The sequence below is a fragment of the Monodelphis domestica genome, chromosome 6 (assembly GCF_027887165.1).
Source record: "Monodelphis domestica isolate mMonDom1 chromosome 6, mMonDom1.pri, whole genome shotgun sequence".
In the NCBI taxonomy this organism is placed as follows: Eukaryota; Metazoa; Chordata; class Mammalia; order Didelphimorphia; family Didelphidae; genus Monodelphis; species Monodelphis domestica.
Genome location: NC_077232.1, coordinates 110,314,329 through 110,370,864, shown reverse-complemented (window position 1 = coordinate 110,370,864; position 56,536 = coordinate 110,314,329). Strand labels below are relative to the sequence as shown.

Sequence of the window (56,536 nt, the reverse complement as noted above, 5' to 3'; positions counted from 1 at the left end):
CTTCTTTCTTTCCTTCTTTCCTTCTTTCTTTCTTTCCTTCTTTCCTTCTTTCTTTCCTTACTTTTTCATCTTTGTCTTCCTTGCAGCATGGCTGATATGGAATTATGTTTCTCATGCCCGAACATGTATAATCTATATCAAATTACTTGCCTCTCAAAGAGTGAGGCAGGGAGGAAGGAAGAGAATTTTGAACTAAAATTTTTTAAAAAGCAGAGGTTAAAATTGTTTTTACCTGTGATTAAAAATCTATTTTAAAAAAGAAAAAATGGAAAACATGAGAACATGATAAATAATGATAATGAAGTAAGATAACAAGATTACGTAGGCTAGACATGTTCCTGACATGTTTACTTATTATATTTTAAAAACCTGGCCTACCTCTAAAGTTCTACAAATTTCTTTATGATGTATGACTTCTGTTCAAGTTTTTTCAAAAATCCATTGTAATATTTTGTTAGATAGCACCCATTTAAACAACTATGTAGAGCTACACTTATAATCACCTACATTTTACATGATAGTTAATTTGACAAGTAAATATCAGTATAATAAGAAGCATGGCTATACAGTTATAGGATTGATGTCATTTAAACAAATATGCCAGAATTTTATCACCAAATGAATGTGGTCTCTCTCAAAATAGTCACCTTGGAAGATTGTACAATGCATTCCTATGATGCTGCCATTACTCACAGCAGGACTGAACTCTTCTTTTGGAACTTCCATAAATGTTCCAAAAATACATTCTTTTGGTCAGCCTTAGTAGGAGCTACTCTTAATCTTTTGAATATAGTTATGATTTTTGGAAATAGCTAAATGTCAGACAGAATCAGTGGTGATTAAGGTGTTCAATGCTGTTCATGATACAAAATGAAGCATGAGTATAATGTAATTTGACTGATTTATAGTACAGTGAGCTCATCAATTGGTTCTTAAGGCATTTCCGAGGAGAAATTCCAAAAAAATGTCTTGAATCTTTGGTCTAAATATATAGCTTTTCAGTTAGGAAGCATTTATTTTTCTCCCTCTCAACCCCCTGCCCCAAACCCTTGTAACAAATATGCATGGTCAAGCAAAACACATTCCTTTATTGGATACTTAGTTCATCACTTCTCCTTCCAGAGGTGTGGACAGCATTCCTTATCCTTGGTCCTCTGGAATCATGATTGGTCAAATTGCATTAATCAGAACTGACAGTTCTCATTTCTAAGACTCTTTCCACGAGTAACTAACTGGTTCTTAGAGGAGTTTGTGGGCAGTACCCTTTCCCTATATTCCTCAGACTCAATGTGTGGGGATTGAATTCAAGTCCATGAGCATTGACTCAATTATTTCCTTTCATCAACTGCTAACTCTCTCTCTTCAGATCCTGTAGCAATCACAACAGTTCAATTTGGAAAAAACTTGGTAATACCCACAAACAACAACCAGGTAGCATGGAATGCATCCATCATAGGTAACTTAGAATGAGAGCAGGCATAATCACCCCCTAAGGTCAAGTTTTTCTCTTGGACCTCTCCATCTCCATTCTGAAGCTCAAATTACTAGCGTCTAAGAGTCCAGAGATCCTCAGTCAAGCTGCTATAATAGAGAACTTTGCAAGCAAAGGGGTAAATGGATAGATAGAACATAAGACTTGCTATAAATACTGTCCACAGGCGCTACTTCTAAACTAAAATCTCATGTGATTTAATATATAGCCACTATGTTCAGTATAGACAGGTAAGTTGTTAGGAGTTTCAAGGTTAGGTCAATGTCTATGAGTCTTGTCTCCTCTAGAACCTGGAGTCCCAAATTCATAGGGTTGTTCTGGTCTGTTGAAGGCATGGAAGCGATGAACGTTATACCTCTCCTGCATAGGCAGAGGTGGGTGGGAAGAATAAACAGCTCATTTTTGTGCCTCAAACTATCATTCTCCATCACTTTCTTTTTTATTTTAATTATAAACTTAAATCAACAAAAATATTTCAATATCCTGAGAATAAGGAAAAAAGATTGCACAAGAAACAGAAAGCTTCTGGTATCTAGTTTTTAAAAAAGATAATAAATATTTCTAAATATGTCTTACATATTTAGAAATATTTGATATACATATAATTTAACAAGGTAATTATTAATTTGCTTTTTTGCTTGTCATTCTGTTTTCTCTGCTCCTAAAAATGTTTTACTGAAGCTTTTTTATTTTGCACATTGATCTTTACCTACCTTTCTCCATCCAGATCTTTCTCCTCCTCATCCTTTCTCCTCTTTCTGCCTTCTTTCTCCTCAGCCATTCTATCATGTGTTAAATTTTTTTTAAATTAAACTCCTTAAATAGGAATATAGCTGTGGAGCTCATGCATAGCACTCTAGGAATGCATCCTTGGTTCCAAAACCTTTGGGGATATTTAGCCAGAGAGATAGCTACTGCCTACTCAGAAACAAGACTGTTCTAGTGCTTTCTGAGGGGTCACTAGTCCTTTATATATTTATTTATCTCAGTACTTAAAGGATATATAGCTTTATCAGTGTCATTCACTTTTTCCACTAGGTTATACCACAACTTCTGCTCTGTAGCTGATGGTCTTCAAGAGTTGCTGTGGCCAAAAAATGCATCACCCATAACGTGAACATTTCTGAACTTAGCTAGACTGGCCTTCAAATGATAAACATAAACTTTATCATCAAGCTTATTTTACCTTGATAGAACCTAAAAGAGTATGGTTATAAGGACAAGTATTCAAGAATATAGGAAAACCTTCATACCATAATGAAGCATGAAATAATATTTAAACAGAGAATATGTTTGTTTAAAATTTTTAAATCAGTATAATTACATCTTTATGTAATACTTTAAGATCTAATATTTCATTTATGCTTACATTGCTTCTATTTAATGTATGGTATTTGAAAAGAAATTTGCCCTTTTAGGCAATGAAGAAACCAACTTCCTACTATGGAATTCTTAGGCTTCATTCTCCTTGACTCCTGTGAACATTTTGACTCTGTTGATAATTATTTCTCCTGCATATTACTTATTTTCTCTGGGCTTCTCTGAACTAGAGCAGAAGGTATTTATTCCTTCTTATAATAAATACTTCAGCTCTTAAAGAATCTATGTCCACACTAATGGGGATACGCCCACCAATAGGACACACCATGATCAATCTATACTTTCTCATAGATTTTGACTCTTGTCAGGTAGGTCCTCCCACAAATCCTCCAGCAGACTCAGAACCTAGACCTTCTGTTAGATCCCATAACCTTGTGAAGGTATTAATGTACTATAAGTTGGCTATCTCATTTTCTAATCATATGTCTCATTAATAATCTTTTATAATGATTTGGTGCCTAAAGTAGCAATTATTGCCTTTTAAAAGTCATTACTTGCTACTTTCTCAAGCTATGCAAATTTGGGGGTTATGATTCCTAACATCTTATCTATGTTTTGCTCTGTCCTTGAGCATTAGTTAATGGCCTTATTTTTATCACTTGTAAATGAGAAACCTGGAGAGACTTGATTCAATACTTTAGACATGTAAAAATGAGGCAAATAAAGCCAAAGTTGCTGTATTATTTTTCATGAGGAATGTTTGTGTATTGTTTTTTGTATTTTAACAATTTATTTTTTATTTAAAACTTTTTTTGAGTTCTAAATTCTCTTTCCCTCCCCCATCCATTCAGAAGGAAAACACTATGATATCAATGATACATATTAAATTATACAAAACACATTTGCATATAAGCCATGTCTCCCCCTCTCCCCAACAAAAAATAAGAAAAATAAAATGAAAAAATTATACTTCAATTTGTATTTAGAATTCATCAGTTCTCTCTCTGAAGGGGATAGCATTTTTCATTATAAATCCTTCAGAATTGGCCTGGATCATTGTATTGGTCATGACTTTCACAGTTCATAATTATTACAATATTGCTGGTACTGTGTACAAGGACATCCTGGTTCTGTTTACTTCACTCTGCATCAATTAATAAAGATCTTCTCAAGTTTTTTTTCTGAACTATTTCCTTTGTAGTTTATTATAGCACAATAATATCCCATCACAATCATATACCACATCTTGTTCAGCCATTCCCCAATTGATGGACATCTCAATTTTCAATTCTTTGCAACCATAAAAAGAATTGCTGTAAATAGTTTGTACAATAAGTCTTTTTTTTTCCTGCTTCTTTGATCTCTTTGAGATTACAAACGCAGTAGCAATTATTGCTGGGTCAGAGAGTATTCAGTTTTATAGCCCTTTGGACATAGCTCTAAATTACTCTCTAGAATTGTTGGATCAATTCACAACTCCACCATTGGTGCATTGGTGTTCCTATTTTTCCATATGCCCTCCAACATTTGTCATTTTCCTTTTCAGTCATATTAACCAATCTTATAGATGTGAAGTGGTGTCATACTATTGCTCTTATTTGTATTTTTTCTTCTCAATAGTAATTTAGAACATTTTCTCATAACTATAGATAGCTTTGATTTCTTCCTCTGACAACTGTCTTTTCATATGATTCGACTATTTATCCATTTTGGGAATGGATTTAATTTTTATAACATTGACTCAGTTCTTTATATATTTGAGAAATCAGCCCTTTACAGAGAAACTGTAAACTTTTTTTATATTACTTCATAGTCGATGGTACCAGTTAGAAAAAATATAGTTTCCCTGATTGTGTTTTTAAATTAGATCTATTACTACTTTTGCTTTGTTTCAGATTATGATGGCTACATCATAAAATGTCACATATGTCACAACATAACTTTTTTACCTCAGCTGAAGCATAAGAAATTCTGCTCCACTCCCTTATTTTAACTCTGTCTGTGCCTTTCTGTTTCAATTGTTTCTTGTGCATATGTTGTTAGATTCTAGTTTCTAATCTATTCTGTTATCTACTTCCATTTCATGGGTGAGTTCATCCCATTCTCATTGAAAGTTATGATCACTAATTCTTTCCCCCTCCATCCTATTTTCTTCTATTTCTCCTTTCTGTGTCTCTCTTTTTTACTGTGTGCCCTCTCAAAAGTCTTTTTTTTTTTACTTCTGGCCACTGCCTCCTTCAGTCTACTCTCCCTTTTCACCCTCCTGCTTTCTCTTATCCTCTTCCCATCCTATTTCTCTGTTGAGTAAGATACATTTCTATATGAGAGAGAGAGAGAGAGAGAGAGAGAGAGAGAGAGAGAGAGAGAGAGAGAGAGAGAAAGAGAGAGAAAGTGAGTATATGTGTGTAGTTCCCTCTTTGAACCAATTTTGATTGAGAGTGTGGTTTAAAACTTTCCCCATTTCCCTTTCCACTATAAAATTTCTTCCTTGCATGGTTCTTTTATGTTGAGATTATGAGATTAATAGAAAATTATGAGATAATTTTCTCCATTCATCTTCTCCCTTCCCTCCTTCTCCCTGTGCATTTCTCTTTTTCACTTCATTTTTTTAAAAATTGTCACAACATAACTGACTCACACCATACCCTCTGTTGATAGAAACTCCTTCGAACTTCCCTAATAATGACCAAAAGTCTTATGAGTTGCAAGTAATATCCTTTGAAATAAGAATGTAAACAGTTTAACTTTACTGGGTCCCTTATGATTTCTCTTTCATGTCAGTCTTTTTATTCTTCTCTTGAGTCTTATGTTTGAATTTCAGATTTTCTATTCAGCTCTGATCTTTTCATCAGTAATGCTTGAAAATATTTATTTTCATTTTTCTTGGGTTTATTATAATCTTAGCCTCATTGCTTTCTGGAATATCATATTCCAAAGCCTTAATTTCTTCTGTGTGGAAGCTACTAAATTTTGGTGACCCTGACTGTGATTCTAATGTATTTTAATGCTTTTTCTTTCTGACTGCTTGCAATACTTTCTCCTTGACCTGGGAGCTTGGAATTTGGCCATTATATTCCTGGTAGTTTTCATTTTGGATTTTTTCCCAGGAGGTGATCAATGTATTCTTTTAATTTTTTTTGCTTTCTGTATCTAAGATATTGGAGCAATTTCCTTCACAATTTCTTGAAATATTATGTCTAGGTACTGTTTTTTGATAATGACTTTTATCTAGTTCAATAATTCCTAAAATATCTCTTCTCATTCTATTTTCCAGGTCAGTTGTTTTGTCAGATATATTTCACATTTTCTACTATTTTTTCCATTCTTGTGACTTTCTTATTGCTTCTTGATTTCTTGAGGAGTCATTAGCTTTTCCTTGACTAATTCTGGTTTTTAAAGAATTGTTTTCTTCAGTGAATTTTTGAGCCCATTTTACCATTTTGTCAAATCTATATTTTAAGATGTTCTTTTCTTTATTATTTTTTCATGCCTATTTAACAAGCTATTTACATTACTCATTTATTTTCCCAATTTTTCCTCTACCACGTTTTTCTTTCTTTAATTTTCAGGAATTCTTATTGGACTTGTGTTTAATTTGCAGAGCTTTTTGAGGATATTCTTGGAGCTGTTTTCATATTGTTGTCAACTTTGAATTTGTGTCTTGATCATTCCTGTGCTCAAACAAGCTTTTTATAATCAAGTTTTTGTTTGTTTGTTTGCTAATTTTTCTAGCCTATTTCTTGTCTTCAAACTTTATGTTTAACTTGGGCTTTGTTCCCCAGGTGGAAGTGGAGGAAGCTTTTTTTGTGTTGATGTTTTCAGATCTATTTCTGGGATTCTATAAGTTTTTGGTACTTACTGTTGGTGTTATTCTGGAGGAGATATAATTGCTGCTCTCCAGAACTGAGCTTTGTCTTGTACCCAAGAAAAGCTTCTACTCCCTGTAGCTAGCTGTTCTAGGCTTGGAATTGTAACAAGATCCCATGCTCCTCTGAAGCCATAAGTGCTAGTGCTTCTCCCTGCCTTGGAACTGTGACCAGGACCCTTGTTGACAAACAGCAGTCAGTTTTGTACACAGTGTCAGCTCAGGGTCCCTTATAATCTCTTTTTAACCAGTTCAATCCTTTTGCCTGGACTGAGAGTTCCTGAAGCTGTTGCTGTTCCAGCTGCCTCCAGTGCTTACCGATGTTGCTGCTATGTGGACTCCAGGCTGGTCCCCCATTCCTGGATCACAGACTTTTCCTGTTAACCCTATAAGTTGTCTCATCCTGAATTTTTGTTGACTACCCTATGCCTGAAATTAGTTTGACTTTTTATTTTAAAACTATTTGGAGGATAATATTGGGAGAAGTGGCTCAAGTTGCTACCTCTACCATCATGGCTTCCTCACATCCATTCTATTTTAAGTCTATCCAGCCTATCTATCCATCAACAATATCAATAATAATGTACATTTATGTAGCACTTTACAATGAACAGAATATCATATCACTTAAGATCCTAGAGCCTGAGGGCTGGAAGCTACTTGAGAAATCATTTAGTCTAACCCCTTACCTGTAGATAGACCTTGAAAGGACTGCTATTTCCATTTTATAGGGGAATGAACCAACCAAATGATTTAAAATGACTTGACTAAAGTAATAGCTGGAAGGAGCAGAACCAGGACTTTAGATTTTGGTGTGCTAATTTCAGGTTTAATTTTTGCCACTACATCATTTAATCTAATCCAGTAAGCATTTATGCATTACCTACTGTGGGCAAGGCACGATATTAGGTGCTGGATATACACTTACTTCACAGGGCTGTTGTGAGGATCAAATGAGATAGCATGTGTATTCTCATTGTTCAGTTGAGTTTTATCCAAGTCTTTATGACCCATTTGGGGTTTTCTTGGCAAAAGTCCTGGAGTGGTTTGCCTTCTCCTTCTTTAGCTCATTTTATGGATGAGGAAACTGAGGCTATCAAGGTTAAGTGACTTGCACAGGGTTACACACCCAGTAAGTGTCTGAGGCCATATTGGAATTGAGGAACATGAGTCTTCTTGATTCCAAGCCTAATTTTGCAAATCTTAAATGTTAGGTGTTATTAATTGTCCAAAAAGACCACATTCATTCTCCAGTGTAGAGCAACACTTGCCTGCCAGCAAATTACAAATTATCAGGGTCTGTAGTCCTTGCCTCCAGTGAACTTCTTTTACACTGAAATGGGAAGAGACTGTTTGCACAAAGAGATTTGAATTACTGTGCAATTGGTCCAGGGTGAAGTTTAAAAAAATATTTTGAAAATTGTATTTCTCCATAATTGGTTTACTTTGTATTACCATGTATTTTATTTTATGCATTTAAAGACATTCTTCTAAAAAAAGGGTCCATAAACTTCACCAGACTTCCAAATGGGTCCATGACACACACAAAAAAGTTTAAGAAACCATTTTTAGTAGAAAATCTCTCAGAAGTTTTTAAGACCAATAGTTCTAATATAAAAAGGTGGGTTTTTTTTTTTTTTAGAGATTGGAGGAGGACCCATTATAGAAGGTAAGGTATCCAAGAAAGAGCAGAAATATGATGAACACAGAGGGATTTAATCAAAAAAGGAGGAAGAGGACTCATGTTAAGTCTGGCTTTGTATGGGCAGCTTTTTCCTTAGTTTAGTACTTATCTCCCTCCAATGTTGGTCTCTTTTGAGTTCAGCCACTTTTGTGTGAAAACCACATCTTTCCTTTTTATATCTTCCCTTCTACTCTTAGATGTTCAATCCCTGCTGAAGCTTGAAACTAGCTGTCAAAGCTGGGAAGGCCTTGTAGTCACAGATGGCCTTTCCTTACAAGGAGGAAGTTGTGGCAATTCCCCACTGTGGTGATTTCATTCTTTACAGCACAGTAGCCAAACAGATCAGCAAACAGATCAACTGGAAACTTCCCTGAGCTAGGACAGAGTTCAAATAGCATGGTCCCATATGCCTCACGTACTTCCAGGGCTGTTCAGAAAGCCCTGTTCCTTATACTTATTGACCCTGATCTACCTTCCCTACAGTAGAATGTTGCCCTCCTAAGGCATTAAGGATAATTGTTGTTTAGTCATTTTAGTTGTGACTGATTCTTCTTGACCTAATTTGGTGTTTTCTTGGCAAAGATACTGTTTTTCTATTTCCTTCTCCACTTCATTTTATAAATAAGGAAATTGAGGCAGACAGGGTCAAGTGACTTTCCCAGGGTCCCACAGCTAGTAAGGGTCTGAGGTCAGTTTTGAATTCATCTCTAACTGACTCTAGACCCAATACTCTATTTACTGAACCACCCCAGATCCCCTTGGGATTATTAGAATGTAGAAGCAGAGTGATAAATTTGGCCCCTTCATCATTGTTAAGATGACAGAAATCATAGCAGCTGCCTCATAAAAATCTACATGGGGAGAGGGGGGGCTACCTTGATGAATAATTCCAAGTTCTACATAAATGACCCATCTGCTCCTAAAAAAAAGTCAAGAGTAGAAACTTCCATAAGAATCAGGTTTGTGCGGAATACTATCATTGCCCTATTACTATTTTAGCTGTGTTTTCAAGGAAAAATCATTCCTATGTTGTTTGTTTCCAACTGCAGGGGTTACATCAGGCAGTGAATGGATTAGGATGGTATTATCATAAATTTAGGAGAAATTATGTCAAAGCAGCAAAATACTGGCTAAAAGCTGAAGAAATGGGGAATCCAGATGCATCATACAATCTTGGAGTTCTTTATCTAGATGGCATTTTCCCAGGGTCTTCTGGACGGAACCAAGTGAGTAAGACTTCACAGAGCCATTATCAAAACTTTTTTTTAACTCACTTCTCCAATGGACTTGAGGAAATCTATGAAATTAAAACACATATGAAAAAGGATAATTAAACTCAAAGATGAGGAAAAAGAAAACAGTGACTAGAACCAATGAGGTAGAATAAGACCAGGCACCTCGATCAAGTTAGTTTCTGAAGCATGTTCCTTTAAATTTGTTCTGAGCTTCTGGGCAGCTCAAGCATAAGTGGATACAAGTTCAGCCACCCATTTTTCATTATCTTGAAAACAGGAAGCATACACGTTTATCTGGAGATAGACAAAAAGAACCTTTGTCATAGCCATGAATTCTAGGCAGAAGAAAATATTTGTTGAGTGTCTTCTAAGTACTCATCACTGATATAGGCACATGAGGTTTAGATGGTTAGGTGTATATATGGTCCTTGCCCTTAAGGCTTTAGAGGTTAGTTGGAAGAGTCATAATGGGAAGTAATTTGAAATAGTATGAGATGATAGTTAATGAGGAACTATATTGGGTAATATAGATTCTATGTGGTATGACGCAGTTCAGAGAGCATTTAGCTATGTATAGGAGGGTTCTCAAGCATGCATAGTGAACAAAAATATATACAGGGTGTCCTCAAAGTCTCGGTGCAGTTTTAAGCTTTAATAGTTTAAATAAGTTTTCAGTTTGAATGGCTTGAAACTGTGCTAAGACTTTTGGGACGCCGTGTATGTTTTTGTTCATTATGCATGCTTAATAACCCTCCCACACATCTAAATACATGACACTTGCATTGCTAATTATATTCTGGTTCTCATCTCTCCTAAAATAAATTAAAATTTTGTGTATGTTTTGGAGGGATTAGGAAAATCAGCTGAATAGATTTTCACCTGAAGTAACTTCTAGTGTGCTTTCCGTGTGATGAACAGGCTTGTTTACTGGACAGCTTGATCCCGGGATTAGCTGGAGTAGGCTGTCACACATCACACAGGCTGTCACCCAAGGACAGAGGCCCTTCTTCAGAGGGTTTGTGTCTCCTGGAAGTGCTTGTTCTCTCTCTGTTTCCTTGAAGGCATTTGAAGCTATGAGTCTGTGATAAAATCGTCTGAAGGTACCTCACTATCTGGGCACTTCTGAAATCAGCTCAGCAGAGAGGGAAGAAGAACATGGAAAAGAGAAGTCTTTATTAGGCAGGCTGACATCTTTATCTGTTTCTTTACAGACATTAGCTGGTGAATATTTCCATAAGGCTGCACAAGGAGGACACATTGAAGGAACCTTGTGGTGTTCCCTGTACTATATGACAGGCAATTTGGAGACTTTTCCTAGAGACCCTGAGAAAGCTGTTGTGTAAGAAACCATGAAAAGTGATATATGGAAGAAACATTTATCATAGCAATAGCAACTGAGGGAATGGGGAAGAAACAAATTTGGGGAAATAATGTCTTGGGAATTCTTTAATTTCTCCTTGGGAAATCACTGTTCTACCAAGGCTTACCTTTTTTGGACTTCCTCAACTCTTAATTATCTGGCGACTGATCATCTGGTCTATGAGTTAGCTGGTCCTTTTATTCTGGCAAAAAAAAGAAAGAAAGAAAGAAAGAAAATTTAGCTAGAGCCTAAAAAAAAGTAAGCACATTTTGACAAAGAGGTGATTGGAATAGCAGGTGAAAATGAGGTTTTTAGATTATATTTTGAATGTCATTTATTAGAACGGAAGTCAGTATGCAAGGTGAATTTAAGCACATTTTGAAATTCCTTCTGTTCAAAAGCATGAGCAATGACATTACCAACTTTACAGAGGCATTTTCATCTGTAGTAATGGAAATGTGTGGTGATAGGTGTATCTGAGGTAAACGATGTTCATGAAAAATAAAAATTCATCTTATTGATTTCTATATGCCACCCTTCTCCTCCTTTAGCATAAATAATAGAGAATTGACCATCTGTACCTGTCCCCTACCATTTCATTTGTAAGCATTTATGAGAAAGAACAGTGGCTACAAAATTCGAAAAAATGTATCATCATTTTTCTTCTTGACATTCAGTTGTGATTTGTTGCTATGTAAAAATTCTAACAAGCAAAATATTCCCCAAATGGGATTTGTAGAGCTCATATGCAAAAAAAAGAGATAATTATTTCCACCTAATTTAATTTGCAGTGGTTTTGATATTTGCTATCCCCTTGTCTTTTATAGTTGGGCAAAACATGTTGCAGAAAAGAATGGCTATTTGGGGCACGTTATTCGGAAAGCTCTCAATGCCTACCTGGACATGTCATGGTAAGCTCGAAACGCCAGCTGCACAGAAACATTTGCACCTCTTTCATTCATTCTCATTTTTCAATTAGTTTGTATACCTTTAAGAAATGCATTCCTTAAACCACAGAATGTGGGGAACTTATGAACTTCCAGTCATGGCATCATTTCAGAGACTAATTGGCTTTTGATTGAGAAATAGTATTTCCAGGTATAATTATACAAGAAAGTTATTTCACTGAGGGAAAACTTCACTTTTATCTGACTAAGAAACGCAAATATATTAACATTTCAAGTTCGCCCCACATCTGCTCCTGCATCCCATTGCTGTAGATAACTGAGCATTTGCTTTGTCCTAGGAATTCTGTATCAAGGTTATCCTTAGAAATAGGGAACTTTAGTCAAGTCAAGAAGCATTTATTGTGTGCCAAGCATTGTACTAAGTGCCAGAGAAGCCAAGAAAAGCAAAAACAGTCCCTGCTTTCAAGGAACTACCAGTCTAATGTGGGAGACAACATGCAAACAGCTCTGTGCCAGAAAGATCACACAAGCACTGGTGGCAAGAGGGATCAGGAAAGGCTTCTTGTAGAAGTGAGATTCTAACTGGGATTTGAAGGAAACCAATGAGGCAGAGATGAGGAGGGCCTGGTGCAAGGAACAGGTAGGAGGCTGCCAGTGTCACTGGATGGTAGCATACATGCAGAAGAAGGTGTAAAAAGCCTAGAAAGGTGAGAGGGGGCTGTATTCTACAGGGCTTTGATTGTTATGGGATTTTTTATTTGATCCTGGGGATGAAGGAGAACAACTGAAGTTTACTGAATATGGGGAGTATGTGGGAAAACTTGATTTGAGATCACTTTGACAGCTGAGTGGAGGATGAACTGGAGTAGGGAGAGGCTTGAAGGAAGAAAGACCCATCAGCTGGCTATTGTGATAATCCAAATATGAACTGATGAGGGCTTGCCATTGGGGTAGGTGGCAGTGGGAGAGGAGAGAAAGGGCATATATGGGAGATGTTAGAAGGTAGAATGAACCAGGCAAATGATGGGATATAGGGGTGAGAGAGTGAAGAGTTCAGGATGTCACCAAGGTCACAAGCCTAGATAACTAGGAAGATGATGGCTTCCTCAATAGTTATAGGAAAATTAGGAAGAGGGGAGAGTTTAGGAGAAAAGATATTGAGTTCAGTTTTGGACATGTTGAATTTAAAATGTCTACAGGACATCCAGTTCCAGATGTCCATTAGGCAGATGGAGATATGATCAGAGAAGTTAGGAGAGAAGTTAGGGCTGGATAAGTATGTCATCTGGGTATCATCAGCATTACTTTAGCTCACTCTCCTCTGTGCCCTGTGGCCAAGATGGCAGGTTGGGAGAAGCTATCCCATCCAGGGTGTTGAGGAAGACATTGATGGGTAGATTAAAGGCTTCAATCTTAACCTTCCATGAAGTCTATCCTGTCACCTCAGGTTAAAAGGGTCCTGAGAAGACCAGGACTCATTCCCCAGTGCTCTGGCTTATCAGGTGAGAAGGCTTTCTTTCTTCCCTTTTCAACCATTCTTTTTTTTTTTTTCAATATTATGAGTCCCCTTCCTGAAATACTTGGTGGGTGATTTGGCGCATGATCACTTAGACACATGGCTGACTGCTTTGCCACTTCTTGATTTTACACATGAAGGGATCTCCTCTCAAATGAGGCGATATAGAGTAGCTTACATAGTTCACATTTATATACTGCTTTAAGACTTGGATAGCCATTCCTCTTATCATCTCTGGGATATATGTAACAGGAATATTATTGTCCCATTCTAATGGTAAGAAAGCTGAGGATCCAAGAAATGAACTGACTTTTCTTTGGCCATGCAACTATTAAGTATTAAAAAAGCCAGAATTAAACCCCAGGTCCCTAATTCTAAATTTATTAGGCCACGTCGTCCCCAGACATATGCTGGACTACAAAGCATTATGTAAATGTTCATTGCTACTCTGAGTCTTTGCCTCTTTCAAATCCATATCCCAACTCTCTTTTGCAGTTTTCTCCTTAGCAAAACAACTTTCGACTCGTTTATTGCTTAAATTTAGACATTTCAGTAAAAATGAAAATAGCTATGCAAATTAACGTGGCCCTGTAGACCATGATAGAAATAGACCATGAAAGAAATCAGACCAGCCTGAACCTAACTAGGCTCTACTAAGAATATAAATTCAAAAGTTGAATGTAACTCAAATGACGGATAATTTTCCTTTTTGGGCAACTGGAGGTCAGTCACTGGAGGCCAGTCATCAGAATATTTTCAAGTATAGAAGAGCTTGTGAGGACCTATCAAAGTGACAGATTTTGAGGTTAACTGCAAGATTGAGCTGCCAAACAAAGCCTTTTAGAGGGTTATGTGTATAGGGTTACATTTTAAAATACACAATATGGGTACGCCTTACTTTGAAAGTTACTGGTTAAGAACTCTTGTAAGTATTATCCTATTTTCCTTTTTGACTTACCTTATCATTTCTAGGAAGTGTAAGCTCAATTTTTACTTGACATTTTTATGCCCTATAGCCAGCTTTTTGGTCAACTGGTGAATGGTCTGTGAGGGAACACTGACGTAGAAATAACCATGCCTGCTTTTATCAGGTTTTTAACAGAATTCTCCTATTTGGTATTCTCTTATTATATTTTACTTTTTCTGCAGAGTGTTTTTCTTTTTTATTAATAGTACAGGATTCTTTCATTTTCTGAATTTAAATGGCTCAACATTGTGCAGTTTCAGTTACCACTTAAAAAAAATTCCCTGTTAGTTGACATCAAATCAAAGTTTGTTTGCTTTCTCTGTCTTACAGTAATCTGACAGCACATGGATTTTGCAGAGGCTTGGATGCACTTTGCATGGTTTTTAGGTTGCATATCAAAATCACTGATGAGCCTAATGGGTTTTTAAAATATAAGCTTCAGCCCAAATTTAAAGACTTTCAGTGCCAAAAGGAAGGAAACATTATCATCTATCTCAGAGGGAAAATGCTTACCATCTGAAAATATTTTGGGAATGTGTTTTTTGCATCTTCTAGACTTCTAAACCCATCTCCCTTCCCCATGCAGAAAATAGAAAATACCCTTCTTTTCTTCTAAAACATGTTGTGATTTTTCCCACTTGACCTTTTTTAATACAATGTGCATAGCTGCAGAGAAATAGCTTTCACTATCACCCCCTCCTTTCCTTTTTTCCTTAGTTTGGGAGGAGATTTATTCTGGACATTATTTTCAACTTGTGTGTGTGTCAGTTTGATGAGCTTGTGCTTTCCTAGGTCATTCCAAAATTCACTTGGAATAGTTTAAAAGGGGAATATGATTGAAGAATGAGCTTTCTGCTATATCGGCATACTATGGAAGATAATGCCAGAGTGCCAGAGTTCATCTTTGGGCATCTCGCGAAATCTTCCATGAAGGGGCCAGTGGTCAAGTTGGCATGTCTCAATTCACCCTTTCTTCCTTTTACATGAATTTTATCTGAGAACTATACGTTCTCTTATCTTTTGTCTTTGAAAAGATCTCAAGTACTTCACCTAAGAAGATGCCAGATTTGTGGTAGGCTTCAGACAAGATGAAATGATGCATCAAGTTCTAGTTGAAAAAGATGCACACATACTAGATTTTAATTTCCTCTGTTCCCTAAACTCTTGCCCCATGGACAGAAGAGGAAACAGTCTAATGGGGTTTTTTGAGTAAATTATGTATAGTTAAATAAGTTTATCATATAGAAGCAGGGTGATATCAGACAAGTCACAACATAGATGCCTATATAGATGTACCTGTATAGAGATGTATGTATATAAATACTTTTTATGTATGAGGAGGGCTTAAATGGCCACTAAGATATTGTTTTAACACTGGAATTCTATGATTCCATGGCAATGCAATTTGTGCAAGATCGTAGAACAAATTAGTGGCAAAACAGGGAGAAAAACCCAGGTTTCACTCTACCTGGTCCAGTGTAGAGGCATGTGGAACGGTGAAAAATGCACTGGATTTGGAATCAAAGGACATGAATTCAAATCCCAGCTCAGCAACTTCTTAGCTATATGACCTTCAGTAATTAAGTCACTGAACCTTTCTGGGTCTCAGTTTCCCTGTATGTGAAATTTAAAGTATGGGCTAGATTGCCTCCAAGATCTTTTCCAGCTCTCTATCTATGATCCTGGGATTGGCTTCTATACATCTTCTCTTCAATTGTAGTTGTGATAAAAATTGTAATATGCTCTGACCTCTTCTGGATGCCTTCCCAGTCTTTGAAGATGGATTGTTTTGTTTTTTATAGCAGTAATATGGCATAGTGTAAAAGCCACTGAAGTAGAAGTCAAAACACCTGGGCTCTAATTCCTTCTTTGCGATTTTTGAACCATGTGTCCTTTGTCAAGTCATTTAATTTTTCTGAGTTTTGATTTCTCCACCTACAAAAATTAGAGATTATATTGCTTGTTCTCCCTTTCTCTGGGCTGTTGTGGAGATTGGATACTTTGCAAACATTAAGGTACTATTTTTAGAGAAGCAAGGCTTCTTGGTTGTTATGCAGGATTAGGGTCTCCAGGATTGGGGTCTCTAGTACTGGCTTTATATCTATCTTGCTTTGTGATTCTGGGAAAGGAATGAATCCCTGCCCTGCCCTCCCCTTGTCATTGTTGTTTTGGTGTTGGAAGGTGATGGAAATCAGAGCTTGCAGGCTTTGGGGGAAAGCTCTACATAAATTTTGGCTATGGAAAAGTCTTTGTTTTTTCCCTAGTTCCTCATTTGACCTTAATTTTGAACAGGAGGGGAAGGATAATGGTCTGCCTAATGCTCAAAGAAAGGAATGTTTACTTTTCAAACTATGAAATTTCAGACTCAGATTAGTAGTAGCTAGGTAGCACAGTAGATAGAACAGCAGGAAGACCTGAGTTCAAATCTTGTACCAGACACTTACTAGCTGGGTGACACTGGTACAAATTATTTAACCTCTGCTTGCCCCAGTTTCTTCCACTGTAAAATAAAAATAGTAATAGCACCTACCTCTTAGGGTTGTTTTGAAGACCAAAAGACATATTAATGTATGGATAGCAAAAATAAAAGCACCATATAAATGTTAGCTAGTCATTGTTGTTGTCATTGGGAGGCAGCCAGGTGGCACAATGGATAAAATGTCAAGCCTGAAATCTGGAAGACTTATTTTCATTGGTTCAAATCAGATCTCAGACTGTGTGACCCTGGGCAAGTCACTTAATGCTCTTTGCCTCAGTTCCTTATTTGTAAAATGAGCTAGAGAAGGAAAGAGCAAACTATTTTCGTATCTTTGCCAAGAAAATTGCAAATGAGGTAATGGAGCGTTGGACACAACTGAAATGACTGAACAACAACAACAACAAAATTATTGTTGTTGTTATTATTAGAAAGGGACCTCAGAAGTTATTTAGTCCAATTTGAGCCTGAACTTGAATCTCTTATCCCATACTTGAATAAAGCCTTGAGGGATGGGGAACCCACTACTCCTTATAGCAACCCATTCCATTTTTGAACAGGTTTTTTGTTTGTTTGTTTGTTTATTAGGAAGTTTTTCCTTCTATCAAGGCAAAATTGGCCTTCCATTCATTGTTTGCATTTCTTCCCTCTGGAGTCACAAAGAACAAGTCTAATCTCTTCCACTTGATGACAGCTCCTGTATGTCCTTTAAGTGTGGTCTTTTCCAGGATAAACATAGCCATTTCCACTCTCGGATCTTTTCTCTCCTTTATAAATGATCTTAAATAACTGATATCTTTAACTGGAAACCTTTGAAAGAGCCTAGCTATTTCTTTGGCTATTGTTGTTATTTTTCTGAGGAAACCTTTTCTAGCTTGAGTGGAGATCTGTGTTAAGGGCTTTCATGGGAAACCTAATAGTCACTCTTTAAAGTTCATCAGATCTTTCCCTTTGTGCTTGTGGGGCATTGGAAACATGGTGGTGAAAGGTGAAGAAGTGTGGTCTTACAATGGCTGATCTCCATCACTCAGAATAGAACAAGTTTAGTGAAGTCCATGAGCAAGATTCTGGATGGTGGTGGTTGTAGTACATGATGGCTTAATTCCAAACCTTGGAACATATCTTTAGAAGAGGTGTCCATGGATACTCTTAATAATGGTTCCCTTAGGAATATGGACATCTGTATTGCAGGAAAGCACTGGTATTGCGCTATTTACCATCTTGGGGAGAGAGGAAGGAAAAGAATCTCATTTACAAAATGGCAGAAAGCAATTGGCAAAAATTGTTTCTATGTGTAATTGAAAATAATTTAAAAAAAAGAATAATAAAAAATGCTCCTTTCATAGTCCTTTAAGAAAGAGAGGGTGAATATTCACATTGTTTCATAGAGGTCTGCCACTCAGAGCAATTAAATACCCTAATTTATCATCTCATCGTACCTCACCATTCATAAAGGAGACAACGAGAGAGAGGAAGAGGTTCCCCCAAGGTCACAGGGCTTATAGGCTGCAGAGAAAGGACTCAAATTTAGAGCTTTTGACTACAAATCCAGGGTTCATTCTTTGAGGAGGCCCTTATGGACCTTTGGGTTGTCTCAAAAGGAAATGAAATTAAAGGTTCTTAGAATGGGAGCTTCATCCCAGTATATAACTACTGCCTACCCCTCCTGAAGCTCCTACTTCTTGGAATTTCCTGACATGACTTTGCCAATGACTCTATGAATGCTCTGAGGAGCAGATAACCAGAGTGATTTTGCAATTGTTTAAAAAAATACATATTTAAAAAAAACATATTGGAAAACTGACCTGCTGGAAGCCTCCTTGTCCCTTCTTGCTACATACCATGGCTAATTGCTCTGCTGCCTTATGTATAATGGAGTCTGATATAATCAGCACACTCAGCAGTCACATTGCCTGTGACCTGCAGCATAGCTGAATTCAGATTTTGCTGTCCTCATTTGGCTTCTAAATATCTCTTGATTTTTTTTGTCCTGGTGCCACCCTGCTAGTAGTCACTTTGAATATTTTGGAAGAGTTGGGTCTAATAATAAGTGAAATCTATTTATGTAGTACTTTGCAGCCTCAGAGTGATTTAAATGCCTCTAATTTGATCCCTACAATTGCCCCCATGAAGTAAAAAAGGGCATCTTTTAGCCCCCTTCACAGATGAGGCCACTGAGGTCCAAAGTGTTGAGGTAACCCATAACTTGCCCAAGAGTGTACTGCTAGCCAGTGGCAAAGCAGACACTCAGAAGGACATTGGAATTCATGTCCAGGACTGTCTCTCAGCTGCCCTGCCCAACCTATAGTTTTAAGAGCTTAGAATTATTAATGCTAACCCCTCTGACTTAATATAAAATATAGAAACAATATGAGCTGCTTGGAGGGCAGGGCATGGAATTGGGAAGACGATGGAGGGCAGGACACAGAAGACACGTCTACCTGAGTTCAAATCTGGCCTTAGGCATTTTCTAGCTGTGTAACTCTTAACAAGTCACTTAACCCTGTTTGCCTCAGTTTCCTCATTTGTAAAAGAATCTGGAGATGGAAATGGTGAACCACTCCAATATCTGCCAATAAAATCCCAAATGGGATCACAAAGAATCTGACATGACTGAAAAGAACCAGACGACAATAAAAACAATGGCTCCATCGCTAGAGTTCACTTTCAAATCATATCCTAGTTTAGCAAATCTATCCATCAACAAGCATTTATTAAATACTTTCTGTATGCCAGGTACCATGCTAGTTGTTAGGGTTCCATATACAAAGAATGACAACGATCCCTCTTCTCTAAGAGCTGATACTCTATTGCCAAATTCTCAACATCTCCAATACTCAGCAGTCCCTGGACCTCTTCGGAATTGTCAGCCCAAGAGGATCTCTCACAAAGCCGAAGGTTTCAAAAAGCACAGGGCGTCTTTAGAATTTAAGAACTCAAGCAGAAAGCAGCCCAGTTCAGACATGCTATTTACCCAGTAGAGGTCGCCATTGTACCAGCTAGCTCACAAAATCCTTATCTGTGAATTCAGCCTTTTAAGATAAAAAATAAATAAATCAATTCATGCAGTATTTTTATCTACAGTATTCACTTAAAAAAAACCTCGTGATTTCATTTTTTTTAAACTGCTTGTTCTGTGCCCTCTTATGTTTGAGTAGAAAATTCTTTCCGAATATTTTTAAGAGCCACTACATGAAATTTATTATTAATTGTCTATTTTTAGGCACGAAGCTCTACTGTATTCTGTCTTAGCAGCAGAAACTGGGATTGAAGTGTCACAAACAAATGTAGCTCATATCTGTGAGGAGAGACCAGTAAGTAAATGTTTTCCTTGTATATTTTCATTTAGGGCGAAGGGGAATAAACTGTGTGCCCCTAACCCTTATTGATTGATGAATTAACTCCTTCCTTCCACCTCTTCCCCACTAGGAAATGGCCAGAAGATACTTGGGAGTTAACTGTGTTTGGCGATACTATAATTTCTCTGTTTTCCAAATTGATGCCCCTGCATTTGGTATGTATAGAAACTTGCTACTCAGCGGGGTCATTGACAACCAGGAGAACTCTGAGAACGAGGAAAAACCTAACAATTTTATGTGATGGGAGAGATTTACAAACAAATTAAGAAAGAGAAAAAGTACGGTGGTGAAAATTAGAGTGAAAAATGAGATTCCTCATAGCTGTATATGTCTCTCCTTATCTGCTACCTGCTCAAACTCACCATTTTGGTGGGGGGAAAAAGGCAGAATACAAAGTAAAAAGCTATTTGGAGAATAACTCTGAAGCATGGGTTTGCAAGGCAGTTAGGTGACTCCGTGGATAGAGAGCTAGACCTGTAGTCAGAAGGACTAGGGTTCAAATATAGCCTCAGACACTTCCTAGCTATGTGACCCTGGGCAAGTCAGTCAACCCTAATTGCCTAGCCCTTACTATTCTTCTGCCTTGGAATTGATACTTGTATTAATTCTAAGACAGAAGGTAAAGGTTTTTTAAACAAACAAACAAAAACCTATGGGTTTGCTCTAGGGGAGAGAAGCTTATGTAAGCCAGTGAAGAACATTTCTAGTTGAGAAGTTAAACAGCAGCAAGATTTCAGCTATGAAGCAACAAAAGTTGAGTGAAAAAGGCTTTATTAAAATGCCTACCATGTACTAGGGAATGCTGCTAAGTTTCAGCATCAAAGAAAACTCTTGCCAGGCCCAGATTTTGAGCATGAGCTTTTAAAATACCCCTAGGTCCATTCAGGATATCTATTTTAATTAGAAATAGGTCAGGAAAGGATTTTTCCTGCTTAACTGGGCATGGGGAAAATGCAAACACATTCCCTCTTCTGATTGGATTCAATTCACCGAATATCTGTACAAGTGCCTCCTAAGGAAGCATAAAAGTCTTGTCATCAGAAAGTGGGAGATCAGATGAGAGGCAATGGGAAGGGATCAGTAGCTACCATCATTTTGAATTTCTTCTTGTCCCAAAGCCTATTTGAAGATGGGAGACCTCTACTACTATGGCCATCAGAACCAGTCAAAAGACCTCGACTTGTCTGTGCAGATGTATGCCCAGGCTGCCCTGGATGGAGATTCACAGGTAAGTAAATGCCTGCCTGTGCTCTGTTTCCGAAATCACAAAAGAGATTAGGAGGGCAGCTGCTATGATTAATGGAGCCCTTGCACGAATGCTCCTCTGGCCATCATCAGGAACGAGCATGGTCCTAACAATCCTTGTGGGACCATTTTATAGGTTATTTCAGAGTGCCATAGGAAGTGGGATCCTTATCCTTGTTCTCGTTTGGAGGATAGGGAGTTGGCGGAATGAGATAGGCAGAAGGACTACAACCAGAGTGACATTTTTTAGCCCATCCTTTCATTCATTTATTCTTTCCTTCTTTGTATATTTCAAGTGCCATTTTTATACAGAAAAGTGGACAATGCCTTGGGAGTTAAATAAAATATGGTCTCTGCCTCTGTGGAGCTTCCATTTAGAAAAAGAATAACCTTCATACACAACATTTCATGTGGCAGAGAAAATGAAAACAAAGTGCTTTGAGAGGCCTGGGAGGTGGAGTGTTCTTGACCAGGGGGCAGCTGCTCAGCAGTTATTAAAATGTTTATTTAATTTACTTTCTAATGGAAAACATTTTGACCTTGGTCATTTGTATCGTTGCATCTCTATATTTAGTGCTCTCCCTAGTGTCAGCTTCTGAGGGTATATTAATATCAACACGAAGCTGGAATGGAAACTGAGACCAGGTGAAGCCTGGGGACCTACCCATTTTTGAAATGCAGGAATAAGGACAGGAGACCCCAGCCCAACTTGTCTTACTGAGCCTTGATTTGGCACTGTTGGGCTTGAATCTGTTGGCTCAAGCAGGCTATACATAGAGGGCACCTGTTCCCTTCTAGAGAGGGGAGCATCGTGTAGTCCTCTGCCCGCTGGCTCTCTCTCCCTCCAGCTGCCTTTATCCCAGGCTGGCAAAGGGGAGAAACATTGACTGAACCAGAGCTTTAGTTTCTTAGTCCTCCATCCCATTTCTGTTCATCGCTCCAGCTCCCCACTTAGTGGCTCAAGCTTCACAGCTAGTAAGTGTAGGACCTTGGGTAAGCCATTTAAACTTGTTTATCATTGAGGCAGCTAGGTGGCTCATTGGATAGAGCACTGGGGCTGGAGTCAGGAAAACCCAATTTTAAACTTGATTTCAGATACTTAAACTAGGCAAGTCACTTAACCTCTGTTTGTCTTAATCCACCGGAGAAGGAAATGGAAAACCACTTCTGTGTCTTTGCAAAGAAAACTTCATGGAGAGTACCGTTCATGGGGCCAAAAAGAGACACAGTTGTGAATTTTAGATTTACTCCACCCTGCTTAGTCTTTAGAATTCTAAAAACCAGGAATGTATACACCCCCACTTAAGGATTAAGTGTGGGGGGAGGAAGGTCTATGACCCGAGTGTGCTAGTGTTATAGACAAAAGAGGGGTTGGCATAAACTGTGACTGCAAAAATATGGGTTTTAAGACTTTGAATTTCCAAAAGCATAAAGATAATTTTTAGTGTCTTGATTTAAATATTAAAAATAAAGTGGTCGCTATGGGAAAAAATCCCAAATATGAAATACCCAAGTCAGCTGGGTTTTATGGAGATTTTTAATTAATACAAATTAAGGAATTAAAGAAAAAGAGAGAGACAGAGTAAGAGGAAATAATAGGAAAATTAGGGCCTAGGCCAATGGCCTAGGTCTTTCTCTTAAGAGAGAAAACTAAGTCAGTCTTTAATCACACACCACAAGATTGTCCCAAGCAAAACTCTAGTGTTCAGAGAGACCCTCCAGTTCAGCTCCTGAGCTCCACTAAGTTCAGCCACCGAGAGACCTCCAATTAAGCTTCCTAAGATGAACTCATTCCAGAGCCCTCCAGCTCCTTCCTTTTAAAGAAAATTTTCTCTTGTGTCACCTCCCCTAAATTTTTATGTCTACCAATCACAGTAGACACTTTTCCTAGGACAGCCCATTCTTAGTTTTTAGTTCTCACCTTTTCTGGGTAGATTATATCTTCTGAGTATTTCACACCTCTTTGTTAAGCTTGCCTTTTGTAAGTTGATTGACCTTTTAGTGATTAATTTGACCTTCATAGGTACTTAGCACCCTTTTGTATTAGATCTAAAAATAGACCTAGCATAAGGGCTTTTGGCCTCACTGTAAGTATGAGTTAAGTACTTTTTCATTGTTCAGTAAGGAGTTTGCAACCTTATCTTCCCCTAAAGTATTCCTAAGTATGGGTGGAGTAAAGTTCTCAATACATTCCTGATCAGGTACCTCCATTGTTTAAATGGGGAATAACCTTAACCATAACCTTAAGATAATGTGTCAAGGTAGAGTCTGAGAAAATTTAAGATTCACACTATCAAGTGAAAAATCAGAACACAACTGCCTGACCCCCTGGGCTGTCCAAAGCCAAGTTTAAGCCATCATTGGTACATGTTAGACACAGGAAGTGATGTAAAGAACTGCCTTTATATTTCACATCACTTCCTGTGAGAGGGACTTTTGCGGGTCTTTTGGCGGTGATACTTGGTTTGGAGGGCTCCAGCATGGGACCTCGGACTGCTTCCCTGAAACAACCATGTGGTTAGTGATAAGGCTGACTCCCTTTACCTTGACCTTTCTGAAGGCACCAGCCTCCAAGGAGGCCCCTCATCTTGGAGGAGGCCTTGTGGCTGGAAGCCAAGCTAGATTTGATCTTCTGGGAAGGCCCCTTGGCTGAGGCCTCTGAACTCCCCCTGGCTTAGACCAGGCCAGAGCCGACCTTCCCTTTCTCGCTCTCTCCCTTATTCTTAATTTCTTCCTTCTATTGTAAATAAAACCACCATAAAATTCCATTCTGACTTGAGTATTTCATTGGGATTTAGAAATTAAATCCCTGGCTTTACCACTAAAAATATACATAGTCAGTCTCAACCCTAAAATTTACCCTTAACAAATGGAACGGTTAAATAATAATCTATATCCATCCCATCTCTCTCCCAAGTTCTAGTCTCATATCACAACTTGCTTATAATAATAACTTTTCAAATTGGATAACCCATAGACATCACAAATTCACTATATCCCAAACTCTTCTCCTTAGCTCTTTCCCTCAAACCTCTCCCTCTTCTGAATATTTCTCTTTTAGTCAAGATTTCTACAATTCCTTTAAGGTTAGAACCTTGGCTTTCTCCCCAAATCCTCAGTCTCCTTCATTCCACCTATCCATTCAGTTCCCAATTTTACTCTTTCTATCTTCCTATCTCTTGTGCCCATCCACACAAGCTTAGTTCTTGTCCTAATCTCTTCTCACCAGGAATGTTGCATTAGAATCCTAATTAGTCTCCCTGCCTTTGTCCCTCCTCTCTATAGCTGCCAAAGTGATTTTCCCGAAGCACAAATAGGACCACTTCCCCCTGGCTACTCAAACTTCTTAGCTTCCTCTTGGGCATAGGATAGAATCTCAACTTTTCTGTTGGACTTTAAAGCCCTTTATAACATCATTCCAGCCTGCCCTTCAGGATCCTTTTTATGAATTCCTTTCCCACACTCCCCAGTCCTTCCAAATAGCCTTGTCATTGCCTCCCACTTCCGTGCCCTTTACTGCCTCTCCCTTATTCTTGGGATGTATTCCCCACCACACCAGAATCCTCAGCTTAAACTACTACTTCTCCTCTCTCTAAATTACTTTGTATTCTTTTTAAATACACTTTTGTATATAAATGCTGTCTCTCCTCAAAGAATGTAAGCAGGAATAATTTCATTTTTGGCTTTTTATCTCTAGTATCCAAAATGGTGCTTGCTTTGTTGTTCAGTCATTTTCAATTATGTCCAACTCTTTGTAATTCCTTTTAGAATTTCATTGGCAAAGATACATTTCTTTCTCTAGCTCATTGTACAGATGAGGAAACTGAGGCAAAAGGGTCACACAGCAAGTAAGCACCTGAGGCTGGATTTGAACCATATGTGTTTTTGAATGATTTGATCATGATTCTCCACAAATGTGTATTAGGTGCTTGCCATGTTTATGGTACCATGCTAGATTCCAGGGTTATAAATTTCTTCCAGGAGTTTGCAATCTATTGAAGAGACAAAGAGACATTGTCTTGTTCCTACTAGACCCTTAATGGTTATTAAAAACTGAATTGATATAGACACCAAAAGAAAACTTAACAACCCAAGGCAGCATATTCTTATATCCTGGGATGGCTCTGGGATCTATCAACACCAATAAGAGGATGCCATCCATTGGCTCAGCTCCTGGCTCATCCATGCCTTCTCATACTGTGAAACTCTTGTCCTCAAGCATATCCTCAGGGCAAAATAAAAGATGAATTGTAAGTGCTCCCTGAGCTTGTAGGAGTTCTTTATTATTGAGGTTTAGACTGATTGGGAAAAGCTTCAGGGAGGAATTAGGATTGGAGATAGAGGTTGAAGGAAGCATAAGAGGCCCATGATACTCTATAATGTAGAAAAAAAAAAGAGGCCCATGAGTAAATGGAGAGAAAAGAGAAGGAAGGGAGAATGAATATATTCAGGGAACAGAAATTGGCTGGAATGAAGGTGTAAAGATTAAAGTTAATATTCAATACTCCAAGTATTATTTTAATACTATTCATTGGAATCGACTTAGAGCAAAGAGGAATTAAAAAAACAAAAACTCCAGCAAGCACCCAAAATGCTCCCTCCTTACTGCTCATACCAGCCAGATGTGGGCAGAAAATAGCAACTCCAAAACTCTATCTATGTAAGGAGATGCACAGGATAAGGAAAAGAGGATTGTGGGAATTTGTGGGAAATGTAGTCTCTAGTGTTCAAGAGTCTAAATCAACGCAAAGGAGTTGTGCAAATGAACAGTGGAAGATATGTTGAGGCAATAGGTAAAAGTCAGGCCTTGAATCCCAGGCTGAAGGATTTCGATTTTGTCCTTTCTGTAGATTAGAACCAATGATGTGTTTTTTGAGCAGGAGGTGATGAGTTCAAAGCATTATATTTAGGAAGACTGGGGCATGGTAAGACAGGGAGACCATTGTCAGCCATTCAATAAACATTAAGTATCTACCATGCTCAGTGCTGAGATTATGGGGAAAAGGCAAAAAAGACTGTGTCTACCCTCAAGGAACTCACAAGAAGGAGGAGAAAATTTTCAAACTACTGTGAAAATTAAGTTACATATGGACTAAATTAGAAATAATAAAATGAGGGAAGACAGTAAAATTAAGAGGAATAACTTAATAAAGGGAAAATTTCCAGGCTTATGGAGTTTCCAAGGAAGATTTGTGGAAGTATATATGCACATGAGATTTGGATAGCTCATAATACAGAGTTGGAGAAAATACACACATTGATCAAGTCACAGATCCATTGAAATATTGAAAAAAGGAGCACCAGGAACTAAGGGATCCGCTGTGGGGCAATAGGCTGAGTTTTGACCGCCATTGTGATCCTGGACAAGTTGTTTAACCTCTCTTGGCCTCTGGTTCTTCCCTGTAAAATGAGAAAGTGAGTCAAGGTGGCTTCTAAAGGCCCTTCCAGGGCTGAGTCTGTGATCTTATAAGGGGACAGAGCTGTTGCCATGAGCTCTCTAATTAGCAACAACTTGGTTTAACTTACTCTACCTTTTACTTTCATATGAGTTGATTAGCAACATATCCCTGAGTTTCCCCTTCTCATCCACTTGCATGGATCAGTACAGAAAGCTGTGTTCTTTCCTTCATTCTTCAAGTCCACATTGTGCCCTCTCAGACGTGAACAACAAACACATTCTCCCAGGTTCTCTTCTAGGTCTAGTAAAAAATCACTTATCTAGAGCTGAGAGGGCTAGGGCCACGGACAAAGCACTTCCTTCCAGTACCGAAAAAATCGCTGTGGAAAATATTTAAGTGAGTGGAGGCAGCTACGTAGCCAGCCGGGAGAAAATGCGGTAGGGCAATCTAGCTCCCTATGCTCAAGTGCCTTCCCTTTCAGGGCTATGTGACCAAGTTTGCAGCAGGTTCTAGCCCTGTGATTCTCCAGGTATTCTTCCTTGCCCTGCTCAAACCCCTAAAGGGAATCTATTTGTGTGTAATGGTAAATATTTAACAACTGGATCTCCATAAAATATGTATGTACATCACATTTCAAGTTTAATCTGCATTATTAGCTGAAAAAAAAAGACACCTTTATTTTCTGCCTTGAAGTCCACACTAAGTATTGGTTCCAAGGCAGGAGAGCAGCAAGACTTGGGCAACTGGGTATACGTGACTTGCCCAAGGTCCCACAACTAGGAAGTGTCTGAAACCCATTTTTCAATTGTCTTCAATCCTGACTGTCTATCCATTGAACCCCTAAGCTGTGCCTGCATCATGAACTTTTCCCATCACTTTCTTAAGCCTAGACAACAAAAAAGAAAAATGATAAATAATCCCTAACTTGAGGCATTTGCCAATTTCTCAAGTGTCAATGCTCACACTGAAATGATAGCAATTGGCTGACCAGCCCATAGAAGCTGGCTCTGTAATGTGGCTGGTCATAACCATTCCCAGGCTTCCTGAGAACAGGGAGCAGAGCAGAGACCTTTCCAGAGGAAGGACCAAAGTATGCCTAGTGTTGCACTGATTCCACCAAATTGTGAAAATACTGAGTTTCTTTTCCAACCTGCTGATGAGGCTTCAAAGAATAATCGGTAAATAATGGGCAAGGCCTTTGTTCTGGTCTTTTCCCTCTTTTGCTGATATGTATAAAGGCAAAATTTCCAGCTCATTCTGTTTTCAGAAAGTGAAGGAAAAGGACAAATCCTCCGGTTGACTAGTTTCTGAGCAGATGGAGCTCAGCATCCCTATGAAAGCCTACTGGTTCTTTTGCAAATAAATTTCTCAGATGCATATATTTAGGGAAACAACTCATCAATGAAGATGACAAAACCATCTGGCACAAGGACTAAAAAAAATATGGAGGTTGTAAAAGTTTACATTCTGATGAGGGGTGTGGGTATGTGATTTGTTTGTTTGGAACTGATGAATTTTGTTTGTCATTTGTTTTGTTGCTTTGTTGTTTGTTTTGATTTTTTTAGGGGTTTTTTAATCTGGCCCTTCTAATCGAAGAGGGAGCTACTATCCCGTACCACATTTTGGAATATCTCGAGATTGATCAAACACTCCATTCTAGTAACATCTCAATCCTTCAAGAACTTTATGAAAGGTGAGCTTCTGACTACATTTGATGACATTCTGACATTTTTGTGTAAAGGGGAAGTTTGTGCTTCTGAGGAAAAGTCTGCCATCCCAATAGAATATATAACAAAAAGGAGTCTCCCCAAGTCACTTAGTAAATACCAGGTTGCTGGGCTTGGAGTCAGAAAGACTCACAGTCCTGAGTTCAAACCCAACCTCGGGCATTTACTCTGGGTCTCCAGGGAAAGTTACTTAACCTGTTTGCCTCAGTTTCCTCATTGATAAAAATGATTTGAACAAGGAACTGGCAAATCCCTTCCATACCTTTTGTTAAGAAAACCCCAAATGGGCTCAGGACGAGTCAGACCCAAGTGAACCATCACAACAGAGAGGGAATGAAAAGGGCCCAAGATTCATTGCTACTGAGTTAATTTACACATTTCCCTGATGAGTTGGTACCAGCTGGTTGATTCCTGTTTGCTTTAGGAACAAGATTTAAGAACTGAGTTGTTCATAGAAAGTCAGATTGCTGAATAAAATCTTTCTTTTGAGTATGACTACCCGATGGGCCTGCCAATGGGAAATAGTGAAAGGAACCCCCTTCAGATGAGTTTTTTTGCGGTGAAATGTATTTGAATAACTAAGCCAATAAATAAGAATAATGATGATGATGATGATGATGATGATGGCGATTGTTAGCCACTAGCTTTTATATACTACTTTAAGGTTTTCATTGTGCTTTACTTACATGTGTTATTTCATTTGATGGTCATTTGATGATCTCTGTGAAGTAGGCGCTATTATTAACCCCATTTTATAGGTGAGGAAACTAAGGACAGATTAAGTGACTTAACTCTATGAGGTAGGTGCTATTTTACAGATAAGGAAACTGAGGCAGGGGATCAAATGACTTTGCCAGCATCACATGACCCATAAGAGTCTGGGCTGGGATTTGAATTCGTTCTTAGACTTCAAAGGAGGGATTGTCTTCATTTTTTTTCTATTTTATTCTATTCCTTTTTTTTTTAACCCTTACCTTGTCTTAGTATCAATTCTAAGACAGAGAAGTAGCAAGGGTCGGTCAATCACGGTTAAGTGATTTGTCCAGGGTCATACAGCTAGGAAGTATCTGAGGTCAAAACTGAACCCAGATCTTCCTGATGCCAGGTCTCTGTCCACTGTGCTACCTAGCTGTCCTGATTCTTCTTCTTTCCTAAGCATCGTCTTCAGGGTTTAGCCTAGTGCTTTTCATACAGTAAATGATGCCTGTGTACTTTATTTATCCCTTGTTGAATTCTCCCTGTTTCTCAGGCAGATACCATATCTACTCTCCCCAGCTAACTTCCCAGGGAAAATAAGGTTGGGTCAGTATATGGAGAAGAGATGAATCCTGAGGTGATCTTCACGCAGTCTCTGAATAGTAGTTGATTCATTTGTAAAATGAGGAGCTTATGAATTATTATCATATTATCGTTATTATAATTTTCATTATTATAATATTTTTATTATTGTGTTATTAGAATTATATTGTAATATTCCCAATATTATATTATTTTGGGAAGTCCTGGTTTCTCCCTGCTTTTAACACTCCATGACCTCAGGGCATATTTCCCTGAAAGGGGCCAAAGCTCCTTCACATCCAGGTTTTGGAAAGGGCATAGCAAATTAGATAGCAGACTAATAATTTAGATGGTGTTCTTCAGCTTTCAATACTTCGGAGGAAGAAGGAGGGGAACAGAGAGGTGGACCCTGAGTTAGCTGGCTTGATCCCTGATTTGAAATCCTACCTCAGACCCTTGTTTGCATTTCTGTTGCTGTTCAGTCATATCTTGTGACTCCATTTGGAGTTTTCTTGGCAAAGATCCTGCAGTGGTTTGCTGCTTTCTTCTCCAGCTCATTTTACAGATGAGGACACTGAGGCAAACAGGGTTAAGTGACTTGCCCAGGGTCACATAGCTAGTGTTTGAGGATGACATTGAATTCAGGAAGATGTGCTGGTCCTGGCATTCTATTTTCACTGTAGCACCTAGACGTCCATTATTATTTGCTGTAAAATAGAACCTTCCTTTAGGGAGCCATTGGTGGCCATCAAAATGAGCTCACTGGGCAAAATGCTTTTCAAACCTTAAAGGGCTCTGGAGGTACGAGCTGTGCCTCTAGCTTCCTCAGAAATGCTCCGAGAAGTGGGGATTGCCCTGCTTTATCAGAATACTGCTCCAACATCCTCTGCATTGTACCAAGAATCATATGGGTGTATTTGCTAATGACCCAAAGGAGTCAGAGTCTTTCCTGAGAGTTCCCCTGGAGCTCTTAGAACAAGATAAAATTGAAGAGGAAGCTAGGGCACCATTCTGCTTGGCTTTGAAATCTGTTTCCCATCCTGAAATTATTCTTGCACACAAAGAAGAACTGGGCTGGTTTGGAGAATACTTTGAAAGTATCAGTAATCTGTGTTACCATTAAGTCAAATAATCAGGACAATTTATGGTTTTCATTGTAGGTGCTGGAGCCATAGTAATGAAGATTCGCTCAGTCCTTGCTCATTAGCTTTGTTTTATTTTTATTTGCGGATTATCTGTAATGGAATTTTGCATTCCACTCTGGTAGGTACCATCTCCCTCCAACTCACCCCTACCAGCTGTCTTTATAGTCCTTGTCTTTTAAGGTTTTCATTCATCTAATTCTCACTTCTCAATGTTTGGCAGATCTATTTTCTGGGAACCTTTCTGCTGTCCATATTGATCGCATTGGCAGTCCAGTATTTTCAATCAGTCTCAGGTAATGATTTATCCAAGTCAAACCCATGAAAGAAAGAAAGAAAGAAAGAAAAAAGGAGTGGGTTTTTTTCCTTCCTCTGAAGTCTTTCCTGCCTCCACTTTCCCTTTTGCTTAGACTATTCCATTTCCCTAGAATGCCTCTCTATCTCCACTCACCATAACCCTTCCCATTTTCCCCTTCAAGGCCCAGTTCATATTCCACCTTCTCTACCTTACTACAATGAGCATTTGTTTCATGCCAGGAAATTGAGTACCTTCCCTGCTCATCCCTCACTTGTTATGATTCCCCCTTCTTGGCATTTCACCAGGATTTAGATTGTGGCCTTCCTATAGAACTTGCCAGAAACTGCATTGTAATATGGCTCTTTCTACATGCATCTTACCTTGCCTTCTAGATCTGTATATTTGAAAAATATACACTTACCATCTATGTATTATTCTATATTCTTTACATATCATTATTTAATATAGCTGAATATTATAAAATATAAATATATTTATTTTTCTAGATATTTTAAAAATATGTTTTCATAATCATGTATTTATGTAATTGGCTTCTTTTGAAATTTTATGTTAAACTTTATTTTATGCATTTAAAAACATTATTTTTAAAAACAAAACAAAACCTTATCTTCTGTCTTAGAATCAATTCAAGTTTTAGTTCCAAGGTCAAAGAGAAGTAAAATCTAGGCAGTTGGTTTTAAATGACTTTCCCAGGATCATACAGCTAGGCAGTGTTTGAGGCTAGACTTGAACCCAGGAACTCCCATCTCCAGACTTGGCTCTTTATCCACTAAGCCATCTAGCTGGCCCAAGAACATTATTCTGAGAAGAGATCCATTAAACTAATGATAATAAATAAATAAATAAACAAATAAATAAACAAACAAACAAAAACAAATACATAAACAAACAAACAAACAAATAAAAATAAAAAACCTTCTAAACTCCTATTGTAGATCATAAATTTTTGAGAGCAAGGATAGAGACTTAAACAACTTTATATCCCTCAGAGCACCCAGGTCAGTTTCTTGCATATAGAAAGTGCTCAATAAATATTTGTTGAATAGATGGATCCATGTTAATATGTGTTAAATACATGGATATAAAAATTTGAAATCATCAGAAGGCATTAATTCAATATGTATCTGAGCAGGAAATAAATAGTGTTTTGTACTCCATTAAAACAGGCACCATCAACCTGGACAGACAGAAATAGACATTAAAGACTCATAAGCATCTATGTAGACATTAGCAAACAACAAGATGATGAGATGTGCTCTATAAACATTAGTGCGAGGATTATTTGTGTATCAGAAAATGAAAAGTGAACAGAATAAACCGAATGTCATGAGGTGGAGAGGAAGGAATCATTGGTGAGGAGGGCAGATGGAATCATCATTTTGCTTCCCATCCCCTAAGAAAGTTAATGAGGGACCATCCAAGCCCTCTCCTAGGTCTGATGCCTTACTGTCAGCTGGCTTATAAATCTAACTCATGCAAATTTAGTTCCATCACTAAATTTGTTACCAGGTATAGCACATTCATTTTGCATCTTGTCAGTGTTTTCCATTTCAAATTATCTTTGTCATTTTTACTCTGTAGAAATATTGTTATGATTATTACAAATGCAATTCAGTTAGAGGAGCTGAAAATTGTCTTTATGATTTTATGCCAGCTGGTACCCATGAAAATTCATGGGCTGGTAGAATTGTTTTTTTACCAGAAGTTGTTTCTGTTACTTTTCTTCATATCTTCATCTATACCCCTGATATAGCCTCCCCTTACTCTTTCCTTTTTCACTTTATCATTTCTTTTCCTTTTCCTTTCCTTTTTCCTCTGCTTTCCACATTGGAGGGGATACTCTGTACCCCCACATATTTACACAGGTTCTTTCCCCAACTTTTGTCTCTCTTCACCCCTTCCTCTTAAAAGGTACCTGCAATTTCAACCACAAACACTTTAAAGAGTTCAACCTCATGGAAAGTGTCTGGCATTTAGCAAGATTTCAGACTGAGTGTAAACTTAGAAAGAATCCTGGATTTGGAATCTAGACACCCAAGTTTAAATTCCAGTTTTACTACTTTATTTCCTGTGACCTTGGAAATTAACTCATCTCAGGCTTCAGTCTCCTCATCTGTAAAAGGGATTGGACTCGATGATCTCTTAGATTCTCTGTTGCCTTTAATCTATAATCTTAATAATTAGCCACAATTATGGGACAGGTAACTGAAATGGGGTCCATTTTCATATAATATAAAAACATGAGGAAAGAGGAAGAAACTGAGCTTTAATGGAAAAGGACTTACTTAATGTACAATGGTGCTGATTTGTGGGGTCCCTCTCTGATCAGTTTCACCAATAGAGGTCAAGCTAATAAGTGAGCGGATTGTTAAATAGATAAGCATTCTTAAGGACCAGGGTAGTAGTACAGGATGTGATGATGAGCTTTAGAAACTTTGTAATCGTTGAAGAAAAACAAACAAACCCCAAAACAGCTTTATGAAAATCCTGAAACCACATGGAAGAAATAGCCCTTCAATCTGTGTAGTCATCTTTAAAAAAATACTAATTCATTTTTGTACTTTTAAGCTGAGATGAACATCTATTTTGCTCTAGGCTCCAATCAGCCATAGAGAATTATGTTCTATTTAGTATCATTTGAAACCTTGTATAAAATTGGCCATCATTTTATTGGTTGGTTATTTGCAAGGCTAACTCTGAAGAGGCTATTTATATTTCTTCCAAGGGTGCTTTGCTTGCAATTTGGCATAGGCTGCCACCAAGTGATAGTAACACCTGGATTCTAGCCTCAGGGTCCAAACACCCAAGCTTCTCATACAGCTGACTCACTGGGGAGGAGAGTGTCATGTTTTCCCACTCAAGGCAGTTTTTCTGTTAACAAAAGAGCACTTTATTAAAGTAGCTAAACAAAAAATAAACCAGTCCTGGCATAAATAATCGACTTAAATAATATTAATAATATCTACATGCAAGATTTCCACAAACCTATGTAAGAACTAGGCACCTTACTCACTGATGTTCAAAATTCATCTTGAAGAGCACATAAAATCAAAGCACCTGATCTTCTGTGACTAACTAGATGAAATATTATTCTTAGGGAGAAAAAAAACTGAGGACCCTAAACTAGATGAGCTAAACATTTTTTATTTATCAGACTCTTGTATTTCTGATGGAAGGTGGCTGGTCTTTCACAGACCTAATCACAGAAAAGGAAACCGATGAGGACATGTTAAACTGGGAAATACCATTACAAGGTGTGAATAAGTTTCATGAGTATAGTAGAATGGAGGTCACAGGAAAGTTTTCCTCCAGCTAACTTTTTAAAGTCAGTTTACTGAGATCAAGAAGCAGACTCAAAGAAGAACCCAGCTTCTAATCACATGAGGAGAAGACCCATGGAAGGGAGAATGGGAAGCTATAATGGAACAGGAATGAATAATCTCATAGAACTGCTGACAGAGGCAACCACCAAAAGGAAAGGAGCCAATATTCTGAGAATGAAGCTGCTGGGACCGAATGACCTGTTGGGGGGAGAAGGGGAGATTGTTGCTGAAACCAATCCCTGGACTCTTGAGCCCAGGGCAGTCACCTTTTATCTTCTTTCTCCCCTGGAGCTTCTTAGTGATAGACTGAAGTCTTTTCCACTGAGCAGGAGGAAAGTTTACTTTTTTTTTTTATTTTGGATATTTATTTTGTTTCTAGAAAAAGTGTTTACCACCAGTATTTTTCTAGTGGGAATGTACTTTTTGGAAATACAGTTGTAAGATGGCAGCTGAGAAGGAATTATCCCCAGATATGGTTTTAACATGCAGGTATTTTTCCAAGAAGCACAGTCTCTGGCTGGGATCTGAGAATGACGAAAAAGACCCAGAGAATTAAAGATAGTTTGATGCTGCTTCCCAGAATAGAGAAAGAACATTTATGTGGGAAAATCTACTGAGCCAACATGTCAGCAGTTGGATGAGGAAGGATCAAATAAGAGTGGATGAACAACCCTGAACAACATACCATTATCTTTAACATGACTACACTTTTTAAAAAAAAACTGATTTTTTTTAGTATACCTGACACTTTCCCATATTTTTTTTTCTCATCTAAGCATTAGTGAGTATTAGGTACTGCTCCAATCATTATTATTATTATTACAGATGAGGAAACTAAAGTTTCAGAAATGAACCTATTTCTTCCTGTCTCCAGTGTTGAAATTGATCCATTGAACTGTTCTTTCTAATTCTCAGTAGAGCTCTGAATCATCCCAGGAGTTCTTAGCTTGGCATCATATCTGTGGATAGATTTAATGGAGTCTCTGAACTTGGATGGGGGGGGGGGAATACCTCTATTTTTATATAATTTGCTTTTTTTAAACCCTATATATTTTGGCTTACACATTTAAAATATTCCTTGTCACACTGCTAGGAGTCCATGCTATGAAACCCTTTGCTTTAGATCCTAGAGGGATGACTTTGTCTTCACATGTTATAAAAATATCCTAAGCCCACCTCCCTCCACTTTCCTCAAGTAGGCTGCAGCTGCTTTGGGGAACCCTTTAGACTCTGAGTTCCTTGAGAGCAGAGACTATCTTTTACCAGAGGTAGCACAATTTGACTTAATGTCCCCCATATCAGGTCTCTGATAAAGTTACATGCATTCATTCACTTTTTCACTGAACAAAAATACAGTAGGCACCCAATATATGCAACATAATAGTCTAGGCAGTTGAGTGAGAGGGGAGATGAATAAGACAGGATTCTAACAAGACCCTAAGGTCCTTCAAAGGAGAAACCAGATCTTATATTTCTCTTATAAACTCTAGATTGTCCAATATGTTTTAAGCATAGTCTAAACTCAATAGCTACTTTTTGAATAGAAATTTTAAAAAATAATCAAATAAATAAAAGAATACTGGTTTCCTGACCTTAGTAAGCAAGGCATAGGGACTAGACCATAATTTTGTTGGTAGGGGGAACTCCCAGGTATGGAAACTCCCTCTCCCAACGAATATTGGTACCTCCTCAGTAACTGATAATCTTGGAGACTTGCCTAAAACACTGAAAAGTTCAGTTGAGTCAGGATCAGGCAGCCAGGATGGGGCCGAAGCATATCTTGACCTCTTGCTGTCCTGGCTCCAAGGCCAGCTGGCCTTCACTGCTCCACCAAGCTTCTTACTATCTCTATTGGGCTAGAATCAAATAGTGAAGATAAAATGGACAGAGATAAATACAAAACAAGTCAAGACTTTTTTCCTTCCAGCAGCCAACATGGTGGAGTAAGGAAAGTTCTGACCTTGTTCAAACCCATCTCCAAACAACCAGAAAAAAGAAAAAAAAAGACATCCTTTGTGACCAAGGAATAAAAAATGCCATGAAATCAGATGTAGGAAAAAATAATTTCCCACTCTGGGAATTCTGAACATTTGTATGGTGGAGATGATATATGAATTGAGAGCATCATCCTTGGAAGTAATTCATCAGAACCATTCGTTCCTATTGCCCCAGACGTTGATGATCCATGAAGAATATTTCCTCCTAAGCCTGCTTCCTTTCTTCTCCTAGCAGGTGCTTAGGGAAAGTGGGATCCTTTTACTATTACAACATGCATTTATTAAGTACCTACTATGTGCAGAACAGTATGTGAAGTGCTGTGGATTCAAAGACAAAAGAAGGTGACCCTTTCCCTTCAGGAGCCAGCATTGGGAGATCAGTGGCTTGGGTGGAAGGGAAAAGAATCACTTAGACAGGAAGCAAAGTTTGAGCCCATAGCAATTTATACCATAACTGGGGGGAGGCAGTGATGCTGAAAAGATTCTGGTTTCTGTACACCTTAGTTCTCCTCCATCATAACAAATAACCAAAAAGTAAAGCTGTCATTACCAAAGCATAGTGGCATTTTAAAAAGCCAATACATATTCGGAATGAAGGCTGAGCACATTTTTTAATGGCCCAGCTTATAAAAATGATGAGAATAATTACAATCAGCCCTAGAAGGTGTAAGGATCTTGGTAATCACAGCAGGAAATACAGCAAGTTCTCTCATTAGTCCTGCCAGGCAGCATTAGGGTGTCGTAGGAAGAACATTGTACTCAGGCTAAGGAATGTGTTTGGAGTTCCAACTTGACATTTATTAGCTGTGTGACCTTGAGCAAGTCATCTACATCCCTCACTGAATCTCAGTTTCTTTGTAAAATGGGGTAATACAAAGGTTTGTTTTGCCTACTTCACAGAAATCTTGTCAAGAATCAATCAAATCATGTATGTAAAGTACATTGCCACAAAAGACTATATTTAAAAAAGCAAGTCACAGGCTTACAAATCATACTACTGACATGCTTTCTTTCACTATAGAACAGCCTTTCAAATTAGGGACTCTGGGGCCAGTGCTTCTACTTTTTCCCAGGAATACTGAATGCAGTTGCGTGAGGAAGAAGGTTTTTGTTTTTTTTTTTCCCTTGGTTTGTTCTCCAAACAGATGAGATTTCCTTACTAGGCACTGCTAGCTCTAAGCAAAACTGTACGGTAGGGAACTTTGTATTTTGAATATTTCTGCCTCTACTCCCTCTCCTGGTTCTTGGCATCCCCTGCCTCTGAGCATGTAGCTATACCATCTCCACAGGGCCTGGTTCTTATCTTTCTAATGACATACTCTGCTAAGGTGTTTGCTCTGTTAGCCTCCCAAGGGTTTTGGAACATGAAGGAGGCTTTTGAGGACCCCAAAGGGGGGATTTACCCATATACTTTTGGCCAAAGAATGGCTCTCCTTAGAATCTTCTTTTTTTATTTTTATTTTTTTTGTATTGAAGGGATTCTAGTCCTCTTTCCATTATACCTAAATAATTTCCAGGGAAGGGAATTGCCCTAGCAAGTCAGATTGAGGTCAAATCCAGCGCTGACCCCTTAAAGCATATCATTCTTTTTCTGGTCAAGAAGGCAGCTTCAGGAGGAACAAACATGGGGTTTGGGAGAGGTGAGGGACACCTGCCAGATAAGCCAGTAGAACTCACAGTCACCATACTCACCCCTGCGCTACCTTAGTGATGAAGGGTCACAGATGCTTCGTGGTTTGCCCAAATCTCCATAGACAGGGCATAAAGCTGAGACCCAACACCTAGGTTAGCATTCTTTAGCTTTTCCTAAACCTGTGTATTTTTTCTTGTTGTTGTTTTAGTCACTCATCATTTCTTTTCTTTTTTTTTTTGTGTGCGCGCGTTTGTTTGTGTGTGTGTGTGTGTATCTTTACAGGCAGTGGTCCTCCAGCATCCGTTTCACATCTCTCTTCGGAAATAGCCACTTCCATTGCAAATCCAGCCGTTGGTTCCTTGGAACAAGAAGAGGCCGTTCCTGCAAATAATTTAGAGCAGCGAGGGTGAATTGCTGACTCTCCGTGTTTCCCTAGATGAGAGATGGAGCCTTTGGACCATGGGTATTTGAAAGCAGACATTAGGAATGCTGCAGCCGGGGCATTTTAATGCTAAAACTCTTGACCAGCTTTTGACTACTAGAAGTTAATATTGCACTTGAGTAAATATCTATATCTGCATCATATGTATATTTATGCCAAAAAGGCATAAATATATATATTAAATAAGACCTATAGGTATAGATATTTAAGGCACAAGGAAGTATCCAGAGCACAGAGTGCTTTTCCCAGGGGCATCAGGCAAATACAGCGGAACCGTCTTCCTGTGTTAGTATTGGGGACATGACGGATGCCCGCTACAGTCTACAGGGTTATGAATGGCCCCTGGGACTCACTATGGTTTTGTCATATTCCAGGGGTCATCATTTACCCGAGCTCCATCTAAATCCACTTCAAGCAAGCTATGTTATAATGGGGTTCCGTCCTTTTGCAATTTTCCCTCTATGGAAGAAGAGGTGCCCGTGGCCCCTAAGGAGGGTCTATAATGTTTTAGTCTGTAGCATTTTCGAGAAGAAGAGTCCTCACCACAGCGAGGCTGCTCCTGGAAGCACAAATCCAGCTTCCTCTTTGTCTTGCCATGCCTAGAGGAAACAAAAGGCGCCTTAATTAGAGTTAAGTCAGAGTCGGTGTGAAATACAGAAAAAGGAAATGTCATTGTAAATTGGTTTACATTTTTCTCCTTCAATTTTTCTAGGATCATAGTGCTTAAAATGCTTTAATGATATTGCCGGATATGGTTTCTTCACAATTGTAAACTTCAGATGCCATTTAGAAATGATTAGTATTTAAGTGTAGTCTTCACCACCAGTTACCCATTAGGATAGAAGTAGGCTATTGGAATATGCAGAAAACGATCCTTTAGCTCCTAGTCTCCCTTGTGCCTGATCCTTGGGTTTGGAGAGATGTGTGCCATGTTGTGTGTGTGTGTGTGCACGAGTGTGCATATGTGTGTATATGAGAGGAAGGGTATACGTGTGTGTGTGCGTGTGTGTGTGCGTGTGTGTGTGTGTGTGTGTGTGTGTGTGTGCTAGGATAATTAAATCAGTAATGCAATATCGTGGGTCCAGTCTACTCTCTTTGCACTACTTTATTTACAGTAGTAAATAAAATTATTTTTATACTGTTTACCACCTGTGAAGTGACTGGTTTTCTGTTGGATTTTTTAATGACTCCAAATTCTAAAGTCCATATGCTTTTATAAAAGCAGCAGGAAAAGGGGGCAGCTGGATGGCTCAGTGGATTGAGAGCCAGGCGTAGAGATGGGAGGTCCTGGGTTCAAATGTGGCCTCAGACACTTCCCAACTGGGTGACCCTGGGCTAGTCACAACTCCTATTGCTTAGCCCTTACTTCTATTCTGTCTTAGAACCAATACACAGTACTGATTCTAAGACAAAAGGTAAGGGTTTAAAAAAAAAAAGCAGAGGTTAGGGGAAGCTTGATCAGACAGACTTTTTTTCTGGTGGCACTTTAACGTTTGAAGCTAAATAGAGACATGGTTCCCTTCTTTAAATGATCCGTCCCCTTAGGATCTCACCCTGAGGTCTTTGATTCTCTATTTAACGTTTCTTGGCACTTGGGCCAATTGTTCCCTGTTACAGTTAGTTTCTCAGCACTGGTCTCTTTTCTACTCGGCCCTGCTCTGCCCCTGACTAGAGCCAGGGTACTTCTCAGTTGCTGCTATTATTATTTTACTTAAACATCTGTGAATGACCAGGTAGCTAGGGTGGGGCCTCCAGAATTTGGTTCAGTGTCAGGCTGGATTCTGGTTCAAGACGAGGGACTGACTCATCTGTTCTGCAGATGGTTTTTGAGAAGGCCAGAGTGGTTCCAGAGCCAAGTCAAAGATTTTAATTCACCCCAGGATAAACCCAGAAGTCTCATATCATCCTCGAGGCCCCTGCCAATATAAAACTATTGATTGCTGGGGTCAAAGCTGAATACTACAGGAAAGAAGGACAAGCAGCCCAGTCCTTTCCAATAGCCTCTACTTTAGGGGTTCAGGGAGTCTGGGAACATGGAAAGAGGGGGAAATGACATCTTTGTTTTCATTATTTGGCTTCCCTTTTTAACCTTATGTATTTTATTTTATGCATGTAAAAACTTTGTTCTGAGAAGGGATGTATGGATTTTGCCAGATTGACAGAGGACTTTGGTCATTCAAAAAAGGTGAAAATTTCCTGCTGCATTCCAGATACTAGCCTTGGAGACACAAATTCCTGGGTTCAAATCCTTCCTCAGACACTTAATAGCTGTGTGATCCTGGGCAAGTCATTGACCCTCTCACAGGCTCAGTTTCCACATCTGTAATGGGGATAATGATAGCATCTTCTTCCCAGGATTATTGTAAGGTAACATATAAAGTGCTTTGCAAACATTAAAGTGCTGTATTAATGTCAGCTAGTGTGAAGATGGGATTGACTCTCCCCTCCCCATTTTTTAGATTGCAATAGTGGGTGCATTAGTGGGTGACTAATCAGAATCCACTGTCTGCCCCCTGGGCAGTTCTAAGCAAAGCTTTAGCCGTAATTGGTCCACATAAAGTGGAAGGAAGGCACAGGAAGTGACAAAATGAAGGGTCTTTAAAAGTGGCAAGAACTTCCTGTGACCAGATCTTTCACCTTCAGACTTGACCTTGAAGGAGCTCCAGCTTGAAACCTCGGGCTGCTCTTTGATTTTCCCTTAGGACTACCACATGGGTGAGTGAAAAGGCTGACTCCCCTTTCCTGGCTTTTTCTGAGAGGTACTAGCCTGTGGTGAGGCCCCTTGTCTTGAGGAGGCCTCATGGCTAAAACCCTTGTTTAACTGACCCCAAGGGCCTCCAAATGGGGCTTCTGAAGCCCTGCCAGAGTAAAGCCAGAGCCTAAGAAATAGTCTAGCTTGTTAAACTTGATTTCTTACTCTGCTCTCTTTCTCATTTCTCCACTTTCACTCTTCCCCTCTATTTTATAAATAAATTGCTGAAAAGTCATTCTGACTTGAATAATAATTACGGCAACCACATTTCTCATAAATTTAATCTAACCTTTAATTTTTATTCCTTATACTAGTGTTATTATTATTCCTTTCTCCATCCTCCTTTAAAAGATCATGGTGCTAACATTTCAAAGGACCTTAGATGCCATTTAGTCCACCTGTCTCACTTAATAGATGTAGAAACTACAGCAGTCAAGGTGAAATGACTTTTCTGAAGTCCAGATGGAGTTATTTGTCCAAGATCATACAGGTAGTAAGTGGCTAAGTAAAACAGGATTTGCTCACAGGTTCTCTGACTACAAATCCAGTATGCTTTCCACTGAACTACAGTCCCTTTGTTTATAACTAAATTCATGAGGGGCTAGACTGAGCCCCAAGCTGGTGCCATGGTGGGGCTGGAACAAGAAGAACAGTGCACGGTTTTCTAGAGGTACCATGTATCCAGTTCCTTCCTTGACATCTGCTCTTCTGGAGTCTTTCTTCAGACCTTCCTTCTCTCTGAAGTTCCCTACAGAACAATATACCATCACTGATAATTTGGCAAACTCATCATCTAAGTATTCAGATTTTTGTTTAGATTTTAAGGCTTTGATCATTTACTCCATAATCACCACCAAGCCCTTGGGGAAAGTGAGGCATAGTGGGGAAAGTTGGCAGTTGTATACTTCTTACTTTATGGAAAAAGAGACAGAACTTGGAGAAATTCAGTGAATGATTTAGGGTCTTGAGGTGATTTAGTGAAGGGATGTTATGAAAGCTCAGAAATATCATAGTCCTTCCAGTGGACAAAAACTCTTGAAGTAGGGATTCCCTGCATATATCATCTCATCTCTTCAGCTTTCAGCCTGTCTTAGAAGGAGGTCCTGTACTCTGAATGAACTCATGCTGAAGTACCCACCATAGTTTTTTGTTACAAGCATGAGACTCTTCTTTTAAAGAAAATTTTATTTTGAATCTTTTTATAAAACCTTTACCTCCAGGCTTAGTATGAATTCTAAGACAGAAAAGTAGAAAGGGCTAGTCAATGGCAGTTAAGTGACTTGCCCAGGGTCACACAGCTAGGAAGTGTCTCTGGCTAGATTTGAATTCAGGAATTTGTGTCTCCAAGTTAGTCTCCATGGTGCTTCCTAGTTGTCCCCTGAATTTTTAAAAAGAATAATCTCATGATACTTCCTGGGTAACCTTTATGATTCTCTTTTATGTCTGAGATCTCAAAGCCCTCTCCTAACACTGGCAGCTCCTGGTTGTCTGTGCTAAAGGGGGATCAAAAAGGCAGCTTCATGGGAGTCCTTATAATCTTCTTGTCTGCCTCATTCTCCTCAATTGAGGGGTTAGCAGACTAATAAGCTAGCCAAGAGATAGAAGGAGTAGAATCTTTAAAGAAACAAATGACTACACTCACAGCCTCATGGTTCCATGTACAATGGACTTGAGATCAGAAGGCCTGGATTTGGGTCTTGACTTCATCACTTACTATCTCTGTGCCCTCTGTCAAATTCCCAGACTTCATTGAGATGATCTTTTTTCATCTATGAGATGAAAAAAAAAAAACCTGACCAGCCCAGTTCAAAGAGTTATTGTGTTGGTCAAATGAGATGACATATGTTGGGGGGGGGGTGCTATATAAATTGGAATTACTCTGACTGAATAGTTTATGTCTCTAAATATATGATTTTTTCATGTTAATTAGTATTCTTAAAAAGTTGACTGATTTCAACTAGTCTGGATTACAAAATAAAATTAAAGACTTTATACAACCTGTTAAATTCATATCTAAATTCCTTGCACGTCATTTACAACTCTCCAATAGGTTAGGCAGAAGAAAATGAATGACAATGAAAATTAAATCATTTTCTTTAGCTAGTCATTTACTCTTGAAGAGTGAAGAGAAAAATTGAACAAGCTGGCAAAATAAGTCAGTGAGCATTTATTAAACACCTCTTAGGTGTCAGGCACAATGCTAGGCAAGAGGAATACAAAGATAAAAATGAAATAATCCTTGCCCTCAAGGAGCTTACATTCTATGAGAGAAGTCATCTCTTGTGTGTATGTGTTTTATTTTGTTACAAAAATAAATGGAAGGTAATTTGGGCAGGGGAGGGCACAGAACCCAAGGGAATCAAGAAAGGATTCATGGAGAAGGTAGTGCTTGAGCTTGAGCTAAACCTTGAAGGCATAATGATTGACTCCTCAAGAGGCAGCATTTATTCTATTTAAGTTGATTTATTTATTTGGCCTCACAGGACAATCTAAAACAATTAGCCAGTTGACTCCCTCCATAATGTGAAGGGATGCCAAGGAGTGCAAGCAGGGCAAAAGAGAGTTCCTCTGGCATAGGCCAATTTTTATCCCATGTGACCTCATCACTCAGGCTCTTCCCTGGATATCCCAGGTCATTTCTGACTGGTAAATACTCACAGAGGATGTGGATTCAGAGACCCCAACGCCTCCCTCATTAACTCATCATAGGAAAGGAGTGTCTTTGTTGAGACCCAGAATAAATTCTGCTATATATCTGCCTAGTGTACTCTTAATCAGGGTTCACCTTACTTTCCAACTTGGGAGCTAGAACTCATGGATTTAATCTTTCAAATGTGTCTAGTGGCTACTTGGCCCTCCCCTAATCCTATTATCTTTCCTAGATCCAAACAAAAGAAAGGGAGTTCCAACCCAACTCCATAGCCTGGGGGAGAAAGTGTAGCCTTAGCTTAGAATCAGACATTTTTTCAGGGGGACTCAAGAGAAAATTATTTCATAAAAAATCCCAAAATTAAATTTCCACAAGGGAATAGAATAATATTTAAGAGGCAAAGGTGAGGAGGGCATGAGGGATAGATAGTGCAAAGGTGCAAAGGTGGGAGAGGAAGTGTGGGCAAGGAACAAAAAGGTTGGTGTGGCTGGAAGGAGTGTCATGTATAACAAATTTGAATAGTTAAGTAGGTTGCACAGGTCATTAAAAGACAAATAGAAAGTTGTATATTTTATCCTCAAGATGATTGGATGTGGGGGCAGTTAGATCTTATAGGGGCTAAAGCATAAGGCCTGGGGATGCGGAAGAGCTGGGTTCAAATTTGACTCAGATACCTCCTAGATGTGTCTCTTGGCAAGACTCTTAAAGCCAATTGCCCAGCCCTTTCCATTCTTCTGCCTTAGAATCAATTACTTAGCATCAATTCTAAGACAAAAGAAAATGGTTGAAAAAAAAAAGATGGTGGAGAGCCATTGGAAGATTTTTATTGTGGTTGTGACTTTTTTTTTTCAGTAAAATCAACATAACTTTAGGAAAATAGAGAATGGATTTGTGTGGGATGTGAGCCCAAGCCCACTGAATCAAAATGAAAAGACAAGACTGAGATTGCAAAGCAGCAAGCAGGTTTTATTTCTCTTCTGGAAGGTGTCCACAAGAGACATGCAACTCAGTTGGGAGGCACCCCCTGAATTTGAGACAGGTGTTTAAGTATAGTTTCAAGGTGGGATTTGCACCTGGTGCACCAGAGTGGCTCACAATCTAACAACCACTCCTGTCTTCCTCCTCGAGTGTGATCTCCTTCCAAAACCTAATCTGCATCCTCTTCTATCCTTCTGGACACTTGGTTCTGTTGCAGAGCAGATTTAGCCTATGTGTCAGGATAGGAGGGGGAGCAATGAGGGGATTGTAGCTATTCTATGTGGAGTTAGGCTGACCTAGTGCTTTCTCACCTATTCTATGTGGCAAGCACAAAAGAAAAGAAGAAAGAAAGAAAATAGCTACTACCTAGCTACTACACTCTCCCAAGAGCGCAATCCAGAGATGGAGGAAATTACTGCCACCCTCTCAGTTTTACAGGATCAGCTGAATTCACTGGTCCAAGTCATTCTCCAGAACCTCCATGCCTTGGACCTTCTCACTACTGACTGGGGAAGGGAGGGAGTGTGGTTAGGGACCTTACCTATTCCAGGTGGCACACTCAGCATGGGTCCCTGTCAGTCCCCACCTTTTTTCTTGTTGGATTCTTTCCAACTATTATAAGACAGATAGAGTCTCATAATCAGATTTGTTCTGAGGATCATTATTCTATTCCCATTCCCTGTCCAGTCAGAAGTGCCCACTAGTTGCATTTGTCCAAGTACCCACTGTGTGAACTTGACTAGGGCTTGGAAGATGCAAAGGCCCAGGATGATAAGGACCAGGATTACACAAAGAGGCCCCACCAGAACTGGAATCCAAGATAGAAATGACAAAAGGGAGATCAGCTGAGATAACATAATATTTGATTGCCTTGCTCTCTCCTTAGCCTCTGATTCCCTCACCTTTTGTTCAACTATGCCCGACTGGTTGACACAGTAATAGCAGTCTTCCTTTAGGAAGATGCAAGTGCCCCCACAGTCAGACATGAGAAGGTCCAAGGCATGGAGGTTCTTGAGAATGACTTGGGCCAGGGAATTCAACTGATCCTGTAAAACTGAGAGGGTGGCAGTAATTTCCTCCATCTCCTGATTGAGTTCTTGGGAGAGTATAGCTAGGGTATGATTTTGTAGGAAATAAGCAGTCAACCCACTGCCCCTCAGAGGGACACAATACTAACAAAGGGGTTTCCCAGTTGAATTTCTTTTCAACCACCAATAGTGGGTAAGGCTGTAAGGCTGGGCTGAGGCTAAATGGTGATGGTGACTCTGCCCAGACCTGGCAGAGTGGGTGGATGCTTTCAATAATCTTGTAACAATAGGCAAGAGAAAAACAGGCTAAAATTGAGAAGCAGCTGGTTCGTTAGACCCCATCCCAGTCTTAGTTTAATCTGTCTGCTTCAGATGTTGTTTGTTTCTCATCTGTGTCTTGAAGGGGTATCACTGATATTCTTGAATATCCAAATCCTGGTACCAAGAGACAGGAAGATTGCAACAGTAAGATGCTAAGACTATGATAAAAAGGAGGAAAATCAAGCAAAACACAAAAATAATGGAAGCAAATTCAAAAGAGCTCATTGTGGAGGACTCTTATGCAATTTGAGCTTCAAACCCAAGTCCTGAACATATGCATCCTCTACTCTTGGGGAGGCTGAATCCTTTTTACCCTTGTGTAGTGGGACTACCTTCTTTTCTTTGGTTCTGACTGCTGTATCACTTGTCAGCAGAACCTGAAATGGTCCTTCCCACTCAGGTTTTAACTTTTTTTCTTTCCAGGTCTTACCTAGGACCCAGGCTTCGGATTGAAACTGGTGTACAGGGAATCCTGGTGGAGGCATTTGAGTCACCAAGACCAATTTCTCTCTGCAAACTAGGAGATCCAGAGGTGTATAGGCAACTGTTTTCCCTAATTGGTAGATGGAGTACAAGGGAAGGGTCACTTCCTAAGGCAGGCAGAAGTATAGAAGCCAGGACTGGGGCAAAAACTGGAGCAACAAATAGAAACAGATAAGTTTCTCTACCCCAGGTTCTGGAGGAAATCCAGAAGACTCTGGGTCATATTGCTAGGTCCAAGATTTGCATTCGGATATAGACACTTATGTGTTCCCTGATATTTAGGGAGGTCTCAATCTCCTAACCTAGTCAGTCCCTAGCGAACTTTGATCTGGATCTCCTTGAGCTAAGGGTTAATTTTTGAGCCTTTTAGTTTGATTTTGTCCCATTTCTCCCTTTCTGCTGAGGTCTTGGGCTTGGGTCTTGTAACAGCGCTCGGAAGCTCCCTCAGACATTGAACAGTGCTCTCAAAACTCTAAGAGGTTGGTTTTACTTTGGTTCCCTCAAGGAGGATCAAATTTTGCTAGTTTTCCGACCTACGCTCTCGCGAACTGTGGGAACCGCATACTAAGGGCTCCGCACTTGTTTCTTGCTTTCCCATTGCTTTAGGCACGTCTCATCAGTCACACACGCACGCACACATGCACGCCGCAGTCTCTTCCCTCCTCCAGTGTCACACTCCACCCTGAGACTCCCCTTGCCAACCAGGATTCCCCCTTACTTGGCCCCGTGCACAGCGCTTACTTGATGAATCCGAACCAGTTGCTGCTCAAGGATTGCTTGTTTGCATCTTAAGTCTCTGGGTCCCCAGGGACTCCACTGAAGCAGCTTGCCTCTGCTCTCAGAGAATCACCACACAACGGTTGGCGGGGCTTCCGATTCCCCTTATCTCAGTGGCAGCTGCAGGGGTGGGATCTGGCGGGGATCCTGGATGAGCCCCCAACTATGTGGGATGTGAGCCCACTGAATCAAAATGAAAAGACAAGACTGAGATTACAAAGCAGCAAGCAGGTTTTATTTCTCTTCTGGAAGAAGGTGTCCACAACAGACACGCAACAGTTGGGACGCACCCGCTGAATTTGAGGCAGGTGTTTAAGTATAGTTTCAAGGGGGTAATTTGCACCTGGTGCACCAGAATGGCTCACAATCTAACAACCACTCCTGTCTTCCTCCTCGAGTGTGATCTCCTTCCAAAACCGAATCCTCATCCTCTTCTGTCCTCGTGGACACTTGGTTCTGTTGCAGAGCAGATTTAGCCTACGTGTCAGGGTAGGAGAGGGAGCAATGAAGGGATTGTAGCTATTTTATGTGGAGTTAGGCTGACCTAGTGCTTTCTCACCTATTCTATGTGGCGAGTATAAAAGAAAAGAAGAAAGAAAGAAGAAACGGGGGACGGAGTGTGGTTAGGGACTTTGCCTCTCTTTCAATTAGCAAAATTGTCAAAATGGGAAAGGAAAACAGGCTAAGAAGGGTGATTTGACTTGCCCAATTTTATATGCTTAGTGTCAGTCAGGAGTTAGGTCTAGAATCATTGACCTTAACTCTACCCTTACCCTCCTTCCTCTGACTCTTTGTGGTACCATAAAATTTAGCACATAATTATATACTCTCTTGTAGTTTTTTTGCTGTTTTAGGGTTGATGTCTTATCTTATCAACTTCAGTAAAAGGAAGGACAAGGTCATATGCTATGTGTGCCAATATAGCCTTGACCGTCTTGACTATATAAGATAGAAAAAGTGGGAAAAGATGAATGGACTTGAGTATGTGTCAAAGGTCTCTAAGAACTGAAGGAATATGACAACATTTCATTATTTGAGAGAATATCATTTTATGAACTGAGAGATTGGAATAATAAACCATGTGTTAGCTTATGCTTAGAGGATCCTGTCAAAATGCAGCTTTCCTTTGAAACATATCTTTTTTAACAGTTTCAAATAAAAATTCTTATTTTAGTTGAACTTTAGCTAATGCTAAGAATAAACTGTTGCCCTCTTGAATAAGTTCAAAGAATAAGGTTGAAAGGCTGGGATGCAAAAAGAGCATTGAATTAGATGTCAGGAAATCTAGTTCCTGGTTCTCTACCATTAGCTCCTTGTGGAATCTTAGGATATATGTGTTCATATATATCATATATAACTCATTTATGGGTATATGATATTTACTATGAGATATGGAAGCTACAAAGGAATTTAAAGTCTATCTTTATCTCTCATTTAATATATTAAGAAACTCATAAGAGAGTAATTTATCCAAGGCAGAGTTCTAACATGGAATTCTTACACCAGGGTGGGGTACAGAGGTGGGAGATAGAAAGAGAAAGTATGATGCTATGATAGGGAGATAGAAATTCCAGCACTATTGGAGGCAGAGTGTACTTCAGCCCACCATCTTGGAACTTTCTGTTTTGATTATTGATCCTTGCTAAGGAGATGCTTAGCTTTGTTGTTTCTATATTGCTAAAGGATCGCAATTGCTATCATAGCCCTCTAAATTTGGTACCTTCTACATTCAGTACTACAGGCCAAAGTCACCCCAGCCAAATTACAATCTGGTCCAACATCACACAGCTAATTAGTGGCAGATACAATGCTGGAACCCAAATGCCTTGACTTCTGGGTTGATAATCTTTCCTCAGCACCTTTATGTAGGGAAATGCCCTAGGAATCTCCCACTTTTCTTCATTTACCAAGCAATGAATCCCTTCCTCAGAGATAAGTTGATTGCTTTAGAAATACCCTGACCTCTACTTCTTCCCTCACTGAGAAGCAGTATGGTATTCTAAATAGCAGGTCAGTTATGGGATCAGGTTCAAGTCATTCCTCTGACACTACTTGTGACATAGATTGCAGCAAGTCATCTAACTTCTCAGTTGCCCCCAGGAAATTCCCTAGGACCATCAGTTAAAAATTAACTGCCGGACTTTCGGGTAATCATGGCTGCAATCTAGACGCCACACGCTTCCTCTCCCCGGCACGGAAGGAAATAGACTACATCAAAGGAGCATAAAAGTCACCTTTGGTGGAACAGGACTCCCCAGTACCCCACAGAGGCAAAGGTATGTGGGGCTTGAACATTTCCACACTATACTAAGGAGGAAAAGCTTGCACAGAAACATGAACTGAGCCGCCCTTCCCTCCCCCCCCACCTCCCCCACCAAACCAGAGTGAGCTACCCGAGTGCTCACTGGGACATCGAGTGAGTAGGGAATATCTCTGTCTGGGGGGGGGGCACTCCAGGGTCCCTGGGATCTGGGGACTGCCAGGAAAAAACATCTCAGGGTGGTTTCACGGGAGAACCCGGTGCTGAGCAGGGGGGTCTGAGGAGCTGTACTTGGGGTGGTTTCGCTGAACATCTGGGTGGAGCTAAACACCAGGGGCAGACCACGCGCTGATTATCTGGGCGCAGCTGAACCCCTGGGCAGTTTGGCTGTGATCAGGGCCCCAGCAATCTAAGAAACCTTGGAGGCTGGAAAGAACTAGTCTGAGGCAACCTAAATTCACAAAAAAAACCTCCCAAATCACCCAGACCCCAGACCAAAAAGGAAAGGGGAATAAAACCACCAAAGAGATGGCTCACATGGCCCAAAATCAAGCCTCCAGGAAGAAAGGGAAAAAGGTGACTATTGAAAACTTTTATGGTGGAAGTACCTGAGGAAAAGAAGAAAATGAGGAGGAAATCCAAAAAAAATCAGAACATGCCTCCCAAAATAGAAACTATCAACAAGCTCTGGAAGATCTCAAACTGGAACTTATCCAAAATATGGAAACCTGGAAAGAAAAATGGGAGAAAGAGATCAGCAGTCTGACAAATAAGACTGCTCAATTGGAAAAAGAGCTCGAAGCATCCAATAGAAGGGCAGACAAAGCTGAAAAGCAAAACAAGTCCCTAACGACCAGAATTAAGCAACTTGAAGAAAGTGAGATCATAAAACAGCAAGAATCAATAAAGCAAACCCCAAAAATTAATGAATTAGAAGAAAACATAAAATATCTCACTGAGAAGGTCACCGATCTGGAAAACAGAGGGAGAAGAGAAAACCTCCGAATTATTGGTCTCCCAGAAAAACCAGAGATAACCAATAAACTCGATATTATTCTACAGGAGATTATAAAAGAAAATTGCCCCCATGTTCTGGAGCAAGGGGGCAAAATAGAAATAGAAAGGATTCATAGAACACCCTCTATACTAAATCCCCAAAAGACAACCCCTAGGAATGTAATTGCCAAATTCAAGAGCTTCCAAGAAAAGGAGAAAATCCTACAAGAAGCCAAGAAGAGGAGCTTCAGATATAAGGGGGCTCCCATAAGGATCACACACGACTTAGAGGCTAACACACTAAGAGACCGCAAAGCATGGAACACGATATTTAGAAAGGCAAGAGAGCTGGGTCTCCAACCAAGAATCAACTACCCAGCAAAAATGACTATATATTTCCAGGGGAAAGTATGGGCATTCAACAAAATAGAAGATTTCCAAGCATTTGCTAAGAAAAGACCAGAACTTAGTGGAAAATTTGATATCTAAGCACAGAAAGCAAGAGAAACATGAAAAGGTAAATATCAAAGAAAGGGAAAAGGAGATAAATCTTATCTTTTTCTTTAAGTCAAACTCTCTTCTATAAGGACTACATTTACATCAAATTATATATATTAATATGTGGGGAAAATGTTTTGTGTAACTCTCAAAAATTGTAGCATCATAAGAGTAGTTAGAAGAAACATGCATAGGGAAAGATTGGGGCATCAAGAAGATTTGGGGAAAGTGGGGGCCAAGAAAGGAAAAGGGAGGGGGAGAACCATCGATAATACTAAGACTTACTTCAAGAAATAGGGGGGGAATCAATAGAATAATCTTTCCCATATAAAGATACACATGGGAAGGGGAGGGGAAGAACTCTCATATGAGAAGGAGAGGAAGAGAGCGTGAAGTGGAATTACTTAAACCTTACTCTCAGTGAAATAAAATCTGAGAGGGAAGAACATCTAGATCCAGTGGGATCCTGAATTCTATCTTATCCATTAGGGCAAGAAAGAAAGGAAAATTAAGGAGGGGGAGGGGGAGGGAGTATAAAAAGGGAAGGAAGGAGAGGGGGGAGGGGAAGGGAGCATAAAAATAGAGGGGCTAGAAAGGGAAGCATCTCAAGGGAGGGGACTAGGGGGACTGACCTAAAGTAAATCACTGGTTCAAAAGGAGATAGCTAAAGAAGAAAGGTCAGAACTAGGGGAAGATATCAAAATGCCAGTGAATCCACAAATGACAATCATAACTTTGAATGTGAATGGGATGAACTCACCCATAAAACGTAGACAAATAGCAGATTGGATTAGAACCCAAAACCTTACCATTTGTTGTCTTCAAGAAACACATATGAGGCGTTTGACACTCACAAGGTTAGAATTAAAGGTTGGAGTAAGACCTTTTGGGCCTCAACTGATAGAAAGAAGGCAGGAGTTGCAATCATGATATCTGACAAAGCCAAAGCACAAATAGACCTGATCAAAAGGGATAGGGAAGGTAAATATATTCTGCTAAAAGGGAGTATAGACAATGAGGAAATATCACTAATCAACATGTATGCACCAAATGGTATAGCATCCAAATTTTTAATAGAGAAACTAGGAGAATTGAAGGAGGAAATAGACATTAAAACCATATTAGTGGGAGACTTGAACCAACCACTATCAAATTTAGATAAATCAAACCAAAAAATAAACAAGAAAGAGGTAAAAGAGGTGAATGAAATCTTAGAAAAATTAGAGTTAATAGACATATGGAGAAAAATAAATAGGGACAAAAAGGAATACACCTTTTCAGCACCACATGGCACATTCACAAAAATAGATCATACACTAGGTCATAGAAACATGGCACTCAAATGCAGAAAAGCAGAAATAATAAATGCAGCCTTTTCAGATCACAAGGCAATTAAAATATTGATCGGCAAGGGTACATGGAGAGCCAAATCAAAAATTAATTGGAAATTAAATAATATGATACTCCAAAATTGGATAGTTGGAGAAGAAATCATAGAAACAATTAATAATTTTGTTGAAGAAAATGACAACGGCGAGATATCCTTTCAAACCTTATGGGGATGCAGCCAAGGCAGTACTTAGAGGAAAATTCATATCCCTGAGTGCATATATTAACAAATTAGGGAGGACAGAGATCAAGGAATTGGAAATGCAAATCAAAAAACTTGAGAATGAACAAATTAAAACCCCCCAGAAGAAAACCAAACTAGAGATTCTAAAAATTAAGGGAGAAATTAATAAAATTGAAAGTGACAGAACTATTGAGCTAATAAACAAGACTAGAAGCTGGTACTTTGAAAAAAACAGACAAAATAGATAAAGTACTTGTCAATCGAATTAAAAAAAGGAAAGAAGAAAGGCAAATTAACATCATCAAGGATGAAAAGGGGGATTTCACCTCCAATGAAGAGGAAATTAAGGCAATCATTAAAAACTACTTTGCCCAACTATATGGTAATAAATATACCAACCTAGGTGATATGGATGAATATTTACAAAAATATAAATTGCCTAGACTAACAGAAGAAGAAATAGTTTTCTTAAATAGTCCCATATCAGAAAAAGAAATCCAACAGGCCATCAAAGAACTTCCTAAGAAAAAATCCCCAGGGCCTGATGGATTCACCAGTGAATTCTATCAAACATTCAAAGAACAGCTAACTCCAATACTATACAAACTATTTGACATAATAAGCAAAGAGGGAGTTCTACCAAACTCCTTTTATGACACAAACATGGTACTAATTCCAAAGCCAGGCAGGCCAAAAACAGAGAAAGAAAATTATAGACCAATCTCCCTAATGAATATAGATGCAAAAATCTTAAATAGGATACTAGCAAAAAGACTCCAGCAAGTGATCAGAAGGGTCATCCATCATGATCAAGTAGGATTTATACCAGGGATGCAGGGCTGGTTCAATATTAGGAAAACTATCCACATAATTGACCACATCAACAAGCAAATCAACAAGAACCACATGATTATCTCAATAGATGCAGAAAAAGCCTTTGATAAAATACAACACCCATTTCTACTAAAAACACTAGAAAGCATAGGAATAGAAGGGGCATTCCTAAAAATAACAAACAGTATATATCTAAAACCATCAACTAATATCATCTGCAATGGGGATAAACTAAATCCATTCCCATTAAGATCAGGAGTGAAACAAGGATGCCCATTATCACCTCTATTATTTGACATTGTATTAGAAACACTAGCAGTAGCAATTAGAGAAGAAAAAGAAATTGAAGGCATTAAAATAGGCAAGGAGGAGACCAAATTATCACTCTTTGCAGAAGTCATGATGGTCTACTTAAAGAATCCTAGAGATTCAACCAAAAAGCTAATTGAAATACTCAACAACTTTAGCAAAGTTGCAGGATACAAAATAAACCCACATAAGTCATCAGCATTTCTATATAATTCCAACACAGCTCAGCAGCAAGAACTAGAAAGAGAAATCCTATTCAAAATTTCCTTAGACAAAATAAAATACTTAGGAATCTATCTCCAGAGACAAATACAGGATCTATATGAACACAACTACAAAACACTTTCCACACAACTAAAACTAGACTTGAACAATTGGAAGAACATTAACTGCTCATGGATAGGACGAGCCAATATAATAAAAATGACCATCCTACCCAAACTCATCTATCTATTTAGTGCCATACCCATGGAACTTCAAAAAAAATTTTTTACTGATTTAGAAAAAACCATAACAAAGTTCATTTGGAAGAACAAAAGATCAAGGATATCCAGGGAATTAATGAAAAAAAAATACAAAGGAAGGGGGTCTTGCAGTCCCAGATCTCAAACTATATTATAAAGCAGCAGTCATCAAAACAATTTGGTACTGGCTAAGAGACAGAAAGGAGGATCAGTGGAATAGACTGAGGACAAGCAACCTCAGCAAGACAGTATATGACAAACCCAAAGATCCCAGCTTTTGGGACAAAAATCCACTATTTCATAAAAACTGCTGGGAAAATTGGAGGACAGTGTGGGAAAGATTAGGTTTAGATCAATACCTCACACCCTACACCAAGATAAATTTAAAATGGGTGAATGACTTGAACATAAAGAAAGAAACTATAAAAAATTAGACAAACACAGAATAGTATACATGTCAGACCTTTGGGAAGGGGAAGACTTCAAAACCAAGCAAGAATTAGAAAGAGTTACAAAATGCAAAATAAATAATCTGGAATACATCAAATTAAAAAGTTTTTGTACAAACAAAACCAATGTAACCAAAATCAGTAGGGTAGCAACAAATTGGGAAACAATCTTCATAAAAACCTCTGACAAAGGTTTAATTACTCAAATTTACAAAGAACTAAATCAATTGTACAAAAAATCAAGCCATTCTCCAATTGACAAATGGGCAAGGGATATGAACAGGCTGTTCTCAGCCAAAGAAATCAAAACTATTAATAAGCACATTAAAAAGTGCTCTACATTTCTTATAATCAGAGAGATGCAAATCAAAACAACTCTGAGGTATCACCTCACACCTAGCAGATTGGCTAACATGACAGCTATGGAAAGTAATGAATGCTGGAGGGGATATGGCAAAGTGGGGACACTAATTCATTGCTGGTGGAGTTGTGAATTGATCCAGCCATTCTGGAGGGCAATTTGGAACTATGCCCAAAGGGTGATAAAAGACTGTCTGCCCTTTGATCCAGCCATAGCACTGCTGGGTTTGTACCCCAAAGAGATAATAAGGAAAAAGACTTGTACAAGAATATTCATAGCTGCACTCTTTGTGGTGGCCAAAAATTGGAAAACGAGGGGATGCCCATCAATTGGGGAATGGCTGAACAAATTGTGGTATATGTTGGTGATGGAATACTATTGTGCTAAAAGGAATAATAAAGTGGAGGAATTCCATGGAGACTGGAACAACCTCCAAGAAGTGATGCAGAGCGAAAGGAGCAGAACCAGGAAAACATCGTACACAGAGACTGATACATTGTGGTACAATCGAAGGTGATGGACTTCTCCATTAGTGTCAATGCAATGTCCCTGAACAATCTGCAGGGATCTAAAAAATACTATCCACAAGCAGAGGATAAACTATGGGAGTAAAAACACTGATGAAAAGCAACTGCTTGACTATAGGGTTGGAGGGGATATGACTGAGGAGAGACTCTAAATGAACACTCTAATGCAAATTCCAACAACAGGGACATGGGTTCGAGTCAAGAACACATGTGATAACCAGTGGAATAGTGCATTGGCTATGGGAGAGGGAAAGGTGGTGGGAGGGGGGACAGGGAGGAAAAGAAAATTATCTTTGTTTCCAGTGAATAATGTTTGGAAATGACCAAATAAAATAATGTTTAAAATTAAAAAAAAACTTAACTGCCAATATACCTCTATGTGGGGAATTGTAAGTCCCCCACCCCCCAAATTACTCCTCTTCTACCCTGCATCAATGGAGCCACACTGATAGAACTGTCCCTTCACATTCCTCAGGCTTCCCTTCTGTACTTTTAAATTTTTATTATTTTTTATCTTTTTCCTGAGGATTGATACTGTGATAAAGGATGAAAGGTTTGTAAAAACTTTTGCAAAAACTGAGAGATACAA

At 39.0% G+C, this 56,536-nt stretch overlaps 1 protein-coding gene across 1 annotated transcript; it reads left to right on the top strand.

Annotated features, from left to right (window-relative positions):
- Positions 1-6,526: 6,526 nt before the first annotated feature.
- SEL1L3 (SEL1L family member 3) lies at positions 6,527-39,832 on the top strand. Its single transcript, XM_056802511.1, has 10 exons — positions 6,527-9,587; positions 10,808-10,935; positions 11,784-11,867; positions 20,047-20,137; positions 20,253-20,337; positions 21,301-21,410; positions 28,392-28,519; positions 30,992-31,094; positions 31,197-31,269; positions 38,528-39,832. Exons 1-10 carry the CDS (start codon positions 9,507-9,509, stop codon positions 38,653-38,655), a joined length of 1,011 nt encoding a protein of 336 aa, XP_056658489.1. The 5' UTR covers positions 6,527-9,506; the 3' UTR covers positions 38,656-39,832.
- Positions 39,833-56,536: the final 16,704 nt, after the last annotated feature.

Bases quoted from the DNA above. Each gene is read 5' to 3' on its own strand.
- SEL1L3 (XM_056802511.1), top strand. From the start codon at position 9,507: ATGGGGAATCCAGATGCATCATACAATCTTGGAGTTCTTTATCTAGAT. The intron at 21,411-28,391 runs GTAAGTAAATGC...TGATTTTTTTAG, and splicing joins CCCTGGATGGAGATTCACAG to GGGTTTTTTAATCTGGCCCT. The intron at 28,520-30,991 runs GTGAGCTTCTGA...TTTTCATTGTAG, and splicing joins CTTCAAGAACTTTATGAAAG to GTGCTGGAGCCATAGTAATG.